This window comes from Adiantum capillus-veneris, chromosome 23 (genome assembly GCF_014529385.1).
Source record: "Adiantum capillus-veneris isolate H3 chromosome 23, ASM1452938v2, whole genome shotgun sequence".
In the NCBI taxonomy this organism is placed as follows: Eukaryota; Viridiplantae; Streptophyta; class Polypodiopsida; order Polypodiales; family Pteridaceae; genus Adiantum; species Adiantum capillus-veneris.
This window is the reverse complement of record NC_140953.1, coordinates 127,033,577-127,105,665: the sequence shown is the minus strand read 5'-3', so window position 1 is coordinate 127,105,665 and position 72,089 is coordinate 127,033,577. Positions and strand designations below refer to the sequence as shown.

The 72,089-nt window shown below is 41.0% G+C and overlaps 1 protein-coding gene across 2 annotated transcripts; it reads left to right on the top strand.

Annotated features, from left to right (window-relative positions):
- The first annotated feature begins 36,403 nt into the window (after positions 1-36,403).
- Positions 36,404-39,733, top strand: LOC147428514 (uncharacterized). 2 transcript variants are annotated; one of them, XM_086496965.1, is made up of 6 exons: positions 36,404-37,006; positions 37,112-38,203; positions 38,301-38,441; positions 38,559-38,624; positions 38,845-38,913; positions 39,012-39,733. In XM_086496965.1, the coding sequence occupies exons 1-6, from the start codon at positions 36,866-36,868 to the stop codon at positions 39,078-39,080; spliced, it is 1,578 nt and encodes a 525-aa protein (XP_086353091.1). In that variant the 5' UTR covers positions 36,404-36,865; the 3' UTR covers positions 39,081-39,733. The 2 variants fall into 2 exon arrangements, with proteins under 2 accessions (XP_086353091.1, XP_086353090.1); XM_086496964.1 differs by having other exon boundaries at positions 36,912-38,203; positions 38,301-38,390; positions 39,012-39,732.
- Positions 39,734-72,089: the final 32,356 nt, after the last annotated feature.

Here is a 72,089-nt window from a genome sequence, read left to right as displayed (position 1 = left end):
CTAGCTAACATGCTAGTTAGCATACTCAGTATGCTAGCTACCATACCTTGTTTAACTCAAAGCATGCTTAGTTGGGACACCAAATATGCTAGTTAGTATGTTCAATATGCTAACTAGCATATTGGGTATGTTGGCTAGCATACATATAATTATAATAAGAATTCAGACCATAGTAGTAGTATGCTACATAGAATATTGGGTATGCTAGTTAGCATATTGAACATACTAGCTAGCATATTTGGTGTCCCAACTAAGCATGCTTTGAGTTAAACAAGGTATGGTAGCTAGCATATTGGATATGAAAACTAACATATTGGGTATGCTAGTTAGGATATTCTACATACTAGCTAGCATATATGGTGTTCTAGCTAAGGATGATTGCAGGTATACTGGGTACGTTGATTAGCATAGATGGACTGCTAACTAGTATGCTAATTAGTATACTTTGTGTGCTAACTAGAATACCTTATTCTAGTTAGCATACCCAGTATGCTATTTAGGATGATAGTTTTTATCATACCAAGTATTCTAGCTAGCATACCCTATATACCTCAAAGCATGCTTAGTTGGCACACAAAATATGCTAGTTAGTATGTTCAATAAGCTAACTAGCATACCCAGAATTCTATGTAGCATACTAATACTATGCATATAATGCTTATTTAATTATGCATGTGCTATCTAGCATACCCAATATGCTAGTTAGCATGGTAGTTACCTAGTCTGCTAGTTAGCATACCCTATATACCTCAAAGCATGTTTTGTTAGCACATCAAATATGCTAGATAGTATGTTCAATATGCTAACTAGCATACCTTGTACGCTATGTAGCATATTTCTATTGTGCTCATAATGTTTATTATAATTATATGTACGCTAGCTATCATACCCAGTATGTTAGTTAGCATACCCAATATGCTAGTTAGCATACCCAATATACTAGTTATCATACCCAGTATGCTAGTTAGCATATCCAATATGATAGTTAGCATACCCACTATGGTAGCACATAAAAACCCTAATTTGGTCACAAAAGAATCGAATACCACAAAAGTTGTTTCTTAACATCTCAAATGTAAGTTAGAACTTCTTTAGACATTGAAATGGTGATCCGGATCCATCATGATATTACAACATCAAATGACTTGACATAGTTTTAAATTTTACAAAGAGTGTGTTGCTGCAAACTCCATAAAGTTACATCACAAAAGAATACACATAAAGAACATTCTACTGCTGAGTCTTTTTGTCATGCCCAAGGCGCTTGTATTTGCGCTTCAGTGGTTCCTGCCCCTGCTCAGTCTCTTCTTTCTGCATCTACTTCTCCAATATTTCCCTCTCATGCCGCTCAATCTCTAGGTCAGCCTCCCTTTGTTTCTGACAAAGATCATTCTTCATCCTTGGCTCTTATTTCAGCTACTATCGTGTTGATGACTGCATCAAAAAATGAGTCAAGGCCGATATCAAAAACGTTTCCAAATTTATAGTTAGCATGATCCTCTAATTGCATCCATAAAAAGATCTAGACAGTCAAAGTGCATCCCAGAAGCTGTTGTCACTGCTCAACAATCTGGTGCTCTAACTTGGGGCTAATAAGCCAAGTTCATTCATCATTTTGACACACTTTCTATGTACTATCATCAATGATAATAGCATGGTCCCAAAATCTGGTTTTTGCTTCCAAAAGAGCTTTAAATTCTTGAAGAACACAAGCTTATCCCTAATCTTCCACTTCGGGCCAATGCAATGGAACTGTGCAAAGACACCAGCGAGCCTTGGCTTCTACTCTTCAAATACACTATCTAGAATTGGATTCACCTTACCCAAGCATGTTGGTGCTCCATATAAAAAAATGAAAAAATTGGAGGCACCAATCCAAAAATCTATGGCTATCTCTACGACAAAACATTGTCCGCTGAGCATCGACTTTGTACTTAACCATTTCCTCTACATATGCAGGGGGCTTTTTGCCATACTGACCCTCTACAAAACTGACTAGTTGTCCATTCAAATCAAGTATGACAGTCTGCTTATCGTCTGCTTGAAGCTTTGGCACCCATATTGGGTCTGATAGAGGATACCACTCAGCATATATAACCTGCCCACAGGGATGAACATAATTCAAGTACTCCATAATTTTGGAGAGTCGTAGATCGTAGCGGTTTAGGCGCCTCTCAATCTCAATTTTTTCTCTTTTAAATTGCCTGGACTTGGCAATTCGCTTTTTCCATAGATTTTTGCAATCAAGGGAAAATTTTAAATCGTGCAGGGCAATTAACGCATGATTCTCTTCCCCTACAACACAATACATGTATCGAATGAGAAAGTATAAAGGACAAGCAAAATATAATGGACTGTTGCACACATATATTTATTCTTTTCATTATAAATTTTCATGATGCTACAAGAGGAACAATAATCTACATATGAGGGCTTAGGCATAATGAAGACATGAATGGGCACACTCAGTAACGGCATAGTAGTTATGGGCACACTAGCTTGCTAGCATTACAGATTTTGGGTAGGGAAGATCAAGTTCAGCAAAGTTTCTTGCAAGATCGTGAGCGGGGGACTTTCTTTTCACCTTTGGTGCTTTGCATTATGTCCTCCACAATACTTTTAGGGGCAGAAAAATTGTCCATTTCATCCTCTTGTGGTACCGCTTCAGCACTAGCTTTCCTCTTCGACTTTGCAATTTTCACAAAACTCCCAACAGGGCTATTGTCACCAACGTCCTACACATTACCTAGGCTATCAGTCCTCACTATTTACTTTGAAGCACTACCGACTGTTTTCTCCACGGTGCTCAGTGTTTAAGTTGCATCAGGCTTAGCATCCCGATGACAAACCATGACAAAGTCATCATCCTCCTCCAATGGTTGATTGTCTATAGCAATGTTGAGATTCTCTGCATGATGCGTTACAACATCCACCCCTTCATTCATGTTGTCCTGCCCATCCTGCTCCTCAACAAGGGGCTTGTCTTGTTCAATCTTTTCTTTTCCAAGTTTCTTGTCATGTGTGTGTCCCACATCATTGAAAGGCTTTGACAGACCTGCAAAAAAGGTACCTTTTATTAAAACCCCTGAGCTCACCCAAAATGCTAAAAATTACTTTAATGGCAAGAAAAAAAAATTATTTCAAAGAAGATAAGACCTTTATATGCTAACTAGCCCCCAGAGTATGCTACTGAGAATTACTAGCAATGACGATGCTTGACCCTAGTAAACTTACTAGTGATTGTTAGTATTGTGTATGGTAGGTATTTATACAGTGTATGCAATCCAAAAACTAGTATGTTAGGTAGCATACCAATTTCTAGCATATTAAGTATGTTTGTTGAGTGTGCTAATTAGCATACACGGAATCCTTGTAAGCATTCCAAGTGTGCTAGCTAACATACTCAATATGATACTTAACATACCTAATATAAGATTATATTAGGTAAAGTCGAAAAATCCCAATTCCCAGGTTAGACAACTTTCAACATATCATGTGTATAGTAATGAGATTTTTGTCAAAGAAGTAAATTTTCTTAAGGTCTCATTCCAATTTATGCATGTACATTACACATTGAGAACAAAATTGGACATGAAATTTCATGGTCTTAGTCAATTGAACCATTAAAAGACTAGTGCATTCCATCCATTATCATTGTGTATGCCTTATTGTCCTACCTATGATCTATCTCAAGGTGAAGATCTTGGTTCCAAGGCCCACCACTTATCCAAGATAAGTTCAAAGTGACTACCTAAACTTATTCAAGGTCCACCACTTGTCCAAGGTAGGACCAAAATTGAGGAAAATAACCCACTTTTCTATAACATTCAAGCTCATTCAAGCAAGGTCCACCGCTAATCTAGGACTTCTTCATTTGAGGCATGAAGCATACATAAAACATGTATCATATCCTTAGTTGCACCATAAGAGTGTTGGTTTCATGGTGCACTTATCTAAGCTAGGCTTCCTTGACTTATGGAGGAACATAAAGCCCACCACTTGTACAAGCTAGGTTCCCTTAACCTATGGAGGAATACAAAGTCATTTTCTTGTCCAAGCTACACTCAAAGTGATAAGTTAAAATGAGTACCTACATATATATCTAAGTTGTTCTCTATTGAAATAAATAAGATTTCCAGTGGGAAAACTCCCAGTTTCATTTTCCCACTGGAAATCTTATTTATTTCAATAGAGAACAACTTAGATATATATGTAGGTACTCATTTTAACTTATCACTTTGAGTGTAGCTTGGACAAGAAAATGACTTTGTATTCCTCCATAGGTTAAGGGAACCTAGCTTGGACAAGTGGTGGGCTTTATGTTCCTCCATAAGTTAAGGAAGCCTAGCTTAGATAAGTGCACCATGAAACCAACACTTGTCCAAGCTAGGTTCCCTTAACCTATGGAGGAATACAAAGTCAGTTTCTTGTCCAAGCTACACTCAAAGTGATAAGTGAAAATGAGTACCTACATATATATCTAAGTTGTTCTCTATTGAAATAAATAAGATTTCCAGTGGGAAAACTCCCAGTTTCAAGCCTAATAATCACTTTCAGTTTTTATGAATAAAGCCAATTTGACCATTAAAACTGAAAATTTCAATTTTATTTAAGATATCTCTTTCATTTTTCTTTTTTAGATTTTTTTCAGCTACATGAAGAAGTGTCAATATCACATATATTACATTCTAGAATACCATGTGATACGCCACTTTGTGCACATAGATGCATTCTTTTGAACATGTTCATGAGGATAAGACATTTAGGTATTCAGCCACGCTTATGTTAAGTCATCCTAATTTTATACATTTTATAACAAAGGGGTTTTTTAATCCACCACTTGGCCATTCTAAGTTGTCCAATCAATTTCATGTTACTTGTGTCAATGCTATTCTATGTGTATTTATGAGAAAAAAGCAATTTTTAGAAAGAAAATTTCAATCTATTTGCATTTAAGGGAGAATAATTAAACCAATGTCAATAATGGATTTGATGATAAAGAGTTGTGATTTTGACTTTATGTTCTAAATGAATGGGTTAGAGCTGCATATTATTCAAAACTGTAATTAGATAAGAAATTGTTTGTTTGTAAATGTATACATGCATATGACTTCCCATGCCAATATCACAACAACATGGCATATTCTAGTATGAGTCTCCATGCGAATATGACAACAACATTGTTCAATGAATATTTTTTTATTGAATGAGTATAAAAAAATAGGTCTTCTATTGATACAACTTATATCAAGTATAAAATAATATATACCACCCAATGACTAGAAATACCCAACATAAGAAGTTGTACTCATGTCTTGAAGCAAAAAAGACATTGTTCAAGTCGTACTCATGTCTTGAAGCAAAAAGGGTACTCTTGACTAAATCCATATATACATTTATAAAAAAATTAGTGATCACATTCCAAACTAAAAAATACAAAGAACAATTTGTCTTCTTAAATTAGAATTCATTCCATTAATAAAGAAGTCCCATTTCATTAGGGTGCACTTCGAGGAAAAATCCAAGTTACAATGAGGCCTAAATATTTATAGAGAATCCATTTACACAAGATATGAGCACAATATAGAAAATCCTCTACTCATAGCAACAAGAAAAAGAGCACCCATAAGAAGGATGCACTCCATTAATAAAGAATCCCCCAAATGATAAGGTGCACTCCATGTGAAACATATTAGATTGATACAGAAGTCCGCTTACAACAGGGTACACTTCAAGTAGAAAAATTAAATGGTTGAATGAAAGATAATGTACAATTTATATTCATCTTGTATAACAATTTACAAAGAACTAGTTCTAATTGATATGTGGTTTTGTGTACAATTGATATCTATCTCAACCATCCTTGCCAAACAACCTTAACATGTGACTCTCAACACTATCTTCTTGACAAGTAGAAATTCATGACTTAGGTTGTCTCAGGATCCTCTACTTTGTTCACAATCATATTGGAAGTATAACTCCTCTTGTTTCTGTTGGGGTGGTAAAGCCCAATGTGCCGCGCCTAAGTATTGGGCGGTCGGAGACTACTAGGAATTAACACTGACCATTCATTCTATATAAAAGAATAAGGACTCATAACCCTAACACTATTGTGTTTAGAGTCCACCCAAACCTATGTCTCCTCTCTTCTCCATTGCTACACACATGCTCTCCCACGCACTCTTCAACCGGTATCAGAGCTCAGGGATTGGGAGCACCATTGGAGCTCGTCGGGGAGGCAAGTGGAGAAGCAACAAAAATTGCAGCACATTTTTGCATATCTATTTTGGCCTACCATAACGTCTTCATTTAAGCCAATTCCCGCAATTACTGGCCGGGTTTTTGTCCTCTTCAACTTTGCAGAAGAAAGTTTTCTCAAAATCTTCACCAATTTTGAGATACGTCATTCAGACTGTCTGTAGGTCGTAAAGTAGAAGCTGCAGATTTTTACAAATCTGTTTTGATCTATAAAAATAGCTTATTTCAACTCCATTCCCAGGTTTCCCAATCGTTTTTGCGTGGTCTACAACTTTGCAGAAGGAAGTTTCTGCAAATTTTGCACAGTTTGAGAGATATTCAGTTCCGACACTAGGGTGGTCTACCCTCGTCGGTTCTTCTATGTACAAGTTTTCATTGCATACTTTTTCTGCAATGTCTATCACATGCATATTTGATGTAAGGTCTTGAGGGCCTATTATATCAGACAAACCGCTGCAGTGGTTATAGAAAAGGGTTTCTGTGGTTGATGTAAGATCTTATGCGGTTTATGTATTGTGATGGAGATATGCAAAGCCTATTGTTGAGGGTCGTGGTAAGGTTTTATTGAGCTGGGGGATTCTCAAATGTGGAGATCCTTTCGGTGATACGGGTTTTGGAGCGAGCTCCCGACATCCCCATAGTTTCGGCATCGACATAGGATGTATGTTTATGCGATTAGTGCAGTATTGGTGTGCATCTGCTGACCCGCCATTGTTGGCATTGCTGTCATCTTTATGCGTATGCCTTTGACATTGTTCAGTTTGTGAGAGACACTCTTCTAGAGTTGGATACATTGACAGTGACAGTTCTTTGAGATTTTATCTTGCCGATTTAGCCACTTTGATCAGCATTTCAGTCATTGTACACATTTGTTTTGGGTTCAGAAGTCAGTTTTGCAGGGGAGACTCTGTCGAAATTTTTTAGGTTTTCTATCATCTTCTTTAGTGGAGCGGATCTATCACTTTTGTTCCTTGTCGAGTGATGGCTTCATCATCAGAGAACTCTTTGTTCAACATTGAGAAGTTAGATGGCACTAACTTCCCATTTTGGAAGGAAAAAATTTACAATGTCTTAGTACAAAAGGCCGATAAAGATGAAAGGGATAAAGCCTGAGGATATGGATGAGTATGATTGGCAGGAGTTGGACGAGCTTGCTAGGTCCACCATCATGCTGACTTTGTCAAGGAATGTGTACTTCAATGTGAACATGGAAAAGACTAGTTCTGAGATGTGGAAGAAGTTATGTTACCTATATGAGAAGCAAAGTGCAGCATCACAGGTTTATTGGGTGAGAAAGTTAGTTGATTTCAAGATGGATGAGGACACACCCATGTGCAACCATCTCAATGAGTTCAACATAATTTTCAGTCAGCTTTCTGCACAGGGAGTCAATTTTGACAATTCAATCAAAGCAATGTTCTTGCTAGTTACGCTGCCATAAAGTTGGGATACTTTTCGCACGTCCATAAGTAACTCATCACCTCCTGATGGTTTAATATGTTCTAATGTTGAGGGAAGTTTGCTTATTGAAGAGGTTAGCAGGAAGAATCTTGATACTTCTTGTGGTACTAGCAATGCTCTTGTTGTTCATGGTTGATCACAAGAAAAGGGCAAGCAGAATCAGACAAAAAAATCTCATAGCAAATCATGTGGCCGAAAAGACATTGAGTGCTATCATTGTCACAAAAAGGGTCATATGAAGAAAGATTGTCGAAAGTGGAAACAAGAGAAAGGTAAAGACAAGAAATCGGAAGAACGCAAGACTAAGAAAGCAGTATAAAGATTGAAGAGATCAACAATGTTTTTGTTGAAGATTCTGATGGAGATATTTGTCTCACATCTGCCATGGATTTAGCATTTTTGGTTGCCACTAATGACTATGCTTTACAGGATTGGGATATTGACTAAAGTGCATCCTTTCATGTTACTCCTCAAAGAGAGTGTTTCAGTACATATGATGCAGCCCATAAAGGTCGTGTTCGTCTTGGCAATGATTTTGCTTGCCACATAGTTGGCGTCGGCAATGTGCAGCTGAAATTTCATAATGGTTCTTCATTCATGCTCAAGAATGTGAGACATGTGCCGAAGCTTACCAAAATCTTGATTAGTACAGGACAATTGGATGACACAGGATATTACTACACATTTGGTGATAGCTCGTGGAAGATCACCAAAGGTTCTTTAATGGTAGCACATGGTTCAAAATTTGGGACTTTGTACATGCTACATGTATCCAATGTTAAAAACCATGTAATTTGTGTAACTGAGAAGCCAAGTGTTTCTTTGTGGCATCACCAATTAGGACATATGTCTCAAAAGGGAATGAAAATCTTATCTCATTTTGGTTATGTGCCTGGCTTCAATTTCTCAAAATTTTCAGTTTGTGAGCATTGTCTTTATGGTAAACAAACACAGTCACCACACAAAACGGGAAGCACTCAAAAAAATGAGCCATTAGAGTTAGTGCATAGTGATATATGTGGACCTATGCCTAACATATCCATGGGAGGTTCATTGTACTTTTTTACATTCATTGGATGACTTCTCAAGGAAAGTGTGGGTATATCCTCTCAGAAGAAGGATGAAGTTCTTTCAAAATTTCATAATTTTGTGGCATTAGTGGAGAATCAGTTTGGTAAGAAAGTAAAGTGCTTGAGGTCAGACAATGGTGGTGAGTATGTCACTAAATCCTTTCAGAATTTTTGTGATTCCAAAGGCATCAAAAGAGAGTTGTCTGCTCCATATAACCCTCCACAAAATGGTGTTGCTGAGAGGATGAACCGTACCATACAAGAGAAGTTACGTAGCATGTTGTCTAATGCAGAGTTGCCTAAAGGATTTTGGGCGGAAGCGTTAGCAACTGTTGTCCATCTTATTAATAGATCTCCTAACAAGGCTTTAGATGAGAAGGTACCTGAAGAGCTTTGGTCTGGGAAGACACCTTCTTACAAGCATCTTTGAGTCTTTGGCTATGAAGCATATTGCCATGTTCCAAAAGAGTTTCGAAGCAAGTTGGCTCCTAAGTCAAAGAAATGTATATTTCTTGGCTATGACAATCCTGGCGAGATGGAATTTTGGTTATGGGATCTTGAAGCTAAAAAGATAGTTCGCACTAATGACGTATATTTCAATGAAGAAAAGATGCATTAGAAGCGTGTGCATACAATGGAGGTCAAGAGAGTTATCTTCCAAGAAGATGGAATTGTCCACAATAGGGCTGAAGTGCCTAATGTTAGACAACAAGTACAAAATCCTCATGAAGTACAAGATGTTGCCGAGGGACAACCGGCTCAAGCAGTTATTAGAAGGTCTACAAGAGTTTCAAGGCCTCCTGATAGATTTACTCCCTCATTAGACTACATTATGTTGAAAGATTGCGGAGAGCCTTCCTACTATAAGGAAGCCATGTCAATGGATGACAAGGCAAAGTGGGAGAAAGCTATGCAATCATAAATGAACTTGTTGCATAAGAATCAAACTTAGAAGCTGGTTCGGTTGCCTAAAGGTAAAAAGGCATTACCATGCAAATGGGTGTACAAGAAAAAAAATACACCTCATGATAATAAACCCAAGTACAATGCACGACTTTTGTTAAAGGACTTAAGCAGCAGCAGGGTATTGACTTTGATGAGATCTTTTCTCCGATTGTCAAGATGACTACTCTGCGGTGTGTACTTACGTTGGTTGCTAAAAACGACATGGAACTTGACCAGACGGATGTCAAGACGGCGTTCTTGCATGGTGATCTTCAAGAAGAAGTTTATATACAGCAGCCAGAAGGTTTTGTTGAGAAGGGAAATGAAGACTTGGTGTGTCAGTTAGAAAAGACTCTTATGGTCTAAAACAGTCATCAAGGGAGTGGTATCGTAAATTCTACTCGTTCATGCTCTCTCAAGGCTACAAATGTAGCAATATGGACCATTGCCTCTACACTAAGCGAGCTAACGATGGTAGTTTGCTGATTTTGGTTCTTTATGTGGATGATATGTTAATTTCTGGTAAATGCAGGGATGAGATTTCAACCTTGAAGTCAGAGTTACATGCAAAATTTGAAATGAAAGACATGGGTGAAGCAAGCCATATCCTTGGCATGCGCATTAAGCGAGACAGATGCAAGAAATTGGTCTATTTGTCTCAATCTGAGTACATTGCTAAAGTGCTCAAGCGTTTCAATGTGGAGAAGGGGAGGCATTGAGTACTCCATTGCCTCCATATGTGAAACTTTCTAAAAATGATTGCTCTAAGTCTGAAGAGGAAAAGGTTGAAATGGCACAAGTGCCTTATTCATCTACAATTGGGAGTTTGATGTATGTTATGATTGCTACACATCCTGATATTGCTTTTGCAGTGGGAGTTGTTAGCAGATATATGTGAAATCCAGGCAAGAAACATTGGGAGGCAATAAATATTTGAATGGTACAAAAGACATGTGCATTTGCTTTGGAAGAAAGGAAGCATGTGTAATTGGTTACACGGATGCAGATTATGCAAGAGACTTGGACAAGAGAAGGTCCACTTCAGGCTATGTTTTTGAATTCACTGGAGGTGCAGTTTCATGGCGATCGCGTTTGCAAGATTGTGTTACCTTGTCTACTACAAAGGTTGAATATGTTGCAGCTTCAGAAGCTTGCAAGGAAGCTATATGGCTTGGTCGGCTTGTGGGAGACTTGTGAATCAATGTTGAGATTCCTGTTTTACATTGTGATAGCCAAAGTGCTATACAATTGGCAAAGAATCCAGTGTTTCATGCAAAGACAAAGCATGTGGATGTGAAGTATCACTTCATTCGTGAGGTGCTTGAGGACAAAAGATTGCAGCTTGCCAAGATTCACACCACTAGAAACCCTGCTAATCTTCTAACAAAAGGCTTACCTTCAGAGCGGTTTGCACAGTGTCGGGCACTCATGGGCATTGAGTAGATGATCATGGTCATTGTCTACCTGTATTGTATATATATATACATTGTCACCCCCACTTAAAGCCACATTTTCCTTTAAGTGGGAGGTTGTTGGGATGGTAAATTCCAATGTGCCGCGCCTAAGTGTTGGGCGGCCGGAGACTACCGGGAACTAACACTGACCATTCATTCTACATAAAAGAATAAGGACTCATAACCCTAACACTATTGTGTTTGGAGTCCACCCAAACCTGTGTCTCCTCTCTTCTCCATTGTTGCGCACACACACACACACACACACACATACACACACACGCTCTCGCACGTGCTCTTTGGTTTCTTGCACACAACCATCCCACTAACCATGGAATTATTGTGCATTCTAAGAAGCGTTGAAGTTGTTTAGGTGTTTGTCTCCAAAATTTTGGAAATATGAGGTAAGTTTTTGGCATATTCCACATCACTCTATATGGAGTATCATAAAAAATTAATATGTTGCTAGCATGTAGATCCTCAAACATCCTCCAAACCAAAGTTTTGGAAATATGAGATAAGTTTTTGACATATTCCACATCACTCTATATGGAGTATCATAAAAAATTAATATGTTGCTAGCATGTAGATCCTCCAAATTTCCCCTTGAGAAATTTTTATGATAAACTTTCTTATAGCCAATCATAATATTTGGATTTTGAAAATTCTTATTGCTCATAAACATCTTGAACTTTGAATAATGATTAGGAAAGCACATCTCAAGTATATGTTGAGCTTTGGTTAGGTTATAGCAACTCCATATCCAAGGTTCAAAATAATCAAAACAAAAGTCCAAGAAAGCTTCTGCATCACGGTGCACCACATGATACACTCCATCTTTGTCATTCACAATTCACATGTACTCGTTCCACGATGGAGAAATATCAGAGTGTCGCAGTTCAACTAAATAAAGTAGTAAACCCTATATATCTAAGACAAGGACCCTCCTTTGTTGCTTCAAGATAATTGGTCATTGAGTAGGGGTGGTTGATGGCTCATTGAGGCCCCATAAAAGTTTGAATCTTGAATAGAAGAATTTTCTCTTTCAATGAATTATTCCACTCTAAAAATAACATATGTCTTTCTTTTGGCTTTGAAAAGAAACACAAAACATTTAGTTGATATTCATTTCTAAACCTTCAAATAAAATTGATGATTTTAGCATTCAACATTTGATCACTATGGACATCCCAAAGAATCTTAAATTGGCATCACAATACTAAAATACCTTGTGATTATGAGAGTAGGGCAATGTGTCAATACAGAAGTAAACTTTAAAGATATCCAAATCAATTGATACAATTGGTCCAAAAACCAATGGCGAAGTACAATTAGGTGACAATTTTTCTAAAACCCAATGGTTAAATATCAAGAAAAACTCAAAAACAGAGAATAATATTGTGTCACCTTTTTTTAATTTCAAGTATATAAAATTTTGCAAAGTAACCCATAGTTGCTCTTAGAGGTTTCTTCTTTCATTTGAATGAAATGGTCCAAATCCCCTATGAAATACTCCTTCAAAGAATAATCTCGATGAAATCTGCAAGAAACCATGATGAAGTGAGTGTTATGAATCAAAATACAAATATGAAAAGTCAGCATGATTTCTAGTGAGTAGTACCTTAGTGTTTGAGAAGATTGTGCTCATTTAGTAGCTTCTTCACAAAATCTTTGGTTGTTACAGCCTTCAATGATGATGTGGCACAACCCAACTTCTTTGCTAAGGATATTAGTTGTACTCCCTTCATCATATCAATATTGGTTTTATCTTTTTCCGTTATTTCTATTATTTCGTTCCTTGTAATCTCCTTTTCCCTGCTTGGATTAGTTGACTCCTCCTGCTTGTCAAAAAGGTCTCCTAGCTTCTCAAAAATTGGTAGCTTATTTGTGGTTATCTCCTTTTGAGAACATCTTGAGTTTCGATCTTTCCAATAGTCCATGAGACATTTGTATTCATTGTCATTGGAAGTTGGGGCTTGTCCATAACGATTAGAGCCATGAGCTCACGCACCCCTTTGCTCTAGTCAAGTTGCAACAAGTATGTGAGTAACCCTTCTATGAGAACATTATCAACCATATTTTCTTCATCAAACTTTGAAGAAAATATGAAATTATTTATAGGTGAAACAACATTTGTATGGAGAGTCATCAACAAGAATTGTTCTGCTTGGATCACATTCAAAGCATGCATATATTTTTGTCAATGGCTTAAACATAGTTGGAACTTGGGGATTGTTTGGTCTAAAAAAATTCACACCTTTGGGGACATAGCAAGATAGACCAAACTATCAAAAATGGCAATATCTCCTCTACAGTTCTTTGAATCATTCTCAACATCTGGTAAACATTAGCTTCTCTAGTTGTTGACCGAATCCCAACATTGAATCTCTTCAATATGGTCTTTAAGAACTGGATGCATCTTGGTCGTAACACAATATGCCTTCATGAATCATATTGAATAGATTCATGAATTGATGATGGTTGTTGACTTTGTTTCAATAGTAGAGCATTCAAGTCCAATATTACTGTCAACATGGATTTGTTGGGATTTGATGAAACCAAACTAGTTGCATCGATACCACTCTCTTACACATCTATTACAGATTGAAAGTTTTCACCCATGGCTTCCTTTGATGAAAGATGCAACAAAGAGGCCTCATGTATTTGCATTTGAGTATTAGTAATTCGATTCAATTCTTTAAGTGAGACCTTTATGGATACATGTGGAAGGCTCTCATTAATCTCTATTGGATTGAAGCATTCCTTATCTATCCCACCCTCAAACCCTAGATCTAAGCAAAAAACAATGAAAGATCACGCAATAGCCTCCTAGAACCTTGACATGTTAATAAGAAATATTTGTTGACATGATTATTGACATCCATATAATCATAACTTTTTCTCAAACATTACTGATCCATGTCTATTATGCAAGAAAAAAAGACTGAGGTAAATCTATCCAAAACCTAAGTATTTTAATTTTGTTACTTACATATAAAGGACATGAAAAGACTAAGGCTATAACCCCATAGTGGGTCTATATATTTGTAAGACTATCCATTCAATTGATAATATTAAGTAAGTTTTGTAAGGGTGGGTGCATGTTCAATTCACCACTTGGCCAATCTAAACAAGTTCTTGGAGGAGAGAAAGGAAATTCTCAATCCACGTGACCAGGCCACCTTAAACAAGTTTTGGAAGGCAAAGATCATCATCCTATATTTAGCGCTTGGATTTTCAAAATATATTTAAGAAGGTTTGGTGCATCCTAGGTCCACCACTATTGGTCTTTCTAAACATAGTGCTGAAGAGGGAAAGCATCCTAAATCCACCATCTTCCCATTATATAAATTTTGTGCAATGAAGGATGCATCCTAAATAAAATCAAGGTTGTTCTAATGAATTTTTGAATGGTGGTGTTCATCCTATATATTGAATCAAAACAAGTTGTGGAAGACTAGTATACATCTTAGATCCACCACTTGGCCAATCTAGAAATCATGGAAGAGTAGATACTAGCTCAATCAAAGATTCAATCATAGTTGTCCATTTATCCAAGATCCTCCACTTGACCATCTAAATGGCTTCAATCAAAGTGAGTGTATTCTAGATCCACCACAAAAGTTTTTCACCAATTATCATATCCTTGATTCACAATAAGTGGCCATTTTAAACAACTTGTAGAAGATTTGGTGCATTTAAGATCTACCACTTGGCCATTCTAAAAAAATTTAGAACAAATATTGTTTCTTAGATGCAATACTTGGAGATTTTAAGTTCAAGTTCTTGTTGAAGAATAAGGTAATTCTTAATCCACCACCAAGCCACTTAAGGAAAGTCTGAGAAGGAAAAGTGCATTTTGTATTTAGTACCCTTTTGAAACAAATTAAGGAGTGTTTGGTGCATCCAAGATCCACCATAAGAACATTATAAAAATGGTGGTGTAAGAGGAAAAATGCATCCTAGATTCACTACCTTTCCATTCCACTTGTCCAAGCTAGCTAGGCTCTATTGAATTATAGAGGACCATAAGATCCACCATTTGTGCAATCTATGCCCTATTGAAACATAGAGAGACATAAGGTTCACTACTTGTCCAAGCTATGTTCCATTCAAGCATAGAGGACCATAAGGTCCCATTCTATGCTCTACTCAAGCATAGAGATCCATGAGTTCCACCACTTGTCCAAGCTATGCTCCATTCAAGCATAGAGAGCCACAAGATCCACCACTTGTCCAAGCTAAGATCCATCCAAGCAAAGAAAGATACAAGGTCCACCATGTGTCCAGTATGTGCTCTATTGAAGGACAGAGAGCCATAATTAAGGTACATCACCTGTCTAAGATATGCTAAACCACTTGTCTAATCTATGTCTAGTCTATGCTTTATTGAAGTACACAGAGCCATAAGGTCCACCCCTTGTCTAAGCTATGCTCCATTAAAGCATAAAGGACCATAAGGTCCACCACTTGTCCAATTTATGTTCTGTTGAAGCATAGAGAGCCATTAGATCCAATATTTTTTCAAGATATGCTCCATTCAACCATAGGTAGCCACAAGATCCACCACATGTCCAGGCAAAGTTCCATTCTTGCATAGAGAGCCACAAGGTCCACCACTAAATCTAGGCTCTATTGAAGCATAGAGAACCCGAGAGAGAATCATAAGTTCTATCACTTGGCCAAGCTATGCTCCATTCAAGCATAGAGGATTATTCAAGCATAAGGTATACCACTTTTCCAAGCTATGATCCATTCAAGCATAGACAACCATATAGTCACGACGATTTGTCCAATCTATGATTTATGCGAACATAGAGAGTCATGAGGACCACCACTTGTCCAAGTTCTACTCTATTCAAGAATAGAGAGACACAAAGTCCATTGATATAAGCTCTATTGAAACATATAGAGCCATAAGTTCCACCATGTGTCCAACCTATGCTCCATTCAAGCATAGAGGACCATAAGGTTTACCATTTGTCCAAACTATGCTCAATTGAAACATAGACAGCCACAAGGTCCACCACTTGTCCAAGCTAAGCTACATTTGACCATAGAGAGCCACAAGGTCCACCACTTATTCAATCTATGGTATATTGAAGCATGATAGAGAGCCATAAGGTCCACCAATTGTCCAAGCTATGATTCATTCAAGCATAGAGGATCATAAGATCCATCACATACCATTGCTATGCTCTATTGAAGCATAGAGATCCATAAGGTTTTCCACTTGTCCAAGCTATGTCCCATTCAAGTATAGAGAGCCACTAGGTCCACCATTTGTCCAAGATAAGCTCTATTGAAGCATAAAAAAATAGAGATAGGCACATTGCATGGCCACATGTTTCTATCTTATCTCCAATATATCATCCCTAGTATCAATGATTCATTTCTCTCAAGCTTCATTATATGCCCAAACACAAGTATCATGGGTTATTTAGTCTCAAGATCCACCACTTGTTCAACCTAAAGTATCATGGATTATTTGGTCTCAATCTCCACTACTTGTCTAACTTATAGCCCATTGTAATATATTCATTGTGGTTTTAAGCTTTAACTTTTCTAACCTTCTTTCATTTTTAGGATGGACTTTGAATATGGAAAGAAAGTGCACATGATACTTGACAATGAAATTGTTTGTGTTGGTTGTGTGTTTAGAACCAATGAAGATTCTACTTATTCTGGTATAAAGATAGGCCAGGGAAATGTATCCATACTAGTAGAGAAATCCATTTCAAACAATCTATTCTAAAATCTTTTGTGCGTCCTAGATCCATGAGTTGACCATTCTTAACAAGTTTTGGAAGCCGAGATGCTTCATATACCATGAATTCACGATTTGAAACATGTTTTTTAAGGCAATGTGCATCTGAGATTCATTACTTGGCCATTCTAAATAGCTATTGGAATGGGAGGTGCTATTTATACCCATAACTTGTCTCTTCTAAGTAACCAAAATACAAATGACTGAAACTTAGAACTACCATTTGGCCATTCTAAACAAGTCTTAGAAGGTGGTACCATAAACCAAACATTCCAAACAAGTTGTGGAAGGGTGGGTGGCCCATTCAATGAACTAGTACTTTGCCATTCAAAGAACATTGTGTAAGGATGGGTGCATCCTAGATCCACCATTTGTCCAATCTCAAAAAAAAATTGAGAAGAGCAAGGAAATTTGCAATCTAGCATCAAGACACTTTAAGCAAGGTATGGATGGAAACCTGTATCCTTTACTTAGCATTTAGCTATTCTAAATAAGTTTTACAAAATCCACTATTTGGCTATTCTTAACGTGGTACAAAATAAAAAATTCATTCAAAATAAACTATTGCATAAATTACTAATGCATAAGTTTATGCTCTGATAAAATATGTACAAAGAGATACAATTGCTTGTATGGAGTATGTTTAACTTGATACATGAAATAGAGCATTATCATGCTAGCTCAAAAAATCTTATGAAATTCAATGGACATCACTATAAAAACAAATTTTTGTATGAAATTAAATATCCATTGCATAACATGGTAATACCATCACAATTTACAATGTCTATCATGATACATATTCAGTAATGAGCCGATTTCAAATAAATTATCAATAACTTTCATATAGGGGACAATTCAAGTAATGTCGTGTAAATTCATATTTTTCAAGAACCACTTTCTATGTGGCGTAACATTTGGGCTCATAATCAGACCATGAGTACTATTTTATATCTTTTCAAATTTCCATCTTCTACATCACCAGCAATATACACCTAATCATCCACAGAATTGACATTTCGATCCTCCAGAAGTGAGTACCTAGATACCCTTGGAGATACCTCATACAACTTCTTCCAAGTCTCATGGAAATACTTATCACCGCCATAATGGAGAATAGTAATACCCTTTTGAAGAAGTGTATGCACAAAAATCCCATAATTGTCTCCTTGTATATTTGAAGGTCATACTTCAAAGATGACACTACTTATCTCAAAGACTTTATCCTTTGAAATGGAAAAAGTTGGTATACCAAGAGGATCATCATGCCACAACATAATGTGCAAGACATTGTCTTTTAAATAATTAATATCTCTTATCATTTTTAATTCCACAATACAGAAATATTTATCATATTTTGGCTTAAAAAATGTTAAACATTGTAGACTATAGGTTTTAGTTAAGTTTCTTGTATGCCAATTTACATTGAAATTTTTTATAATAGATATGTTACTTCAAATTATTGATGTAATGAGTAATGAATTATCTTTCCTACAATTTTATAGTATTAAAAGAAGGTTCACTACATGATACTTTCGAGAAAAAATAAAGTCAAAGATCTTAAATCAATGATTAATATAATTGAAAATATAAATGATGAAAATATTGTTACATGTTAAAAAATATATATCAAACTTATTTCCAAATAAATAGCTTAATTACATGACAAGTGGGTGTATAGAAGCTTAGCTCATACTTACTTCAAAGTTCAAAAAGTCTATAGTTGATATAGGTGTCTCACTTGTCAATGCTCCTGTCGTATTTGATACTCCATGGTCATCAATGGGCTGATCTAATTGATCACTTTGAAGTTTTGCCCATTTTTTGACATGATCACGCTGGTTTGCAAAGCTCAAAAGCCTTGTTTTAAGCTTTCTTTGGTCGTCCGTACTCTCCACAAGGCATATCACTTCCCTTTTTTGCTTGAGTCCCAACTCTGATATGTAGCCATCACTGAACACGTCAACAATCTTGAAATCTTGTTTGCAATACTTTTGAATGAATTTCTTGATTGTCAACTCGACATTTGACAATTGACTCACACTTCCAAAATCTAGATCAATGTATCTTGCATCTAGTATCGTGGATTGTGTTCCTGGATATGAAGAACTCATAAGTCCCTCATAGGCATCTCCCTTGCTCAAGAGCACAAGTGTGGTGAAGAATTATATAGCACTAGTAAATTAGAAATGCTTCACATAGTGCAATGTCCCAACAGTTTATGTTTTGACAATGTTTGTCATACTTTGCAAAGCAGATTCTAATTGCACACAATATGAGATCTTTGAAGCTTTTAGTCAACCATTGTAGGTTGCTCTCCAAATCATGTGTGTTGTCCAAGATACACAATCCTATAGGGATAGGATTGTTTAGATGACACTCTAAGTAAGATCCTCCTTCCATTTGAAGATTGACGACATATATAGACCATGGAAGATCTATAATTGAATTTGCTTTGTCTTTCACAATGTTGATCGTCCATTGGATATACTTTCTTGTCTCTTCTGGAAAATCCATCTTCTTTGTACCACGTTTTAGTTGTGATGTCAGCCAAGTATCACAGAGTCAAGAAATAGGAGTAAACAACATCATTAATGTTGTATGTGGTAGAAATCTCCTCCCAATTTTCACATGGATTCTCCTTATTGAGCACATTGAACTGCTTAAGAAACTCATGTTGAGTAATTTGATCTTGTTTCAGTTGCTTGATACAATCATGCATGTCTATTACACTTGATGTTTCCTTTACACCCTTAGACAAAATAATTATTTCAGTCTCTATTTCTGTTTGAATCTTCTCTACTTCATCTTCATTTAGAGCACACAAATATCTGAACATTGTGGCCCTTGGTTCCTTCTTTTCTCTCTCTAACTGCTCTATGATCTTCCAAAGTGAACCAAAATGTCACCTTTCCATTCAATGCAAGTGTCTTTTTCATGACGTATGTGTCCCTCATTTGAAATTGCAAAACTGCTCAAAACTATCATCTAGAGGTAGAATTTGAGTCTTTTAACACCTCCAAAGTGTTCAGAGCGCCCAAATACCTAAAACAAAAATATCTACATGCCTCATTCTGACACCTGAAGAGGGAAAAAACTCCAAAAAACCAATAAAAGTGGTTTTTTGATGAATGGCGTGCAGTGGCCGCTCCAAAAAAAATTGGAATGGCCTCTTAACACTGTTCTCCAAAAACAATTGGTGAACGGTGCACAAAGGCCATTGCAAATTTATTTGGAGTAGCCTCTATACGTCGTTTTCCAATAACATATACATTTATATATATGCATAAAATATGTGTGTGTGTGTATATATATATACATATAACCCACACCCACACACACACACACACACACACACATACATACATATACATACATATATATATATATATATATATATGTATATATATATATATATATATATATATATATATATGTATATATATATATGTATATATATATATATATATATACATAAACACACACACACACACACACATATACATGCATATATAGATTTTGGTGAATGATGCGCTTTTCTGGTTTTTTGGGCTTTTCTCCCTCTCCAGGTGTCAAAATGAGGCATATCGATATTTGTCTTTTAGGTTTTTGGGCACTCCTGATGCATTGGAGGTGTCAAAAGCTTCAAATTCTACCACAAATGATAGTTTTGTGTGAGAGAGAGAGAGAGAGAACGGTGTGTGTGTGTGTGTGTGTAGGAAAGAGAGGGAGAGAGAGAGAGAGAGAGAGCGGTGTGTGTGTGTGTAGGAGAGAGAGAGAGAGAGAGAGAGAGAGAGAGAGAGAGAAATGTGTGTATGTGTGTGTAAATAAGAAATAAAAAGCTAGAGAGAGAGAGAAGTGTGTGTGCGTGTAGGAAATTAAAACTAGAGAGAGAGAGAGAGAATTAATGTATGCATATGAAATTACAATTAAAGAAAGAGAAATGAAAGAGAGAAATGAAATGAAATGTTATATTAACGTCTTCAAAAGGCCAAAGTGACCTATGAGACCAGAAAGTTACAATGTGGTGGAACTGATACAAAGTCAGAGTAACAAGATGACAAAATGACAAAATAAAATATTATGGAATCCTAAACTGCTGGGTGTGGACTAAGCAGATAAAACAGCTAGCTGGGATAGATAGATCATAGGAGATCCAATATCGGTTGCTGGCGCATCTCATCAATCTCCTCCATGGTTAGTAGTCTAACCGGGCGTTGTGCATGTCGAGCCAACATGACCTGGATCCTCTGATGCAGCCTCTGTCGATGCTGTGTAGTCCTCCGCAATCGTGGGCGTCTGGATCTCCCTAGCTCGGTCGCTCGTTCGATCAGTAGAGACATAGGGAAGTAGAGAGAGAGAGAGAGAGAGAGAGAGAGAGAGAGAGAGAGAGAGAGAGAGAGAGAGAGAGAGAGAGAGAGAGAGAGAGAGAGAGAGAGAGAGAGAGGGAGGGAGAGGGAAGTAGAGAGCAAGAGAGAGAGAGAGAGAGATATAGGAAAATAGAGAGAGAGAAAGAGATAGGGAATAGAGAGAGAGAGAGAAAGAGAGTGATATATATATCTATAGAGAGAGAGAGAGATAGGGAAGTGGAGAGCGAGACAGAGAGAGAGAGATAGGGAAATAGGGAAATAGGGAGAGAAAGAGAGATAGTGAGAGCAAGAGAGAGAGAGAGAGAGAGAGAGAGAGAGAGAGAGAGAGAGAGAGAGAGAGAGAGAGAGAGAGAGAGAGAGAGAGAGATGTCCGTGGAGGTCCGACCAATATAGAGCCAAGGATGGAAGCAGAAAAGGGCTTGCAGAAAGAAGATGACGGCATGGAGGAGATGCTGGATGCCTTCTTCCAGACAAGCAAGGAGAACGCTAACGAAGCAGTACCAGAAGCCGCGCCTATCTCTTGAAGACATGTTGAGGAAGTTGGCACGTCAACCAATCTATGAAGGCGCCAAAATATATGTGCTTCGTACTTGTCTGGCGTTTTTGAATCTTCAGTCAGTGTACAAGTGGTCAGATGCAAGCGTCACTGCTTTGTTTAGGTACGTAATTTACAAAAGAGATTTTCCGATTGCAACGGTGACGTGCTTGGAGAGCTTTTTAATTTAATGTGGCTTAAAAAGGTTATTGCGGGAGCAACTTCTCCCGGCTGGCAATGAAATGCCCCCCTCCAGGCCAGACGCAAAGCAACTATTGACCTCAGTTGGCTTGAACTACAACAAGATTCATGCATGTCCAAATGATTGCATTCTTTTTCACAATGAATTAGCAGATTGTCTGTCGTGTCCTAAGTGCGGAGCAATGCGCTACAAACAAGATGCGGTTGGCGAGACAGTGCCAGCTAAAGTGTTGCGGCATTTCCCTATTATTCCTAGGATAAAAAGCATGTTTCGTTGTGGTTCCATTGCAAAGTTGATGCGGTGGCATTCTACGAATAGATCCACTGACGCAACATTTAGGGTGCCCGCTGATTCAAAGGCTTGGAGGCACATTGAAGATACCTGGCCACATTTTAAGAGTGAACCACGCAATTTGCATTTGGGCATGGCAATGGATAGAGTCAATCCATTTGGCTTGAGAAGATCGTCATGGAGCACTTGGACTGTGTGCCTTATCAATTACAACCTCCCGCCGTGGCTTGCCATGAAGAAGGGTCATTTGATATTAAGCTTGATTTTACCTGGTAAGTTCAAGGCAAAAAACATGGATGTTTATCTAGATCCACTAGTTGACGAGCTCCAGGAGTTATGGCATGGGATTGACATAGCAAATACGGTTGAACCAGTAGGACAACAGCATGCAAGGATCCATGGAATTCTTATGTGGACTATGCATGATTGGCTAGGATACGGAGAAGCTTCTGGTAATGGTTCTTGATTTACAAAATTCTCGCTATTCACAAGCACTTTGCCTTGGCCTGATTCATGCTTTAATATATGCAGGGCTAACAACTTCGGGATACAATGCATGTCCAAGTTGCGGGTAGTCTTTGGCTGTGCGCTATTCTGCCTCTCTTCGAAAGACAATTTATCAAGGCCACCACTGTTATCTTCCAGATGGACATCACTTGCACGAAGGTAAGCTTGGTCGTGTCAAATGTTGTCCTATGCATGTACAAGAGTGGCGTCGCCGATGGGAGCAACATGAGGGGCAACTTGTTCAATTCCAGGAATGAAATTTTTGTCCATTCTCCATACGTTGCTGTAGTGGGGTGATCTACTAATTAACCATTTGTTGGATCCAATGCATATATTCAAGAATGTGCGAGAGCTCCTCTGGAAGACAATCATGGGAATGAAAGACAATCGAGCTTCACGAGATGATTTGCAGTCAGTTGCAAAGATGCTAGAGCTGTGGTCTTTCACCAATGCAGCTGGCCAAACAAAACTTCCAAGAGCGCCATGGGTATTGCTAAAAAGCGAAGAGCGACAAGTTAAAAGTGTGATTTTAGAGTTCAGGACGCCAACAAGATATATGCGATGTCTCAAGACAGCATTCACCCGTGACGATCAACTGTCAGGACTGAAATCGCACGACTGGCATAAGTTCTTGCAATTCATTCTTACTGAAATAGGGAGCGACACGATTTCAGGCGAAGCCGAATGACTAGAGGCTTACCCTTGCCAGACTATCTCGCTCTTCTACCTGAATTCCCTACAATGTCATGGTTGGACAAGACAGTGAGAGCATCTCGACAGATCGGAGAACCCATATCTCTAGAAGAGGAAGAGCTGGCTATTGGATGTGACTAGAAGTATCATACATACATGGCACTGTGGTCGCATGGATAGCATTTCAGAACACAACAAATTGACAGCAGAAGAAACACGTTTGACAGTGGGGTAATGGTTAGTTTCATGCAAAAGAATAGGGCCAGTGCCAGAGACACGAATGAGAGCACTAGCAACCTGGATTACTGTGGTTTGGTGTCAGATATCCTGAAAGTGAGCTTCAGACGGTTTGAGATGTTTTTGTTGGATGTGAAGTTGTTCAAGGTGATTACTTCCGGTCGCAATGGAATGGTATGCAGAGATGGAAACAAGCTTGTGCAAATAGATTCTACAAAGGTTTGGACATATGCGAGCGACACATTTGCTCTCCCCGAACATTCCGAGCAAGTGGTCTTTGTACCGGACCCTCTAGAGTGACAATGGTGGTTTGTGGTTCAGGTTGCTCCAAGAAATAAACAAGTATTTGAAGGGCAAGAGATCCTGGAGGAAAGTCGGTCAGACGACGCAGATACTACTGTGACATTAGATGAGATGGAAGAAGGTATGGAAGAGGAAGCTGACAGATATATGAGGGATGACGCAGACGAGGTAGAATTGACACTTGTAGATGAAGATGCAATGGATGAAGACAATCTGCCAGAACGAGTTGGGACACAGTTATGTCTGCAATTAGAGATAGACGATGATACGGTGCAAGATCTTATCGATGATGCCTCACTCGTCGAGGCGGCCTAGGCCTGTAAGTGTTTGTGTGAATACGTTGATTTAAAATTAAGCTTAAAGTTAATTTAAACAAAGGTGTTCTGACGCTTTATTTTACTTTCTTTGTGCAGGACTTTAGTATGGCAGACCAATTTCCAGATCCCGCTTCTATGAGTGCAGATGCATTTATGGGCTTCGTCAGATAGATGACGCCCGATCAGATGACAGAGGCGTCTCAGTACTGGGTAGCAAGAGGCATGGGTACTACGCCTCCGGGCTTCACACCCGAGGGTCCGACGCCTATGGGGGGGACACCTATGAAGGGACGCCTATGGGGGGGGGACGCCTACGGGTACGACGCCTGCGAGGTCTCCCATCACGGCCGCTTCGACACCTAGGGGTGAGGCAGAGGCGGGTACGTCCTCATCTCCGCAGCACAGGCGCACTCGCCGATCTTGACGATCGTCAGGTGGAGGTGGTGGTTGCTGTAGAGGAGGGTCCATAGATGCTTCGACCCCTCCTCTCTCACGACCCCCATCCTACCCAGGCACACCTCTCGACATACCTCGGACACCTTGGGTGGCACACGATCCTAGTGCCTCCAAGATCTATATTGTACGCCAGATGGTTCTGTTGACATGGATAGAGTCGGGATTGAGATGAGACAGCGGATTCGCCAGCTCGCGGAGCTGCAGTTTTTGACCAGCAATCTGACGCCTTAGCCTGATGAGGATGAGGACAAAATCAGTTATATAGTGGAGACCATCATGAGAGAGTACCAGCCTGCTCCGGGTTCAAAGGCTTTTATGAGGAGGTGGATCAAGGGTGTTGCACGGGACACCGTGAAACATCGACAAGATGCAGCTCGGCAGGCTTTCAAGACCGGCTCGCCGAAGCCTTCAGGCATCCCACACGAGATGTGACAGCAGATCAGGGAGGATGAGCGGGCAGCGGACACGCGGTTTACACAGCAGCGTTAGGCCGCACAGATACGACAAATGACCAGGGGGACATCTCATCTTGGCAACGGAGGCTTCGACACCTTTTGCTATGAGTTTGTGGGTTTCCAATCCAATCCTAGCTATGGCGTTTTTTAAACGTGATGAATCATGTATTCTTATTACTTTGATTTTTGTATAAACGTAGAATCTGGCGATGCATCGAGCCCCGACACGCCAAGAGGAGAGAGATGGATATCGCAGAGGTATCTATGAAGTATTGAATGATCTTGATGCTTCAGGAGAGCGTGTAGACTGGGAGGCGTTACAGTCTCGCTGATCAATTGAGGTGAGACGTTAATATGTGTGAGTTGATTTAATTAAATAAGTATATGTGAAGTAATATCAATACTAATTTTGTGACTTGTCCTATGTGCAGGTTGTGACGCCTAGTCATCAGTGGATTTCATATATATTCTTTGTGAGACACAGACACGCTTCTGTGTCTCTTTTTTGTATAGACATATATGGTTATGGTTATTGTTTTCCTTATGGTTATGGTTATTGTCATTGTATAGACATGGTTATTTCTCCTATTCTTGTATAGACATGGTTATGGTTATTGTTTTGTTTATGATTATGTTTAACTTTCTGGTTATGCTTATGGTTATTGTTTTGTTTATGGTTATGGTTATCTGCATTATGGTTTTGATCAATATGGTTATGGCCGGTTATAATTTTAATTTGGTTATGGTTTTGCACAAATTAAGTTTGTTATGGTTATGGTTTTAAGTTGGTTATGGTTTTGCACAAAGTTCATTTCATTTCTTTCATTGGCCTTAAATCTCATGTGAGATCCTACATGGATAGCATGTAGGAGGCGTATATATGATTTATTTTTTTTTTGAAAATTTTATATAAAAACGAAGGGAACTCTGCCGAAATTTCTACGGGAGCACGGTTGATTTTGGTGCTGCTCGCTTTCTTGGGCAGAGGACCAGGCAGTCTATCCATCTTTTCACTGGGCATAGACTAGGCTGTCTGTCCTCTATTCAAGAAAAAAAAATTATGTTATGGTCGTCGCTATATGCGTCGCTAAGCCCGTCAAAATATGCGTCGATAATATTACCTTTCGACACGTATATCGACGCATATAGCGACATTTTTGTAGGGACGCGTATATCGACGATTTTTTCGACGGGGTGCGTCGAAACCTGCGTGGAAGGCCCTCTTTTTTTTTGTAGTGCATGTACACCTTGCAATTCATAAACATCTAAGTACCATTTTCTCGGTCAACATTAATAGGAATTGTCACAAATTTTCTTCTTTGAATCAAAGAAAACACAAATAACTAGTTATAATCTATAATGGCACATTGAATGTAATATTTTTTTGAAAGCGTACAAAAACTTAATTTACACACAAAATTTAATTTACACTTTTCAAGACTTTTAGATTCTAAAATCAATCATTTATCCAATGTAGAAATTTGATAACCAAAGTAGGTGTATCTTAGATCCCATAGGTCATTTAGAATAATTTTTTGAAAGTAGTACATTTCGAATCCTTTAAAATTAGCCATTTGAAATATGTTTTCAAGATTTTATCCATATGAGATCCACCACTTGACCATTCTAACCAAGCCTTGAAAGGTGGGTGCATCAAAGATCCACCACTTGGCCATTCTAAGAAAGTCTTGAAAGGTGGATAGAATTGTTGATGTATCCTAGATCCATCACATTACATTTTCAAATAAAGTATGTAGGATAGGTAGATCCTAGATTCACTATTTGGCCATTCTAGCCAATTCTTGGAAGGTGGGTGCATCCAAGATCCACCACTTGGTCATTCTCACCAGGTCTTGCAAGGTAGATGCAATGGTTGGTTTCTCCTACATCCACCAACGTCCCATTTTTTAAAAAGTGTGTGCAATATGTAAACTTTAGATCCACCACTTGGCCATTCTAACCAAACTTACAAGGTGAATGCAATGGTTGGTTTCTCCTACCGCCACCATCTATCAATTTTAAATAGTGTTTGTATGAAAGATAGACCGTAGATCCACCACTTGGCCATTCTAAGCAAGTATTGGTAGATGGGTGCATCCATGATCCACCACTTGGCCATTCTAATCATGTCTTGAAGTTAGGTGTATTCAACACTTGGCCATCATAACACTTGTAATTTTACACAAATTTTGTGGCATGAGTAGACCCTAGATCCAAATCTTGCAAGGTGGACGCAATGGTTGGTTTCTCCTACAACCACCATCTATCAATTTTAAATAGTGTTTATAGGAAAGATAGACCGTAGATCCACCACTTGGCCATTCTAAGCAAGTATTGGTAGGTCGGTGCATCCATGATCCACCACTTAGCCATTCTAACCATTTCTTAAAGTTAGGTGTATTCAACACTTGGCCATCATGAAACTTGTAATTTTACACAAAGTTTGTGGCATGAGTAGATCCTAGATCCACCACTTGGCCATTCTCACTAAGATTTGGAAATTGGGTGCATCAAAGATCCACCACTAGGCCATTATAACCAAGTCTTGAAATGTGGATCTAATTGTTTGTGTCTCCTAGATCCACCACCTTGCACTTTCAAATAAAGTGTATGAAATAGGTAGACCTTAGATTCCCTAGTGCGCCATTCTAACCAAGTCCTGGAGGGTGAGTGCATACAACATCCAAAACTTGGCCATTCTAGCCAACTTTTAGAAGGTGGGTACAATGGTTGGTGTCTCCTAAATCCTCTAATCTATAACTTTCAAAAAAGTGTGTGAGAAAGATAGACCTTAGATCCACCCCCAAGTCATCCTAGCCAATTCTTGAAGGTGGTTGCATCCAAAATCCACCACTTGGCCATTCTAACCAGGTCTTGAAAGATGGATGCAATGGTTGATTTCTTTTATATCCACCAGCTTCCTATTCTAAACAATGTGCTTGCAATATGTAGACCTTAGATCCACCACCTGGTCATTCTAACCAAGTTTTGAAGGTGATTGCAATTAAGATCCACGACATGGCCATTCTAATCAAATATTGAAAGGTGGATGCAATGGTTGGTTTCTCCTACATCCACCAATTTTCCATTTTAAACAAAGTGTGTGCAATATGTAGACCTTAGAACCACCACTTGGCCATTATAACCAAGTATTGGTAGGTGGGTGTATCCATGATCCACCACTTGGCCATTCTAGCCATTCCTTAAAGTTAGCTGCATTCAACAATTAGCCATCATAACACTTGTAATTTTACACAAAATGTTTTGCATGAGTAGACCCTAGATCCATGACTTGGCCATTCTGACTAAGATTTGGAAAGTAGGTGCATCAAAGATCCACACTCCATCATTATAACCAAGTCTTGAAATGTGGATCCAATTGTTGGTGTCTCCTAGATCCACCACCTTGAAATTTCAAATAAAGTGTGTGAAATAGGTAGACTTTAGATTTCCCAATGGGCCATTCTAACCAAGTCCTGGAGGGTGAGTGCATCCAAGATTCAACGCTTGGCCATTCTATCCAGTTTGTGGAAGGTGGGTGCAATGGTTGGTGTCTCCTAAATCCTCCCATTTACAACTTTTAACAAAGTGTGTGAGAAAGGTAGACCTTAGATCCACCACCTAGCCATTCTAGCAAATTCTTGACAGTGATTACATCCAAAATTCACCACTTGGCCATTCTAACCAGGTCTTGCAAGGTGGATCCAATGGTTGGTTTCTCCTATATCCACCTGCTTCCTATCTAAAGAATGTGTGTGCAATATGTAGACCTTAGATCCACCACCTGGCCATTCTAACCAAGTTTTGAAGGTGGCTGCAATTAATATCCACTATTTGGCCATTCTAGCCAAATCTTGTAAGGTGGATGCAATGGTTGGTTTCTCCTACATCTACCAACTTCCCATTTTTAACAAAGTGTGTGCAATATGTAGACCTTAGATCCATCACCTGGCCATTATAACAAAGTCTTAAAGGTGGCTATAATTAAGATCCAACACTTGAGCATTCTAACCAAATCTTGCAAGATGGATATAATGGTTTGTTTCTCCTACATCCACCATCTATCAATTTTCAGTAGTTTTTGTAGGAAACATAGACCGTAGATTCACCACTTGACCATTCTAACCAAGTATTGGTAGGTGGATGCATCCACAATCCACAACTTGGCCATTCTAACTATGTCTTAATTAACACTAGAATGGTAACAGGAAACTTTTATGTCCTTGGACACTTTTGTGTCCTGTTAATTGACCATTTTGCTTGAATTATTTGAAGAGTATGAAAATGAATTTCTAGGTTCTATATATCCACAGAGTTGCCTTATGAGCTGAAAAAAACTTAGCATTTTTTTTGGAGTATCGATCTCACCATTAACCTTACTCTTGCACAACATTTTTGAACCTAAATTGTGTGAAAAAACGGGCCTGTTTTTGGCTTTTTTTCAATTGTTGGCAACTATACCACTCTAAACTTCATGTTTGTGAGGTTTAGATTGCTAGAGGTTAGGCCTTCATAGTTCTCAACATCTTTTGATGCTTGTAGGGAGAGCTAAGTGTTAAAATTGAAAGTTATGACCAATTTACAAGAATTGCATAATCCTGTTTTTTGGCCAAAATTAGCACTTTTATGATTTTTTTGGTGGCTTTCTTGATATCCAAATTCAATTTTGATTGTGTAAGTGTAATGTATAACATAAAGCTAATCTTCCTTGAGTTTTGGGGGACCTAATATGCTATATAGCATAGTATATGATGATGGTTGAGTTTTTTGATTGCTGAAGAATACGATACATTTTAGAGTAGCAAGTATAACTTTCTCAATATTGCTAGTTTCTTAGGCCAATTGTGTGTATTTTGTAGGTAGTAACCATATCTAATCATAGACTACAAACTTGGCTAGATATTGAGTAGTTTCTATGGGTTTCTAGAGGTTATAATGCTAACCCAGTTTTTTCATGTTTGATGTATTGAGCACTTTATCATTGCCCCCAAGGTTCCAATTGTAAGAGATCCATTATCCTTTTGACATGCTCCATGGCTCCTTTTGAATCCAAAGGCCCAAAGGGAACTAAGAAAACATGTATATAGTATCTGTATTGAGCGTGACTATAGAAACTTTGATGATAGGTCCGCAGAATGGCAAAAATGCAACTTTTTTGTACCTATTTTTTTTCCCAAAAAAAAATTAGTGAGGTAAAATCAACCATATGTTTTGGTCACCAACCGATTGAAGTTAACGGGGCATTTTATCTCATGTCCTACAAAAATCCCCACTCTTATTTATATGCAGTCAACAGTAAGAAATTTCTGTTTTGGGCAAAATGCAATGGTCCATCAACTTTGGAGACTTGTAGTGACCAAGGGATGAGAAAAATTACAAGTTTCTCATTTTTTCCATATGTAGTAGTTATTGAACTATAAGCTCATGAAAGGATTTTTCAAAATGAGTGGATCTACTATGGTTTTGGAATTTTTTTCCCAAAACCCTGAAAGGACACTTTTATGTCCTGTTAGGTTACCATTCTAGTGTTAAAGACTAAAGTTAGGTGTATTCAACACTTGAATATCATAACACTTACAATTTTACAAACATTTTGTGGCATACTTGACCATTTTGACTAAGATTTGGAAAGTAGATGCATCAAAGATCCACCACTCTGCCATTATAACCAATGCTTGAAATGTGGATTCAATTGTTGGTGTCTCCTAGATCCACCACCTTTCAAGTTCAAATAAAGTGTGTAAAATAGGTAGACCTTAGATTTCCCAGTGGGCCATTCTAACCAAGTCTTGGAGGGTGAGTGCATCCATGATCCACCACTTGGCCATTCTAAGCAAGTCCTAGAAGGTGAGTGCGTGCAAGCTCGAACACTTAGTCATTCTAACCAAGTTTTGAAAAGTGGATGCAACGGTCAATGTCCCCTAAATCTAAGATCTTACACCTTTAAAACAAGTGTGTGGGATAGGTAGCTCTTAGATCCACCACCTAGCTATTCTAACCAATTCTTGATTATAGTTGCATCCAAGATCCACCACCTAGTCATGGTAACCAAGTATTTCAAGGTGGATGCAATGGTTGGTTTCTCCTACATCCAATACATTGTAATTTTAAACAAAATATGTGGGCTAGGTAAGCCCAAGATCCACCACTTGGCCATTCTCACCAAGTCTTGAAGGTGGATGCATCGAACATCCACCACTGACCCATGCTAACCAAGTCTTGGGAGGTGGGTGTATCCAAGATCCACCACTTGGTCATTCTAACCAAGTATCAATAGGTGGTAAATCCAAGATCCATCCCGTAGCCATTCTAATGATTTCTTGAAGCTGGGTGAATTAAAGTTCCACCACTTGGCCATTTTAACAAAGTCTTGAAATGTGGATTCTTTCTTGACATTTAAATAAAGTGTGTGAAGAAGGTACATCCTAGATCCACCATTGGAAATTCTAACTACGTCTTGAAAGGTGGATGTAGTCATTGGTGTCTTCTATATCCACCACCTTCCAATTTTAGATAAAGTGTGTGGGATAGCTAGACCCTAGATCCACCACTTGGCCATTCTAAGCACTCTTCCCTTGACTTTAGATCCACCACTTGGCCATTCTAACCAAGTGTTAGAAGGTAGATGCACTGGTTGGTGTCTCTTAGATCCACCTCACTGCAATTTTGAACAAAATGAGTTCAAACTTTTTTGCTCCAATTTAAATTTTTCCACTCAAATTCAAATTTCTTGCTTCAATATAATTTGAATTTTATCGCTTGAATTTAAATTTCGAGGCTCCAATTCAAATTTTCCCACTCAAATTTTTTAATTGATTTCAAAATTTAGGGCAATAAATCAAACTTTCTCGCCTAAGTTTAAAGTTTCTTGCAGAATGAAACTCAAACCCGAGATCCACCTGTATAAGCACTTGTGAAGAAAACATATGAGACCATGCTTCATGGAGATGTTACAACATGAGAGCAAGGTGACTTATCCAATCTCAATGTCAATATGAATCTCAATCTAAAACATGAAAGAGTGATAATATTCTTGTGCCAACTAAATATGATAGTTTATCTTTCTTTATGTTTAGATATTTTCTCATTTCATCCCACTAGGTCTTTGTCACTAAATCAATATCCATACTTCTACAAGAAAGGCACCCTTTTAAGTAGTTGAAGAAAGACCCAAGCTTCCATTGATAGTCAAGACACTTGAGAATTTATTTACTACTGATGAGTATAACAGAGATCTTATAAAATCTTTTCAAAAGATCAAAGAAGCTATATCCATCACGCAACAATAGCAAACGGCTACTACTGATATACATAGACGACCCTTGACCTTAAAAATTAATGATTGGGTATTTTTCAAGTTTCCAAAAAGCACGCCTAAGTCAGAGTAAGGGCAAGGAAACACAAGGACGCCCGACGGGTCACTAGAAAATATTAGGCTAAGTTAGCAAAAAGATATTTTGGCCCATTTCAAATTTTTAAGCCTATCAATGAAACAACTTATAAATTAAGGTTAGCAACTACCTGGCTCATTTATAATACCTTTCATCTGAGCCTTTTGAAACCTTATAAGGGCATGCCACCCAAAGAACCTGTAACTAAAGAACCACCCGATTTTGAGGGCCAAGAAGAGATTTTGCAACCACAAAGCATCCTACAACATGAAGACAAGGTTTTATAAAGTGGTAAGACTATCCGACAATATCTTGTCAAATTTAAGAATTATCATTTTGAAGATATAAGGTGGATACAAGAAATCTAGCTAAAAGATAATGTAAACCTTGTAAATATTTATAATGACTCCTATCAAATGTAAGAATAAAGTATGAACAAAGAATATTTTATAAATAGTTTTGTCTTATTTGATCTCTAAGATATTTTAAATGTTCATAAGTCTTAAGTGTACGCATGTACCATAAATCAAGTCTGCGGTAGCTCAATCTCTCAAGCATATAGTGGACCTTACCAATCTCATAGTCAAGGACGACTATGATGTCAAGGGAGAGGTAATGTCACGAATATTAGTTTCTAACCTTCGAAAACTATTTTCCAACTTAAATTGTCCACTTAAGTCTAGAAAAAATCAAAAGAGAATGAGTGAAATTGATTAAGTGCTAATGGACCAACCAATCAAGGCTTGAGACCAAAAGGAAAAAAGTCCATTAAAGAACAAGGGTAATTGCTAACTAATTATCTTAGTGAAAGGTACGGGTTAAGGAAGGATAAAGGTATCTTGGGCAGCATTGATCACAGATAGAGGACAAAGGAGATGACTGAGATCAATTATAGGAGTCTAAAAATAGAAAGTGATTGTGCTAAGTTCAAGTCATTAGAATAACTCTTTAGACTCTAAGTATGAAGTTTAGGAAGCCTTGGGTGAAATTCTAACTTGCCACAAAATGTCTAAATTTAGCAGGTCTAAATCTACCAAGTTTTGGGAATAGCATGGCAATACCTCTAAAACACTGTGCTAAGGTTTTGCATAGGAGATGAAAGTTTTAAAGCCCAAAGGGTGAGTTTTACTTTTGTCAAAGACTCATAAGCCTCCAAGGTTTGTGCAAAGGTCCTGCACCCGATAAAAAGACAAGTTTATGGTTTTTATTAAATGAAAGTAAGAATTTGAAGACTAAGATTAGATCAACCCTTCCTCATCTAGTAAGTTGACTCTACTCTTGGTTTACTAAGTTTAACTAAGCTACATGTCCAAAGTAGCCTGCACTTGCTTTGAATGAACTTAACAAGTGTGTCGAGAAGTGTGTGTATGGTTTCTACTTGTGAGGCGTGGGGGGGGTTCTAGCATGCAAGGCAAGAGGGACAAGTGTTGGAGCTTGCTTGAGTTGAATTGGGATGTGTTCCCACCCCATTGGTCAATTGTGAAGCATTCTAACTTAAGACTAGTTGCACTCTTGCATAGCTATATAAGAAAGGACTCGTTGAATTGAAGCTCTTGCTCCTCTCACACACACTCTCAAGTGCCCAAGTTGGCAAAGCAAACTCTCTCTCTCTCTCTCTCTCTCTCTCTCTCTCTCTCTCTCTCTCTCTCTCTCTCTCGTGGGAGCTCAAGAGATGGACTATATGCTTAAGCTTCTTCTTCTCCATCTCTACTATTCTATTTCCAAGCTATGCTAAGTTCTTGACCTGAGCAAGTGTACATGGAATATCAATTCTCTTACTTGAAAAATACTTCTCTCCACCTTCATCTTCCTCTTTCTCTGTAGTTGGCTTTCTCCTGCCTGGGGTGTTTAGGGTTTAGGAAGGAGGGTTATACCATGGAATCTTGAAGACACCATCTTCTCAATTCAAGCAAGGCTTCGTAAGAGAAAAAACATGTATTGGAACAAAGATCTCTTTTGAGAGGATTAGAATACAAGCCCTTTTAGATGGGGATCGGCTCCAAGTAAATCCGGTCCTCATCAAGTTGTCAATCTTAATTGGTTATTCTCTTTGGATTATATACATGGTTAAAGCGTTTTTAACATGTATTTGTATAGAGAAATCTGTCCGACACAACCTATGTTCTCCTTGCTATCTCTCTCTTCAAGGAAACTCTCTCCTTTCATGGTTAAGTATCGTTGAATCTAAAAGTAAGTGTTCGATTCTCTGACAGGAATATTCAAGTCTTTGTGAATCAAAGTATTGCCATCTAATTTTTGTCCAAGTGGTAGTATATTGTTGTTGCTGAAGAACACTATCCTCCTCATTAATATCATTAATATTAATGAAGAGCTTCTATTTCTTTAGGTCTATCATTAATATCAATGATGAGCTTGCATCCTTCGTAAATCGAGAGTCTTTCATCTAAACTTTGCAGAGACTCATGGTTCTTATCAAATCACGCCAAAGCAATGGGATAGGGCCCAAATTAAACTTGTCAAAGATGAACTTGTTCTGGTGACACCAGATGTGCCACATCATTATTCCCCTGATTGAATGCCACAATGGGATTCCCAAGCCTTTGCATTCTCTTGACAAAAATTCAAACCATGAGACATGATGAGGGTGAAGGGTTGAGTATATCTTACGAAGTTCCTATAAGAGAGTTCATTGAACTTGTAGGAGAAAAATAAATGTTGAATAGTTTCAACTTCGCTTTTACATCTAGGACACTTACCATCATTAATCCCAATTCTTTTGGCTTATATGTGATCTGACCAAACTCCTTAATGGATAATCAACCATTGCAGAAAATGTACTTCATAGCCATAGGAAAGCCCCAAAGGATCTTAAACCTGTAAGTCCATTGAGAGCTCCTCCGAGATACTTCACATCGCTTGTTTAGTTTGCACCTAAGTCAAATCTTGCAGTCTTGAGAAGTTTTTGTAGATGATCTGACGAATGGCTTGAAGAGAATCAATGAAAAGGTAAGGAACAACATCTCTAGCCTTCCTAGCCCAGCATCTCTAGCCTTCCTAGCCTTGTCAAGCAAAAAGTCAGCACATAAAGGAGACACAACAAGGCCTCCTTGTCCAACCACTGATTCTCATTGTACATGTCTGACTTTTTCGAGCACCCTTGCCCTTCAACATTTAAGGATTCTACATATTTCTTTGACAATTTAGTGTGTTTTTTAAGAAGGGAAGTTACACTTTTTTTTGCCTATTTAGAAGGGCTTAATGTCCAAAAACAAGTAAAATGCCCTTAAAAAAATCAACCTGTTACCTCATGACGCCTACTTTGAATCCATTATCCTTGGCTTCGAAAAAAACGAAAATGAAAATGAAAATTGTGAACTGAACGTGGGGCGTGGCAAGATGGAAAAACGTGCTCAAGAAAAAAAATGTGGAAGAGATGAGGGAGAAGTGAGAACATGCGCAAAATAAAAGCCATGGCAGGCTGGCAGCAAGCAAAAGGCGCATACGCGCGCTCTCTTCTGCTCTCTGATTATTATTTGACCTCGAGATTCCCAGACTTTGAGAGAGCACCATCACTTGTGACGTCGACAGTCTCATCCATCCAACTCCAATATACAAGACTCCCAAGAAGAGTCTCATCACTGAAGAACTCTCTCTCTCTCTCTCTCTCTCTCTCTCTCTCTCTGTGCGCACGCGCGATAATTTTGCAATGCGAGCGCCGAGCACATATATTGCATGCTTAGTAGCATACTAGGCTACATAGACGCACATGTGAGATGAGTGATGCGTAATGGGTTCTCTCCCTCTCTCACACACACACACACGCGCAAAGTCCCAAACTTGGCCACGCACGATTATACACTCACAAATATAAAGCACTGCCTGAGTCTCTCTCTCTCTCTCTCTCTCTCTGATGATATCTGCGTCTGTCATGTCTCAATGTTAAGCCATTGATTCATTGAGCCAATGCTTTTAATGGGGCCGACGTTGGCGTATACAAAAGTGGCCGCTTCCCAAACAATCATACGATATATAAATAAAAAACAACAGCCAGCTAGCAAGTGAGTCTACTTCTCCCTCCTCAATATCATGAGTCCTGCATCGTGGTCCCTGTAGGAGGTTACATGGCAAGTGAGAGTGACAGCTAGCTGCTTGTACAGTTAGAGGCACCTACGCGCGGTTCTTGTCAATTCCTATGAGCAACTCTATCAGCAATCTTCACCCTGCAATCGATGCTCAGGACACCAGCGGTGGTGCCCCTGTATGTCCTCCTCGCCCTTGGTGTGCCACCTATATATGCCTCACCTCTTTGTGTCGGCAGATGCCTGATCTAAATGTAGGTCAAGATGCCTTAATTAATACTCACTAATTGCACTAGATCATGGACCAGTGCAGTGGCTTAATGAGATATCACTATGCTCCTAGCTCTATCCTGTCTCAGCTGTATCTCAACGATGTCGATGTCGAAGTCATTGAGGATGCGCCGGGCTCCAACAAATTTGCACACAATGAATTAGAAATGGACTTTGCTCGGTTTCTCGACGATAATCTTTGCAAAAACGCAAACCCAGGGTGGTCTGTCAACTCAGGATCGAACGTCCTACCCGCCTCACCAGCAATTAGCTGGGAGTCTGATCAGCTTCCGTTCTTGCTAGATCATGCACGAGATGCAGGGTCTAGTGTACATCAAGATTACAAACACCCACAGCTACAAGCCACAAAGGAGGCTGGCTTCAATATTGCAATGGAGGCTCAGGCTGGTATAAGAACCGCTTATACAAGTACCCCTAATCTAGTAGGCTCGTCGCCATCGACCTCAGCACATGACCTAATCGAAACTTCAATGGCCGCCCTAGTCGCATCATCGTCATCTTCAGGCAGTACTCATGATACTCCGATGCAGCTCCATGCATTTGTGGAAATGGGCAAAAGCAACATCACATCAGCCAGTAATTTGATAAGGTATAACAGCTCTCCCGCCCATGCTAATTACATGTCAAGCTTACTTGAAGAAAACGCTTTGCTCTTTGATCACCCAACTACTCAGACAGCCCCCTCCAAGCTCTCTGAGTGCAGCTGCACCTCAAGATGGGTGGCACCCATCAGCATGGCATCATCATCTTCATCATTTACCTTCAATGATGTGGCTGTCACCTTTAACCATGGAATTGGGCCCGCAAACAGAAGAGCTCATCAATCTGGATTAGAGATTAATCCTCAAGTGCAGGGCGCCATATATACAGCACCTCTAGCGCCGCCAAATGTAGAGAGGCAAATTTATGGTTTGCTACGACAACATAGCTCACCTGCACACCTCATTTCTCAATATACATCTAGTGATGTTGCCTCGACACCATCCGCACGCAAAAGGGTCCTGGTGTCAGGAAATTCTTCGGAGGAAGAAAGCAGAATTATTGGTGAGGGGGCTAATCAGCTGCAAGCAGCTGCACTCAGATCTGATGCACTTGGAACGATTCAAAGGTCGCAATTGCAACAAGTGGACTACTATAACATGCATACACCGCAATCATCTGTAAGTGCCTTCATGATGGGCACATATAGTTCTGTAGTTTTCATACTTATAACTGAATCATATAATCAGCATTTGATGTGAAAACCTGTGTATCCAGGAAGCTACATCTATGAGTGGAGAAGCTTCCTCGTCTGCAAAAGTGAGCTCAAGCACACCGGCACTGAAAAGCAACGAGGTGCTTTGTAGAGTAAGTGCGAAGAGGGGATTTGCGACAAATCCACGCAGCATTGCAGAGAGAGTTAGTGGGTTCTATCCTAATTGAATGGTCATGAATTTGATTATCAATAAAGAAAACAGCATTTCAGCATTTCACTATTGCCATGCATTACCTAATTAACACATATAGTGAATGTAGGAGAGGAGGATCAAAATCAATGATGGTATGAAGAAGCTGCAAGAGCTTATGCCAAACAGTGAAAACGTAAGCATTTTGTTTCTGTATATGTAGTTGTCATTCCCGTACTGACCCTCTTCTGGTCTGGAGTCTGTACGTAGTCCTTGTCTCTTCTTATTGGAGTTTTTTTTCACACGACTACGTCGGGAATATGTTGAGATTCCCGGCGGCTCGTCTATCTATTCACAACAAGAAGAAAGTGATTTTAAGCACCAATTTATCATAAATGATCACTCCTTCCTTGCAGTTGACGAATAAGGTGACGATGCTTGATGAGGCGGTGGAGTATATCAAGGACCTCCAACGCCAGGTTGAGGTATAATCGATTTGATTTCGCTACTGAACCATTTTTGTTACAGGCAAAGCAGTGCTTCCAAGAAATTATTGCGCTGAGTTTACTCTTTATATCATTAGGAGCTTTCAGCATGTACTTGCGAATGCAGCCACAAAAGCAGAAACAATATCGACGATGCCAAGGGGTAGCTGTATTCAAAAGAACACTTACAAGATCCCTGCACATTTATAGGCTTTGGTCTTCATATTGCCTATGACAATATGAGGACCAAAGCTTATCCTTGCACAATATAGGCTTCGACGGTCCCCATATTGTCAGCATAGGCAATGCCAATTTCCAAAACAAGGTGAAGATCACGGATGACAAAATACAGAAGAATTTCCGCAGCAGAATGGACGGATGGCGTCATCATCGACTAATCATGTCAAGATTGTCATCAGTTCTGCATTATGTTAAGCCATCGCATGTAGCAGAGATGAAGTAATTAAGAAGGAGGCGACATGATCAATGAAGCCGCATTCGACAATGCACTAGAGGTGGACACATGAAGTAATCAACAGGGCTATATTCGATTGCTTCTCATGTTTCTTCCTTTCTGCTCTTCCATTTCTGCAAAGCTCGCTGTTTGATATTGATCGGAGTCACACAACAATTGCGCCAAGGCTGTACTACTGCAGTGACCCTATTCAGCAACCTCATCCATATCTGCTCATCCTCTTAATATCATGTCCCGCTAGCTGCATCTGCTGGGCGATGAAATATAATGGTACTAGTACCTTCCCTTTTAATAGAAAATCTTCCCTTTTGATCTCTCTCTCTTATAATTCTCGGGTGTGTGTGGGTGTGTACTGTGCGCACGGCTAATAATAAAAAGAGGAAAATAGTATATCCTTTTTATCACCCAAGTGTGGTATGCCATTTCCCTCTTGAAGATCAGGTCTTAAGTTCAATTCCTCGTTGGCTAGATCTTGAAATCCTCTTGGGATAGTTTCCTACTGCCATAAAACTCTCTTTCTCTTCTTCTTCTTCTCCCCCCCCCCCCCCCCTCTCTCTCTCTCTCTCTCTCTCTCTCTCTCTCTTTGAGGTCTCTTGGGATAGTTTCCTACGACGTTAAAATTCTCTCTCTCTCTCTCTCTCTCTCTCTCTCTCTCTCTCTCTCTCTCTATCTATCTAATAGGTCTTGGGTTCAAGCCTACCATGATTTTCTAAGAGCCTTTTGGTAACTCTTGCAACGTGAGCGTTCCAAGTCTTCCTAGTCAATAGGAATTAACGAGGGAGTTCTTTTAAGAAGGGAGTTATTTTAAAAATAGCTCAGTGCTACTTTTCATGTCACGTTGGTGGAGCGAATCCAAGTCCAAGTATGTAGCATTCGAATTAGAACTACAAGCTAATAGCGTATGACATGCCAAAAGTGGAATAAGGATGCAATTTGGAAGGCACCCACATTTGGCCAGCAGTCAAAGCTATCAATACAGGAGCAGAGACAAACTCTTCCCATTTACAAGCGATCAGATCTCAAATCCAATCTTCATTCTTTGCATGTCCACTACTCTAAGAGGCTTTTGAAGTCGGTTGGCTTTTACTATTGCAAAAAGTTGGTCTTCCTTATTTGGAGTTTAGATTTAATGGACATTTTAAGCTCCAATTGTTTGACTCCATTCCCTAGATGGACCATTAAAGCCAGAGGACTTGGATAACCTTCCAAATTTAACAAATTTGAGTAAGCTTTAAGAAATGGCTTCACCATTCGAGAAGGTACATGAAAATTTCTTTTAAAATGAAATTAGTGAAGAATCCGGGGAGACTCCCTCGTTGACACGCTTGGATGGTGAACCACAAGATCTTCAGTGGAAATCCAATTACTACAATGCATTGTTAGTGTGTCTTGTTAACATTCTAGACTCTTTGTCAGTGTGTTTGCATGGCATGATAGGAGTGAAAATGCATGCAAATTGCTTGTCTGCCTTCGGGTTGGGACGGGGGCTCATATGAGAGAGAGAGAGAGAGAGAGAGAGAGAGAGAGAGAGAGAGAATGGATAGAGAACTAAGTTTTCCATTTGACAACCTTTCGCCTCTAGGTGCAATCATTATGAAGGTAGAGAATTCACGAGGAGATCCGCATGTTGTACACCATGAGAGATGGCACTGTAGTAAGGTTGCAATTTTAGAGCCCTTTGCCTTTGGGTGTAATCATTGTGAAGGCACGCGTGGAGATAGTTCACGAGGAGATTAGTGGCTAAGCACCATTGAAGAAAGCAGAAAGTTGTTTGGGGGTGGGGGAGGGAGAGTGGGGGGATTAAACACAAAGGGTGAGTTGTGGATCTTAGGTTAAAGAAAGAACCTTATGTTAGAGGGTTTAAAAGTGGAGAATCCAGAGATTAACTTATTTTTTTAAAGATTAGTCCATTATGAGGTGAAGAAGGTTGGAATTGGAGCCGATCTCTTTAGATAGCTGATTCCAGTGTTAGAATTTACAGCTACTGAAAGTCGTCAGTTCAGTTAGTGAAATTGGAATGGAATATGGAAACTGAAGTGGAATAGTTAACTGAACTGAAATACTCTACTGGGACTAGAAACAGACTGAATGACTGGAAAAGTGTTTCAGGTTCAGATTCAGAGTTTATGAAGAAGGAGTACAAGGTATAATAGACTGAAGTCCGATTGACTACTGCAATAATGATTATAGAGAAGAATTACAAGTGAAGAGATTGTAACTCAAGAACAGCTTCAGAAACTAAAACTAAGAGACTAGGAGTAAGAAGTCAAAAGCACAAGAAGCCCAAAGTACAATCAGTCCAATTACAATGTAATGGGTCCTATTTATAGCCTCTTGAGGTTACTGTGGTAACCGTCGTGGTAATTACTGACAGATCCACTGTTCAACTTCCAAGAGACAGTTCCCGCCAGTTGAGACTGTCTTCGCCGTCTACATCCTTCCCTCCTTTCTTGAATTTTGATAAGACTCCAAAATTTTTGAAAAAAAATCCACCATCTGATTCGTATGAGGTGTAGAGGAACCTCTTTGCTTGCTTGCTGGGTTGGCCGATGTCCCTCATGAGTTGGCCTATGTTCCTTATGATAGTACTCTTTTGAAGTTTCTAACTCTCCTGGCATTGATAACTTTATACCATACTTCATGCTTATTGAGTGCTTGACACCCCTATAATTGTAATTCCAAGTATGTCCAGCCAAAGCAATTCCAGCACCTTACTAGGAAAATCCACCATCTGATTCTGAAAGTGGCTGGAAAAATCCACAGTCAGATTTTGAGAACGTCTGGAAAAATCCACCGTCAGAATCTGAGATGCAACTACCCAGTATCCTTCCACTGAACCCTCTTCCTCTTGCCCTTCGGTCGTGTTGGTGTTTCAAAAGTCCCAGTGCCAGCATTGTCCTTCTGGATAAGTCTGTAAATGGCTTCTTGCTCAAGTTGATCCCGCCTTTCTGTGGTCATTTCCACTTCATAAGGTGTGAGAGGATGATAGGTTTTGGTGTCGGGATCATAGAGCGTGATTTTGCCTTTTGTTAGACCAGTTCTGGCCAATTTATGACAATGTGAAGCTGTATGGATCCATCCTTCTGAAAGAGGCTGATTTGTTTTAATCCTAGCTTCAAAGAGAATCTCAGCCATCTCTCTATATTGTGGTCCCAGGCCTGGTTTAGCCGTAACATCCTTTTCAGGGATTTTAGAGGACTCCACAGTAAGTTGCAGCAGCCAGTTTGTGATCTTGGTGAGACCTCTAAGCTAGATTTTCCATTGTCCCATACACAACTTAACCCTCTGTATCTCCTCCTTTAGTTCCCCAGGATCATTTAATTGAAGAGCATCATTGAGCAGTGTTTGCCAGGTTTTCCATTCTATAGTGGATCGCTAATACCAATCCTGAAGATCATCAGTAATATTGGAATATGTGAGCCGATCTACTGGTTTAGTATGTTGAGGATATAGTGCTGGAAAAAAACTAGGTAGCTCAGCTTCTCTAGCTAGTAAAGCATACAGGAGGACTGAGGAATCGGGTACAAACTTCAAAAAAATAAGGACAGACTGGTTCTCCTGTTGCATCATCTTTCTAGTTACTATGACCAACTGAAACAGCCTTGGGAGAGCAGTTGCTTGTTCTCCTACTGTTATTTGAGTTGAAGGCTCCTTACTGGTGATAGACTGATCTTCAATAATAGCTTGTACCCTCTGATCCAGAACTCTCCTGGCAATTTTCATTTGTAGTAAAACTTCTTTCAATTGACCTCTGATGTCTTTCATACATTTATAGGTTGGCCTGTTCCCCAAGAGGAGCTCTAATTCGATGGCTAGGGAATGACAGTCTGCAGTAGATTGTCGCTGCCAGTGTGGATTAGCTAGTTTTTCATCAGAGGTTAGTACCCATTCAGGTACTCTCTCTAGAAATTGAATTTTGTTAGGATGCTCAAGCAATTGGCACACCTCTTGGTCATGGAAAGCAATTGATTTCCAATGTTGGACCATTTCTTTGGTGACTACATATAGTCGCTCAAATCGTTCAAAGTCAGAGAGAAGAACATCATCCTCCTGATACATCCTAGTTATAGGAGCTTGTTGATGTCTTAGTCTCTTGTTCAGTGTGATGAGCTGTAAAAAGAATGTTGCTTATCACCTTCCAGAACCTCAGTCACACAGCTTTACCTTTCCCTTTCTCATCCAAACTGGGCTGTGAGACTGGTGTACTGGAGAATTCCCAGTGTTGCTGGGTTTTTGATCTCCAGCCTGCTGACCCCTATACTGTTCTGGCTAGTCTGTATTCGGCCGATTTCCCTCTATGGCCCCTGCTCCACCAGCACCGGATCCTGATGGTGGACATGGAGGAGAGTCATCATCATCATGCCTTTCTACTGGTTCATCCTCCTTCTCTTCCTCTTCTGCTGCTTTATTATCATCCTCATCAAGGTTGTTCTGTTGTTCAATATAGTCCAGAATATCTTGATTTGCCAAAGCACTATTATATTGAAAATGTTTATCTTGCAAATCACTTTGCATTATTTCCATGAGCGCCCTCAAATTATCTAAATTGAAAATAGCATTCCCCTCTGGATTTAGTATCTCAACCAAAGTATTATAGATATATCTTTCAGTTAAAGTGGATTTCAATGCAGTGTGGCTGGTCATTAATGAGTTGAAATCAACTCTCTTCATTCGCAGCATGGTTTCAAATCTGTCAGCAGCTCTTTCAGCCTCTACCTTTTCTTCTCGAAGCATCCTCATCTCAAACTCCATCTTTGACAATTTATTTTCTAAATGCTGAATGGTCCTAGCTGATTGATTTTCAAGGATACTGTGTCACAATGACTTTGCTCCTCTATCTTGCTCCAACTGCTCAACTTGCTGCTAAGTCTCCCTTAGTTCAACCTTTAACTGGGTCAATTCATCATTAGACACTGAGGCATCCAAAATTTGTCCTATAGCATTCACAATAGTGTTCCAGGATGACTGAATAAGTACTGGACAACCATCTTTCACCATTGTTGGGTCACAGGAAACTCGCTCATAAACTGTGATAGGAGCCATATATGGTAGTGTAGCATGATTATATTTGTGCAAGAGTAGGCGTCCTTTAAGAGGATGAGTCTGCAGCTGTTGTAGCCATTCCTTCTTGGTTAAATTCAAAGACGCTTCACTGATAACTTCACCAAGTGGACTCGAAGGTGCTGGTACTTTTCCCTTATCAGTCTGACCCACTGGCTGCTGAGCACTGATTCTATTTGACTGGTCTTTTCCTGAAGTGGTGGTCGCTGAAATTTGCTCTGCTGGCTGACTGATTCCACCATTGGTCTGGACGAGAGGCTGTTCGGACTGGTCAACTGAAGTCTGGTCTACTGGAGTCTTTTCAACAGACACTATTTTGACTTGACTTTCCAGCTGCTTAAGGAACACTGCTTTTGGCCAGTACAGTTTTTGATCTTTTAGAACTGCCAACTTTCTCTTGTGTGGATTTAGTCTTTGATCCAGTGAGAGCTAACTAGTTATCTGGGCTTCTTTATCTGATGATAAATTCACATTGTTAGTTACCGGGAAGGGCTTCTTGCTCCAAGCCATCCTTACCTGGTTATGAGTGTCTGGAGAAGTTTCCCAGTAAAGGAACTGCCAAACATACCAAGCTTTGAAAACATTTTGGGACTTCAACTTAGCAAGCTGCTCAAGCACATTATGTGACAGAATCTGACATAGATTTATTGGAACTGTGGAGTCCAATCTTTTTGCCAGTAACATAGCAAAAAATTTCTCTGACACATCAGTTGGATTGTTTTTGAGACTCACAGCTTTAGCTACAAAGCGGTAAGCAGCGGGAATGTCCAGACCCGCTACTGGAACCCCTTGCACACTGGCTTTGTGTTTCTTCTTGGCAGCATCATCTTCTTTCAGAGCTGCACTGATCTGTTCTGCTGTTGCTACAGATGGATTTGGCTCATTTGGCATCTTGAATTCAAAAGCAATATTTTCAGGTGTTACCAACACTTTCCTACCATAGACCATAGCACTTCCTTCATCCACATCAAAGGAATCAAGAACCTATCTAATGATAGATGTGTTAAACTTATTTCTTGTGGCTTACACAACCACATGCAAATCCCACAGTCGGGAGTAATACCTCAGCCTGCTCAGCTAACACATACCGCTATATTTTACTATGAGGAATAAATGAAAGAGAAGCTTTTGCAGCAGCAATAAGTGCTTGGGTTTCCTCTAAAGTTTCCTGCATCCTTTCCGACATTTTCTTCCTACCCATACACCGTGAAGACGACGAATCAGTAGAGGAAGAAGAAGAGGACTTACTTGAATCTTCAAACTCCTATCCTGTTGTGGCTAGTAAAGATAAACAGAAATCAACAGTTTCCTCAAAAGAAGAAGTTTGTGGTTTGAAGCACACAAAGCGCACACGGTGGCCTCTACACCAAGGTACTACTTGGATGCCTCACGGTGAGGGGGTGTTGAAGGGGCACCACCTACCGTTTTATGTGGCTAGGACGCGACCAAGAGCTAGTAGAGTTGACGCTCTATTGTTGAGAATGACATATTTATGGGAGAGAATCACCTTGAGCATATGGAAGGAGTTGTGCTCACACACATCTTCAACCAACCTTAGTGGAGAGAGAGAGAGAAAAAGAGAGAGAGAGAGAGAGGAAGAGAGACACCAACAATGAACTATTGGAGTGAGAGGTTTGAAGGGGTGCCTATTTACAAAACCTCTCTTGGCTACCCGTACCAATAGTTGCAATTATGCATGCGGAGCAAATATACGTATGAGGGTGACGGACACTACAACACAACATGGAGATATCGCCGCGCGTATATTGACAAAATTAGCGGGCATCGATATACGCGTCGATATAGGCGTCGCAATGTGCGTCGCTCTACACGTGGAAAGGCTTTATTTCCCATGCGTATAGCGACGCAAAAAAATTTGGGGGAAAAAAGCGAAACCCGCAAGCAGCAGGGGCCATTTTCGCCTCGCTCTTCTCAAATCTTGGCCTCCACCTTCTGCGCAGGTATTATGCCCCCCCGAACCCCTCTTTCTCTCTCTCTCTCTCTACATCGTGTGTGTGTGTGTGTGTAGGAGAGAGAGAGAGAGAGAGAGAGAGAGAGAGAGAGAGAGAGAGAGAGAGAGAGAGAGAGAGAGAGAGAGAGAGAGAGAGAACGGTGTGTGTGTGTGTAGGAAAGAGAGAGAGAGAGAGAGAGAGGTGTGTGTGTGTGTGTAGGAAAGAGAGAGAGAGAGAGAGAGAGAGAGAGAGAGAGAGAGAGAGAGAAGTGTGTGTGTGTGTAGGAAAGAGAGAGAAATGTGTGTGTGTGTAGGTAATCAAAGAGAGAGAGAGAGAGAGAGAGAGAGAGAGAGAGAGAGAATTAATGTATGATTAGGAAATTAAAATTAAAGAAAAATAATTAAAGAGAGAACTGAAATGAAATGTTATATTAACGTCTTCGAAAGGCCAAAGTGACCTATGAGACATGAGACAAGAAAGTTACAATGTGATGGATCTGATACAAAGTCAGAGTAAGAAGATGACAAAAAAAAATATTATGGAATCCTAAACTGCTGGGTATGGACTAAACGGCTAAACCAGCTAGCTGGGATAGGTAGATCATAGGAGATCCAGCAGCTGTCGCTGGCGGATCTCATCAATCTCCTCCATGGTCAGTAGTCTGACCGGGCGTTATGCATGTCGAGCCAAAGTGACCTAGCTAGATCCTTTGATGTAGCCTCTGTTGATGTTGTGTAGTCCTCCGCAGTCGTGGACGTCTAGATCTCCCTAGCTCAGTCGCTCGTTCGATCAGTAGAGAGATAGGGAAGTAGAGAGAGAGAGAGAGAGAGAGAGAGAGAGAGAGAGAGAGAGAGAGAGAGAGAGAGAGAGAGAGAGAGAGAGAGAGAGAGAGAGAGAGAGAGAGAGAGAGAGAGAGATAGGAAATAGCTAGAGAGATAGAGAAAGAGAGTTATATATATATATCCCAACAAGCATGCTCAGCCGTAGGCAAAACAACTCTGACAGCAGCAACCCTGGAAGCAAAACCAGGAGCATCCCCAACATCGCTTGCATCCATAGTACTAGAACGTACATCAATGCCGTACACAATGTTCCAAACTCCCGTTGATACAAGTACATGTTGCATCATGTGAGCCTACATAGGGTAATTGTCCCCATCCAATCTGTTCTCAACAGCAAACATCTTGAACGCATCTGTGTTGTTGTCAGCCATGGAAAATGCATGCACCTGAGTGTGAAAACTGCCTAAAATGAGGGAAAACTGAGTGAGACTAGCACGTGCTATATAGCACAACCCACAGTAGAATATATGGGACCTGTTATGCATTAATTGGTAATGACAAAAATTCTGCACAAAATGACGAAATTACATGTATAGACCTGGCTGTAGTGGAAACGAAGGTCGAAATGAGCCCAAAATGAAATTTTGAGCAGTCCAAGCTCAACGAGCTGTCTTATATATAGAGAGATAGAGAAAGAGAGCTATATATATATATATATATATATATATATATATATATATATATATATATATATATATATATATATATATATATATATATATATATATATAGAGAGAGAGAGAGAGAGAGAGAGAGAGAGAGAGAGAGAGAGAGAGAGAGAGAGAGAGAGAGAGAGAGAGAGAGGGAGGTAGGGAAGTGAAGAGCGAGACAAAGAGAGAGATAGGAAAATAAGGAAATAGAGAGAGGAAGAGAGATAGCGAGAGCGAGATCGAGAGAGAGAGAGAGAGAAAGAGAGATAGCGAGAGTGAGATCGAGAGAGAAAGAGAGATCGAGATCCCTTTTTTGAGCAAGAACCATGCAAGGCTTCTGAATCTTTCTCAAGTTGCTCATCCATCTCCACATTATCTTCTGGCTTGGACATGGAGGCCCTGTTCGGTCTACAATCAGGTAGAAAACTTTCATTGGGCTGAGAACTTCCATGGCTTGTGCATGTGGTGAAAAAAACACCATGATGGGCATAATATCCTTGGAAAACCTGTGCAAAAATTGCAAACAGACGGAACATTACAAAAATGACAAAAATAGTAATGCTTTAATATATGATTCATCAAGTGCAGCATTGGAACTAAAAGAGGCAAAGGGGTTTTGTCTGCTACATGCATTGCCATGTACACTTGGGAGTGCACGTATGTGTCTACCCATATAGGATTTGACCAATAAAGACGAGATTTTGACCCGGTGGTCCTGATCTCCGTACACCTCTGGACCGAGGTGTACAGAGATTGGGCAAGACTAGAGAATGCGAGGTAGTTTACATTGTGAGGAGTATATATATATATATATATATTAAAACAACATTCATAATCATTGTAGATGGCAACGTCATCAACTAACATGGAGGAAAAGATTGCATGCTCGTGCACGCTCTGCAAGTATCAAATCAGGCGCAAGCGTAGGATATGTAATGTGCATGTGCACAAGTACGGAGAGTTTGCTAGAGAAACCGTACAGAATTTATCAAGGCCACCACCGTTATCTTCCAGATGGCCATCACTTGCGCGAAGGCCAGCTTGGTCGCGTCGAATGTCGTCCTATGCATGTACAAGAGTGGCGTCGCCGATGGGAGCAACATGAGGGGCAACCTGTTCTAGGAATGAAACGTTTGTCCATTCTCCATACGTTGTCGTACTGGGGTGATCTACTAAATAACCATTTGCTGGATCCAATCCATATATTCAAGAATGTGGGAGAGCTCCTCTGGTCGCATGGAAAGCATTTCAAAACACAACAAATTGACAGCAGAAGAAACAGGTTTGACAGTGGGGTAATGGTTAGTTTCATGCAAAAGAGCAGGGCCAGTGCTAGAGACACGAATGAGAGCACTAGCAACCTGGATTACTGCGGTCTGGTGTCAGAGATCCTAAAAGTAAGATTTAGGCGGTTGTGTTTTTGTTGGATGTGAATTGGTTCAAGGTGATTACTTCTGGTTGCAATGCAACAGTACGCAGAGATGGAAACAAACTTGTGCAAATAGATTCTACAAAGACTTGGACACATGCGAGCGACACATTTGCTCTCCTTGAACATTGCGAGCAAGTGGTCTTTGTATCGGACCCTCGAGAGCGACAATGGTGGTTTGTGGTTCAGGTTGCTCCAAGAAATAAACAAGTATTTGAAGGGAAAGATCTCCTGGAGGAAAGTCAGACAGACGACATCCATACTACTGTGACATTAGATGAGATGGATGAAGGTATGGCAGAGGAAGCTGACAGATATACGAGGGATGACGCAGATGAGCCAGAATTGACATTTGTAGATGAAGATGCAATGGATGAAGACAATCTGCCAGAACGAGTTGGGGCAGAGTTATGTTTGCAATTAGAGATAGACGATGATACGGTGCAAGATCTTATCGATGATGCCTCACTCGTCGAGGCCTAGGCCTGTAAGTGTTTGTGTGAAGACTTTGATTTAAAATTAATCTTAAAGTTAATTTAAACAACTGTGTTCTGACGCTTTATTTTACTTTCTTTGTGTAGGACTTTAGTATGGCAGATGAGATTCTAGATCCCGCTTCCATGAGTGCAGATGCATTCATGGGCTTCGTTACATGGATGACGCCTCCTCAGATGGCAGAGGCTTCTCAGTACTGGGTAGCCAGAGGCACGGGTACTACGCCTCCGGGCTTCACACCCGAGGGACCGACGCCTAGGGGGGGACGCCTACGGGGTTCAGGACTCCTATGGGTACGACGCCTATGGGTACGACGCCTTCTTCTCCCATCACGGCCGCTTCGACACCTAGGGGTGGGGCAGAGGCGGGTACGTCCTCATCTCCGCAGCACAGGCGCACTCGCCGATCTCGGCGATCATCAGGTGGAGGTGGTGGTTGCTATGGAGGAGGGTCCACAGATGCTTCGACCCCTCCTCGCTCACGACCCTCGTCTTACCCAGGCACACCTCTCGACACATCTCTTGGCACACCTCGGACACCTTGGGGGACACACGATCCTAGTGCCTCCAAGCTCTATATTGTACGAGGAGATGGTTCTGTTGACATGGATAGAGTCGGGACTGAGATGCGACAGCGGATTTGCCAGCTCGTGGAGCTACAGTTTTCGACCAGTATTCTGACGTCTTGGGATCAGCAAGAAAAGGAAAAAGTCACTTACATAGTGGAGACCATCCTGAGAGAGTACCAGCCTGCTCCGGGTTCTTTCGTTGTTTCGGCGTGGTGGATCAAGGGTGTTGCACAGGACACCATCAAACATCGACGAGATCTAGCTCAGAAGGCTTTCAGGACCGGATCGCCGAAGCCTTCGGGCATCCCACACGAGACGTAGCTGCAGATCAGGGAGGATGAGCGGATAGCGGCCACGCGGTTCAGACAGCAGCGTGAGGCCGCGCAGGTACCGCAGATGACTAGGGGGACATCTCATCTTGGCAGCGGAGGCTTCGACACCTTTCGCTATGAGTTTGTGAGTTTCTAATCCAATCTTAACTATGGCGTTTTTTAAAACACGATGAATCATGTATTCTTATTACTTTGATTTTTGTATAAACGCAGAATCTTGCGATGCATCAAGCTCCATCACGCGAGGAGGAGTCAGATGGATATCACAGAGGTATCTATGAAGTACTGAATGATCTTGAAGCTTCAGGAGAGCCTCTAGACTGGGAGGCCTTACAGTCTCGCTGATCGCTTGAGGTGAGACGTTAATATATGTGAGTTGATTTAATTAAGTCGGTATATGTGAAGTAATATCAATACTAATTTTGTGAGTTGTCTTATGTGCAGGCTGCGACGCCTAGTCATTAGTGGACAAGATTTCATCTATATGCTTTGTGAGACACAGACACGCTTCTGTATCTCTTTTTTGTACAAACAGTTACTGTTCAGACAGTTATTGTTTCCCTTATGGTTATGATTATTGTCATTGTCATTGTATAGACAGTTATTGTTTCTCTTTCTCGTTATGCTTATAGTTATTGTTAATTTTGTTTATGGTTATGGTTATCTGCATTATGGTTTTGATCAAAGTGATTATAGCCGGTTATGGTTTTAAGTTATGGTTATGGTTCGTTATGGTTATGCTTTTAAGTTATGGTTATGCTTTTCAGTTGGTACGGTTGTCTTTCATTGCCCTCAAATCTCATGTGAGATCCTACATGGGTAGCATGTAGGAGGCGTATACATGATATGTTTTTTTTTGAAAAGTTTATGTAAAAACAAAGGGAACACTGCCGAAATTTCTGCGTGCGGGAGCATGGTTGATATTTTGGTGCTGCTCACTTTCTTGGGCAGAGGGCAGGAAGTCTGGCTGTGGCTGTGTCCATCATTTAATTGGGCACAAGCCAGGCTACCTGCCCTCTATCCAAGAAAAAAGAATTCTGCTATGGTCGTCGCTATATGCGTCGCTATGGTCATCGCTATATGCGTCGCTATACGTGTCGCTATCAGCGTCGATAATAGCGACTGGTTTCACAGCGACGCGTATAGCGACTCTCATAGCAACGGGCAGCGTCGATATATGCGTCGATAACACCTATTTTTGTTGTAGTGGGAGAGAGGAGGGAGAAGGGAGAAAGGAAAGAGAAGAGAAGGTGGGGAATAAATGCGCTTGATAATAGATGTGGGAGGAGGATGCAACACGTATAACTAGAATTACCTTGATCAAGCCTTAAAAAAACCATCTACACGCACCCACGCCAATGTAAATGCATTCATCAGAACAAAATAAAAACTTGAGCATTAATCATTCATTAAGGGGAAATCAAATAGAAGACCTTCACACCTCCACCAAGAGAGTGATTACACACACAAATCATCCACACAAATCAAGCATGCTAGCTACAATCATGGGAATGTAAACACTATCACCCTGCCAAAACGATGGTAGCCTAGAGGTGCACAAAGAGACTAATTAGGGCATGCTACAATGTAGAGGGGCTCCCGTCCCTTTGGGTTGCGATGGGGGGCTCTTTATATAGCCTCTCCCACCCCATTACAATTAGTGAAAATTATAATTAAGGGCTTGAATTGGGGGACAAATTGGGATGCCCTGGGAGCCGCCACCTTGACCTTCTTGATGCCTTCACCTTGAAGCTTCACCTTGCCACTTGAGAGGTTGATTCTTGGTCATTATTTGTAGCAATTCACCTTCTCCTTTGGAGCTTGTGGAACGACTAGCACCTATCTCACAAATTGTGGTGAAAAGGAGAGAGGAATGGGCCATACTTAGAGGGATAGTGTTAGACGGGTACGCCACGACGGACGTCAGCATAGCGAGAACTCACCTAACTTATAATGTCAACTGAGGATGAAGCTCGACCCGTAGGCGCGTGGAAGCAAGCAAAGGGTGTCAACCTCTACTCGACCGACTAATGACTACTTCCTATAGAGATATCAAATCTACATGCCATCGGTTCTGTGAATGTGAGAGTCTCCTATGATGCTACCGCAAGCCCAAAAGCCCATTAGAAATTCTTGAAATGTTACGAAACTTGAAGGATATCCTATCAACACCAATAGGCCACTCTCCCTAAGGTCCGTGACCAAAAAAGCCTACTCAATACCCTCCGTGCAGAAAACGCGTAGGATGTCTGGCCGGTTTTTACAGGTCAATGTTTTTGAAAACTAAAGTGCCTAATGTGTAGCTCTACTCGCTCTGATCGCGTGGATATGCTGAAATGAAAAAACGGACAACAATTACTCACCGAAAATCCAAAAGTAGCTCGCCGGTGAATCTGCCAAAACACAGACGAACGCGCGTGATGTAAGCATCAACGCGTAGCTTTCCTCGTGGGAAACACACTACTGCTCTCCGTTCGTGATTTCGACCACCGTAGCTCCTGTAGCGTGCACACACACTCTCTCACTCTCTCGCAGTCTCCCAACGACACAGAAGATCAGATTTATTAGAAGTCTCTTCACAAAGCTTTAGGTTTTGGCTTATATACTAAGCCTTAGAAAACCTAATGTCCGACGAAAATGACCTTATTTGTCCCTAGGCTTCTATAGAGCTTAATTACAACATCGTGAGCTGGCTTTGCTCATCCAACAAGCATCTGTGGCCTCAATACAATTGCTGACTTAAAATATGAAGTTCCCGTAAACATTACAAAAGTGGCCGTAATGGCTCAAAATGATAATAACGCGATATTTGATGATGTCCATGAGCTTGTATCTTCACATTGCAGCATCCATCTTCGTCTTCATCACTTCATCAGCATCTTTATTTAGAATATTTAGAGAATCTTTGAGGGATCTTTATGGAATCTTTGTGGAAGCGTTGTTGAAAGGTTTACCTTTCAACACTCTCCCCCTCCGAAGTCTTATCGTCCCCGACAAGACCCTATGTCTTCAGTGGCCTTGGCGAGTGGTTCATGTTTTGGTGTTGGTTGAATCTTTTGTTGTTGCAGTTGCTTCTACCAGATGCTTTGTATGTTGTAGAGTTACCTTTTTCTTGTACACGTAGTGTAGTTGAAGCCATAGCTCTCCCCCTTCAATTGGTTGTTCTAGGGTGAATAGGTTGAGTGAGGTTTGTTGCAGCAAGTCTTTATCTTGGCAGCTCTGTATTGTTTGTTCTTTGGGTGTCATCCTGCATGTGTACCTGTAATCTTGAAGCCTTTTTGAATTGTTTCTGGGCTGCTCCCCTTGGATCCTATAGATGATGAGCATGCAGTTGTTTGGGGATGTCGTTGGTCTGCTTTTCTATGTTTTTATAAGAAAAATAAAATAGTAAAAATAAAATGTGGCGTATATTACAAATTGAAGGTCTTGGATACCTGGATAGGACTAGAGGGAAAAACCCAGTGGGAAAAAAATTCCTTAGTCACCATTAACTGTGAGGCTATATGTACTTATGTTTGATGTAACCGAGTTTTGTTGAGTTAAAGTACTTATGGCCGTATGGCTACTATTATTGGATATACAGTGGATAAGTGTTAGTAGCCTGAAGTCAAAGTCATTGTTGTTGAGCAAATGCTTATGAAACCTGTTACCACTTCGTCGTCGTCATTTTGTTGTGTAAGTGCATGGGTGGAACACAAATCGTGTCAAATGAAAATGTCCAATGATGGGACATTATATATGCTTGCACAGATAGATGCATGGGAAACAATATGCGGTGTGAGAGGAGTTTGAATGGGTGCTTCCAAGAGTGAACGTAGCTAGAGAAGAAAAAATATATTTGATTTCAAGAGCTGCCGTTACTCACAAGAAGGGTTTTTTTCGACGAGGTTTTTTTCACTCTCCTCACTGTGTTCATGTGCGTGAGTGTTTTCTGGACTACTCCGCCACTCCACCATTTAAAATAGTAGACTTTGACTCTTATGCTCACCTCTTCCAACAGGAGTGACATGACTTTATGTATGCTCAACTCTCCAGCTTGAGATTTAATCTAAATATCTAGACTCATAGACCACAAAGAATATTAAGACATGAAGCTTGGGTCTAATGCTTGCTCATTTAGTGGCTCAGCTGTCCGACTCTGGACTCTTATGCCATTATTTTTATGGCGACTTGACTTACTCTCGGGAGCTTTCGACCAAGAATAGGTTTTGAAATTCAAAACTCCCATCCTCGAAGAGAGGATTTGTAAAGGACCATACTGGCAATATTGGTTTCTTTTGCCATACCTGGGTGACCTTGGTTGTCAAAATTTCTTTTTGTTGTTGTTGGTCCCTTGGTTGAGAAGATTGGCTCGCTCCATTCCCCATAACACTTTGTCTATCATGTCTTGACATTTCTTGAGAGCTAGAGATTACTTCAATCTTCTTCGGTATGTGTGGTTCTTTTGGCACCCATTTGTATCTGCATCGTGTGATTAGCGGGTCTTTGCAGATATCCTTTGCCTTGAGTGTGACATTGTCCTTGATTTTGCCTTCCGTGAAATTGCGATTATTTTCAAGCTGAAGTCGTTTGCTTGAAGAATGTTTACCTGGCATCTTTGGTAGCTAGATTCTCCGATTTCCTTGATAGTAACCTTGTGCTTAAAGAATTTTAGATGGCACTTCCCATGATGTTTTTGATGTCGTATTGAGATGTACAAGAGTGCCATTTTTGGGATTATTTATCGATGAAGTCCTATGTTGGTATGAAGGCCAGTTGGATTTGAAATTTCCTGCATCCCTTTGGCGAGCCTTGTTGGTTGGTCTCCTTTGGCGATATAAATATGAGCTTTGTTGCTTTTGGGGACTCTTTTTGAAACCTTTATCCACCACATAAGCCGAGGTTTGTGGTTTTGGTAACCAAAGTTTCTTTTGACCCTCATAATAGCCTTGCTCTGCTAAGCTGTAGTGGGAGGCTATCCATCCCATGTGTTTACCTTTCGTCAATCGGCTAGGATCATTTATCCCTATTGGATCCTTGACCTTTATTTCTTCTGATTTAATATAGACCTTTGAAAAACTTTGGCGGCTGTGATCTCGCAGTGTAGGGTATTTCGGTTGAAAGATTTTCTTTGGATTATGTCTTTCATGTGGAAGCATGTGGTCAGTTGATGTCGAAGCTCTGTCTTGAACTTTTCGGGGCTGGATTGAAGACTCTGATTTAAGGGGCTGCTTCTGTTGGTAGGACATTTGTGGGCTCATTTTGGCTTTGCCTTTGTTGGTAGCCGATAATCTTGGAGCAGTAGTAGGTTGGATTTCTTGAGAGCTAGTCGTGATGACCATTGTTGAAAATTCAGGTTCTTCTGCCAATGTTTTTTCCCAGTGCTTGGGCAAAATCAAATGTGTACTCATTTTCGATGAATCCAACACTAGGAATTTGTCTTTGATTACCTTTGACCGTAGTTTAAGGGAAGCTTCTGCAATCCCTAAACTTGTGACGGCTATTCCATGTGATATAGGAACCTGTACCTGAATTTCATAAAGTTCTGGCTTACCTAGAAGTGACCACAGCCCATAAGACATGACATTAGTCATGGCAGTGCAATCTATCTCTGCTGTAAAGTTGAATTTCAATTTCTCATGCACATCCAACGAGAATTTAATCGTCTTGTTGGCTGCCAAGTAGCTGATGTCCTCGTTGCTTTCGGTACTTTTCTTAGACTTTTGTGCCTTGAAGGCTTTGTCATCCTCTTGTATGTTGAACTTATTTGTCATTTGACTGGTTGTAGCATGTCCCAAGTGCTTACTATCTTCTGCTGTAGCTGCTTGTTGGTGTTCATTGCTAGTTTCTGATTGTGATGCCTTGATTCTTGATTTCAGAAGCTCTCTATCACTATTTACTTCTTCTAGCACTTGAAGGTCATTCCATGGTGACTTTTCTTCTTGGAAATGTTTTGAAGCTTGTGTAGCAGGATGTTGAGGTTTACTCTCTTCTTCGGATGCAATGGTTGCCGTGGCCTTTATTTTCCATTGTTCCATGGGTTTTTGTAGAGTCTCTTCTCGAAAATATTCATTCATATCCTGTATTTCTTGTCTTTGGTAGTCAATCTTGGACTCAGTCATTTCCCTTTATTCTGCGGCGCATTTTATGTCTTCAGTTACATCTTCTTTTAGCTTCTCATACTCTTTGATTTGTTCAATCACCAATGAAGATTCCACAATAGAAAATTTATTTGGTAGACTTTTAGCTTCATCCATTGACTCTATTTGCATGTCTTCCACTTGTGATGTGGCACTAAGATTTTTTGTTACCTCTTCTTGCGTTGGCTCACTATCGTCAGAATCTTGGCTTCTTTTTCTATCGAACCTTGAACTACGAGCTTCATCTTCATCACCTTGTGGATGCTTTGACTTGTCCTCACTGAGGTTCCTTAAACGATCTTGAATCAGCTGATTCAATTGATCTTTTTTGAAATCCTGATTCTCTATGATAATGTCGTTGACACCCTTGACTTCAAGCAACTGTGTCTTGAGCCTATCTTTTGTGCTCTGCGACAAGATCTGCTTCTTTTTTCGGAGATCTTGTTGGGGATTCTTTCTTCCGTTCCCTTGTTGTCACTGTCTGAACTTTTCTTTTGGCGTGTTGCTTCTTCTTTTCCATGTAGAGCTTTTCTGGGCACTCCTTCACTAAATGACCAATGGCACATTGGTTGCAATATGTTGTTATCTCAACATGTGCACCCTTTGGACGAGGTAGCTCTCCATAATACTGCTGATAATGGTTTCCTGTGGTATCTAGATACAAATATGACCTCTTCTTTGCATGCATGAACCTGTAGATTACGACCGACTTAGGTGTATCCACTGGCTTTGTCTCTTTATCCTTCATCGTCTTGTCCTTGAGAAGCTGAAAATAACTTCCATTATTGCTACAAGATCAAATCACTATCCATGCTTTCTAGCAATTGTAATGCTAATTCTTCGATCAGTATATGGTCTTTGACGTGGGGCTTCTGCATAGCCTTAGGGCTATGTTTTCAAGTTGATCTTGGCGAGTTCTGCACCGAGGGTGAAGATTGAACCGAATTTTTGTTTTCAGTTTCCCTTGATGGTGCTTTTGGACGGGGTCCAAGTATGTGACTTACAGGTTGCCCACAATTGCTAGACCCATCCATATTTCTCACATTGGCTATTTCATAGTGCCTATCGTATTTGTCAATCACAATGACATCTTGACCTGACCTTTTACATTGGGCATTGTGAATTTCCAGTGGTATCTCCTCTGGCTCCGCATCTTCCAATGCTTTTGAAATTCCACTTGGACTCCTGAAAAGGACACTGCTTCTTGTAAAACTAGACTTCTTAATCCCGCTCTTGAAGTTATAGAGTCTCTTTGTTGAGTTTGAACTCCCACCATCTGAGAGGGTTTCATATCTGATGCTGGTGATGGGGGCTCTTCACAAACCAAGCTTCCATACCCCTCTTCTCTCGTCCCCACCCCATGAAAACCCCCTCTTAGGGAGGGAGTGATAAAAAGCATTGGAAAAAAGTAAGGAAAAAATAAAGTATGATTATGTAAATATATAAGAAAGGTAAAATAGGCCACCTCATGCCTGCGGGGTAGCCCATCCCCACCTTGCCTCCTTTTTCTTCACTGTTGCCCCGCCGGGTGTCCCTTTTCCTCTCCTCCACTCAAAAGGTCAACCCCCTCTCTCTTCCCCTTGTACTTTCTCCTTTCTCTCTCCCCTCAAGCTACCCCACCTCTCACCAATAACGCATTATAACTCACCAATAATGCACCCTAACTCACATGCAACTTACCCTATCTTCCAAAATAGTATACCCCACCCCCTCTTTCTCTCTCCTATCATATCCCATGACCCAAATACCCCCCTCTCTCTCTAAAGGGCGCCATGTCTCTTGTCTTGTAGCTAAATAACCTCCCCCACACTCACACACACTCAGTTTCACTGAAAAATGTGCCCACAGACCCATCCCCACCCGGTGGTTACCTGGTTTTTCTTGTGTTCACACACATCTGCACACAGATTCACCTCTGAACACACTCCCCTCTCTCCCCTCTTGTAATTACTTTATTCTCCATGTCACCTCTCACTTTTTTTTCATCAACCCATCTCTCTCTCTTAGTCTCTCTCTCATGAGACTGCTATTCTGGCACATATACACACAGCCAGACAAGTGGGGCCCACAGTCACATGGCCTATGTAGATAATGATTTCTTCATTTCTAAATTCTAGAATTTCTCCCCCCTCCTCCCCTATATAAAGAGGGGTCACCATCACACTAATACACACACAACATCACCAAAGAACACACTATGCACTGTGTGTGCCTAGTGCACACACACCCACCCACACCATCACCATCACCATCACCGCAATCACCATGCTTGTTTTGAGCATGACCTCTACACCATTGGCTATGGAAGATGAAGGGCAACTAAATGAAGGATGATGGCCATAATCCTCGTGCAAGTCTTCGCCATCAACTCCCACCTATCCGCCATGTGCTCTACCACTCTCTCCCTTCTCATTCCCCTACCCTATGCTCCCCATTTCATCACCTAATTCTCTAAATAAAGCTTGAGGTTTTGTGAGTATGTTTTCTTGCAATGTTTTGCCCACGTGAGGTGTGCGGAATCGCCACCTAGTCTTGTGTTTTGGAGTGAGCTTGTGTATGTGTGAAGGGTGTGTGGATTCGCCATCCTTTTGTGGTGCCTAAGTACTAAGCCGCTATACCCCCTCCCTCACTCTCTCTCTCTCTCTCTCTCTCTCTCTCTCTCTCTCTCTCTCTCTCACTTGATCACATTCCCTTTCCTCTTCATCATTACTCCCAAGCATCCATCTCTCTTGGATGAAAACTTTGTTATGGTGGTGTGTTGTTTGCGTCCTAGCCGCTGAAGCTAGGTGGTGCCCCCTGTTTGCTTTACCATGAGAGGCTCGAGGCGTGCCATTCGGTCCAGCGGTGTTTTAGAGGCCGTCGGGGTTCGGGTTTCGCTTTGCTCCCGTCATTTGGTGCCCACACGGAGGATCTTTTCATGAAACCGTACAGTTTACAAGACTGAAACCCTTAAACTATTGTGAATGGATGAATGGCTAGCAGGATTTGCTAATTGGACGACAGAAGAAGAAGAGCTCCAAGCACAACTAGACGAACTCCGTATCTCCATCGAAGCTCGAGTGCCAGGCGTAACGGTAATCGATTTGCAGTGGGAGAGTCAACCAACACGCCAAACCCAGTGGATATACATAGGCCAAGTGCCAAGAACAAGAAGGAGAAGGTCGAAACCATGTCCGCAACCTACAACCAACCCACAACAACAAAATGGAAGGAGCTCTACACAATAGAGAATCAACACTATTCTACTTTGAGAATCGGGTAACTCAAGTCACCGAGGTAATCATCACAGTCAGTTTTCAAGTCGCACCTGATGCTGCAGCACAGATAACGGAAGCATTGGCTCACACTCTCACTAGAGAAACTTGGGATCTACTGAGTTTGTTTCAGGAAAGAACACCACCCTCTCCCACAAGCTTGGACAGTGACTAAGCACCTCTAAGCTTCACATGAATCAGTACAACCTACCTCAAGACAGATCACACATACCAACACGTGTACGCTCAATCAAGGTAATACTGGATTTGAAGGCTCACTACCAGCACGTCATTGACACCATGCCGGGTGGGGAGCGGTTTTTGGAGGTTCTGGCATCAGATCAACCATTTGTCTTACCTTTGGTACAAGGCAATGTACCGTTTGAAGTTTTAATCTATGTCCTAGTATAAGAGGGTATACACGCCTCCTTGTAAAGAAGAAAAAAACTTTTGCAAGTTAAGCAGTGTGTCTTTCTAGCTCTCTCTCAGTAATCATGGCAAGTGTAGCATTTCCAACATTTAAAGGAAAGAAGGGGGAGGATTTGGTAATAGACTTCCTAGATGACTTTGAAGTAGCATGTGTAGTGAGCAACAAAGATACGGATGAATCCCGAGTTAGAATCTTTAAGCATCTCATGAAGCTAGAAGCTAGATCATGGTATAATGCACTTCCACAAGCAACCAAGGATGACTGGGAACCCTTAAAAACCGCTTTTAAGAGGCGCTTTGGGGGAGGTACCACTTCAGAAAAGTTGTGGGACAAGTTGAGAGACTTGAAGCAGGAGGGTCTTTTAGAATATGCCACCTATGAGTCCAAATTTGTGGATTTGTGGGAACGGTGGGTTGAGTCACTGGCTAGAGGAGAAGCTGCACCCGATTTCCTAAAAAAAGATCGGTTCACGCATGGCTTATGGCCGCTTCTCAAGGAGAAGGTGAAAGGTAGATTTCCGGCTACGTACGAGTTAGTTGTTGAGATTGCTCGCCTTAAAGACAAGAAGCTGCGAATGAAAGCCAAAGAAACCGAGTCAACAGAATCAGGAACATCGCATCGACCAGCAACTACGACAACCACCATTCCACCACCACCACCGGCTCTTGGGGTAAGAGATGACTAGCAAGATATGTTGGCCCATATTACTGACCAACTGCAGAATTTGTCTGTCCACTTAATACAACAAGGGAGGAGTCAAGAAAGAGATCAAGACCCTGGAAGAGCACGACGACAAAAGAGGGAGTATCATTGCTATAACTGCGGAGAAGCCGGTCACGGTATGTACTATTGTCCCAATCCACGACAAAACTATAATAGAGGAGGTAGGAGGAACCAATTTTCACCCCCTAGAGAAAGAACACCCCCACCCCGAGCACCACCCCCACCAACACAAATTCAACGTCCACCCCAGACACCACTACAAGCATCCATCCCACCTCTTCCACCAGCCCCACCACCTGATCGCCCTGTAAACATCATAAGGCTAAAAGAGAAAGGAAAAGCCATAGTAGTGGATCCACCCAGAGCAAAGGAGAGGGACAAGGGTAAGGAGAAGGTAACCTTTTTAGAACCACTTGAAGCCATGACTGTGAAAAGAGCTAGGAGGGAGAAAGCTACACAATCAGATGATGAGAGAAGCATGAGAGGAGAAACTAGCAAGAGGCCATCCAGGCCATGACGGAAATTGGGCATCACCGACTTCCAGCTAGGGGAAATTTCTAAGCCCTATGATCTAACATTGGATGTGGCAGAGCAAGGACCGAAGATTACATGGCCACAGCTAGTACATCTTGCACCAAAAGTAAGGCGACAATGGTCTAAAATGGTAAGTACAAGATGCTCCAAAACAAAGGTAGCCGGAGCAATTTCGGGATGCAACATGGATGACATACTTCCACTTGTCGACGTAAACATAAAAGGAAAGAGGGTTGGAAACACCTACATTGATGGAGGTGCACAAATCTGTGTAATGAGCGAAGCTATGATGCTTCGATTAGGGCTCGAGGTTGACAGGCCTTCTCCATGCAAGGCAAAGATGGAAAACAACGCAAAAGTAAAGTGTGTGGGTGTGGTAAGTGCCGTGAAAATCAAAGCTTTCAACATTGAGGTAGAGGTAGATGTTTTTGTAATGCCTACTAAGGGGGAGGGCTATCCACTAATTTTGGGAAGGCCATGGTTGATGGCCATGAAGGCAAAACAGGACTGGGGTACTGGCCTTCTACGCATGACCGGTAAGAAAGGGGAGACAATCTACTACGACATGAGGATTGGCAAGCAGAAGCAAATGAATCTGGAAACATCGGCAGATGAAACCACTAGCGAATCTTCCAGTTCTGAGGAGGAGACCACATCCACCGACGAAAGTGACAGTTCCATTGATGTGATGAGTATCATTATGAAGGATCCACAAAGGGTAAGCACAACTGGTGATCCATCACCAAAAGGGCAACCCAATGAAGAGGAGAGCAAATCACCTAGCCTAGGAGGAAGTAGGTTGAAGGGTATGTTGTCTACAGAATTAACACTTGAGGAGAAAGATAGTTTTTTGCAAATGTTGATGGGATTTCCTAACCTGTTCATTGACAACTATGAAAGAATCACAGGCATTACAGTGGTGGAACATCATATTAAGCTGAAGGAAGGGGTAAAACCAGTTGTGCAAAAGCTACGACGATTGGGGGTCATACAAGAAAAGGCACTCTTGGCCGAGGTAAGGAAACTGCTGGAGGCGGGATTCATCTATCCTGTAGAAAACTCAGAATGGGTGTCACCCGTAGTGGTGACGCCTAAAAAGAATGGTAAGTGGAGGGTCTGTGTTGACTACAAACCACTAAATGCAGCCACAAAGAGAGACCACTTTCCTCTCCCTTTCTTGGATGAAATTCTGAATGAAGTAGCGGGTTTTGAATGCTATACCCTCTGTGATGGTTATTCTGGATACTTTCAAATACGCATAGCCTTGGAAGATCAGCTAAAACCCACTTTTATCACACCATGGGGTTGTTTTGCATACAGGGTTATGCCATTTGGTCTAACAAATGCACTTGCCACATTCCAAAGATATGTCACATATGTTTTTCAACCGTTCTTTGGAACATCCATAAGAGTATTCATTGATGATTTTTGTATATATAGCTCCCGTATTTCACATTTAGAAAAGGTAACTGAAGGTTTGGCCAGGTTGCAGAGCCTAGGTGGGCAATTAAATGTGGATAAATGCCACATTCGGGAGAGTAAAGTCATTCTACTAGGCCATGAAATTTCAGCAAAAGGTATCAGCGCCGACCCAAGTAAGGTGTCCGCACTCATAGCCCTACCTTCACCAACGACCGCACGCCAACTGGTCTCTTTTCTATAGAAGGTGAGGTACTTAAGTAGATTCATACATCTACTATCACAACTTGTTCTACCACTGCAACAACTCACTCAAAGATCAACTTTCACTTGGGACGAGGAAAGCGAACATCACTACAACAAGGTAAAGGAGGTCTTAGCCACTCTGCCAACTATCTCACCACCTAAGTGGGATGAAAAATTCTATGTCACCTCAAGTGTTGGTGATGACTCATTGGGGGCCATGCCACTCCAAAAGGATACGACGACATCTTTCATGAGGCCAATCTACTTCTCTAGTCGAATGATGACAGCAGGAGAGAAAGGTTTCACCCATGTGGAACACTTAATCCTAGCTCTTAGATTTGCAACTACAAAGTTTAGGTCATATTTGCTGCCTAAGCAATTTGTGATTCTAACCACGGATGAAATATTTCCCTATGTTGTACAACACATGGATGTGTCTGCTAGAATTACTAAATGGCTAGTTCGTCTGCAAGAGTTTGACTACACGGTACAGGTAGAAAGCACGACAAGGGCAAGTTTGGGGGGACTCATGACCTACCAAGTCTTTGAAAGGAAGGAGAAGCAATCTAAGGAAGGAGAAGTCCGATTACCTCCAGTACCACCGATGGTAGAAGGAGCATACTCTCTCTACTTTGATGGATCCTACAAGCGAGCGTCCGACAAAGCAGCTGCAGGCATAGTGGTCTTTGATGACAAAGGGACAAAGGTATTTTTGTTGGGCCAATTGTTAGATTCACATTCTAACAATGAAGCTGAGTATGTAGCACTAACCAAGGGTCTACAATGTTGTGTCTCGCAAGGTGTACAACGCCTTAATGTATTTGGGGATGCTCTACTTCTGGTAAGGCAAGTAAATGGAGCATGGATATGCAAGAATCCTAGTTTCAGGACTCACTTAAGTGGTGTAAAAACCTTGTTGGGTAAGTTTGAAGAAGTTCAAATACACCATATCCCAAGGGCTCAAAACCAAGAAGCAGATGCCCTAGCAAGTGAAAGACTACAGGAAGTGGTGGTTGGAGCAACAAAACTAAAGCTCCCTCTATTTCAAGGCAGTGATGCCTTCCCTGACATCATGCATTTTTTGGAAACAGGGGAATGCCCATCAGATTTAACAAAGGGACAGAAGCAATGGCTGACGCGGAAGGCCACAAGGTATCGACTCATCAATGATGGTTTGTACTGTAAGGGTAAGGACCAAATACTCAGGAAGGTCCCTCTCTCTCACAAAATCACGGGAGTAATTGCTAGCTGTCACGACGGGGTTTGTGGTGGTCACTTTGCCCTAGACATAACAAGTAGGAAAATCTTGCAGGCAGGCTTCATATGGCCTAGCCTCAACCGTGATGTACACCATTGGTGCAAAACGTGTAAGTTGTATCAAAAGGCCGGCACTAGGTCACTTATGCCTGAACCACAGACACATATTCTCTCATATGGCCCATTTGAAAAATGGGGTATCGATGCCATTGGGCCATTACCTAGGGCCAACTCAGGAAAATTCTACATTATCATGGGGGTCGACTACATGACTAGATGGGCAGAGGCTACAGCCACCACTAGAATCACAGCGATAGAGGTAGCTAAATTTATCTACGAGCACATATGCTATAGGTTTGGCACACCTTTAGAGATCATCTCTGATAGAGGGCCTGGTTTCAGAGCAGACTTGGTAGGAGAATTAATGCAGAAACTGGGCATTACAAGGAGGCACTCTTCACCATATTACCCTCAATGTAATGGCCTAGTTGAAAAGGTAAATGGAATGGTTTCTAAAATTATTACCAAGGAGGTAAACAATCATCCTAGAGACTGGGATAAGTATCTACTACCAGCTTTATGGGCCTACAGAACTTCATTTCATACATCCTTGGGATTCACACCGTATCATCTAGTATTTGGTAAGGAAGCAATCTTGCCCATCGAAGTGCAACTACAAAGTCTCAGAGTAATGGCAAGCCAGCTTCAACAGCCCAACATGCATTTGAGAGATCACATCATCAACTTGGAAAGACTGCAGCTAGACAAAGAAGAAGCAATAAGTTATAATGTAGCACAAGCAGAGCATAGACGGCTTAGCTTTAACGAGCATCTCCGGAAAAAAGAATTGAAGAAAGGAATGTTGGTGCTCCGCTACGACAATCGCTTCCACACGCGCAAGGATAAGAAACTCCTACTCCGATGGGAAGGCCCTTTCATCATCAGGAAAAATTATGCCAATGGAAGCTACCAGTTTATGGAGGCTGATGGAAAACTTCATAAAACCAGGGTAAATGGTTGGCGACTTAAACCTTATTTTCTTCGATTTGACCAGGCTCCACCAATTGACATTCCAGATGAGGACACACCATCAGCCACCACCTCCGATGATAATGATCAAACAGATGAGCTAGAGACATGAATGCCTCTAGCCAAAAGGGGAGGGCTAATGATGGGGTCTTTTCACAAACCAAGCTTCTATACCCCTCTTCTCTCGTCCCCACCACATGAAAACCCCCTCTTAGGGAGGGAGTGATAAAAAGCATTGGAAAAAAGTAAGGAAAAAATAAAGTATGATTATGTAAATATATAAGAAAGGTAAAATAGGCCACTTCATGCCTGCGGGGTAGCCCATCCCCACCTTGCCTCCTTTTTCTTCACTGTTGCCCCGCCGGGTGTCCCTTTTCCTCTCCTCCACTCAAAAGGTCAACCCCCTCTCTCTTCCCCTTGTCCTTTCTCCTTTCTCTCTCCCCTCAAGCTACCCCACCTCTCACCAATAATGCATTATAACTCACCAATAATGCACCCTAACTCACATGCAACTTACCCTATCTTCCAAAAAAGTATACCCCACCCCCTCTTTCTCTCTCCTATCATATCCCATGACCCAAATATCCCCCTCTCTCTCTAAAGGGCGCCATGTCTCTTGTCTTGTAGCTAAATAACCTCCCCCACACTCACACACACTCAGTTTCACTGAAAAAGGTGCCCACAGATCCATCCCCACCCGGTGGTTACCGGATTTTTCTTGTGTTCACACACATCTGCACACAGATTCACCTCTGAACACACTCCCCTCTCTCCCCTCTTGTAATTACTTTATTCTCCATGTCACCTCTCACTTTTTTTTCATCAACCCATCTCTCTCTCTTAGTCTCTCTCTCATGAGACTGCTATTCTGGCACATATACACACAGCCAGACAAGTGGGGCCCACAGTCACATGGCCTATGTAGATAATGATTTCTTCATTTCTAAATTCTAGAATTTCTCCCCCCTCCTCCCCTATATAAAGAGGGGTCACCATCACACTAATACACACACAACATCACCAAAGAACACACTATGCACTGTGTGTGCCTAGTGCACACACACACACCCACACCATCACCATCACCATCACCGCAATCACCATGCTTGTTTTGAGCATGACCTCTACACCCTTGGCTATGGAAGATGAAGGACAACTAAATGAAGGATGATTTCCATAATCCTCGTGCGAGTCTTCGCCATCAACTCCCACCTATCCGCCATGTGCTCTACCACTCTCTCCCTTCTCATTCCCCTACCCTATGCTCCCCATTTCATCGCCTAATTCTCTAATTAAATCTTGAGGTTTTGTGAGTATGTTTTCTTGCAATGTTTTGCCCACGTGAGGTGTGCGGAATCGCCACCTAGTCTTGTGTTTTGGAGTGAGCTTGTGTATGTGTGAAGGGTGTGCGGATTCGCCATCCTTTTGTGGTGCCTAAGTACTAAGCCGCTATACCCCCTCCCTCACTCTCTCTCTCTCTCTCTCTCTCTCTCTCTCTCTCTCTCACTTGATCGCATTCCCTTTCCTCTTCATCATTACTCCCAAGCATCCATCTCTCTTGGATGAAAACTTTGTTATGGTGGTGTGTTGTTTGCGTCCTAGCCGCTGAAGCTAGGTGGTGCCCCCTGTTTGCTTTACCATGACAGGCTCGAGGCGCGCCATTCGGTCCAGCGGTGTTTTAGAGGCCGTCGGGGTTCGGGGTTCGCTTTGCTCCTGTCACTGGCATTTGTTTAATGCCTGATGATATGACTTCTTGTGCTTTGTTAAGTAGCTCTTGAGACCAAGCTAGTTCTTTTTGAAGTTGGGCTATTTTCATAGCTGGTACCTCTTGTGCTGGTGTAGTGCACGAGACTTGTGTTGTGTCTTTCCATGTTGTGTCTTGTGTTGTGCCTTGTTGTGTGTCACTCATTTGTGTAGGGACAGCCGTAGGTGTCAATTCTTCTAGGTGAGTAGTTAGAGGTAAACCCATGATGAGATGGTATACATTACCACCTTTAGACATGTAGTCTTCTCCTCTTGAGCCAAATGCTTCTGCTGTAAAGTAATGATTGTTTTCTATAGGAACTTCATGACTTGTGACACCCCTGTAGTATCGACCGTCTTCATCTCCATAGAGGGTACCAAATTTCTGTTTTCCATCTTGTGCTTTGTACAGAAAAATACTTGGAGGATATGTGTAGAGTTCTGTAAGTTGATCCTTGTACAACATTTCTATCTCATTGTTGATGTATTTTCCGTGCCTCATGTAAATTGATCTCAGACAGTCTTCCATGAAATTTGTATGTGGGTGTAGTACATTCTTTGCTGTTTCAACTTCCACATATTGAGATGTCCGAGTTTCCTCTGTATCTTTCTTTGTCTTGATGTACAAATTCTGATTGTCATCCTCATAACATGGCAGTCCTTTGTAGTATCCAATCAGATAGATCCGAATTTGCTCTCTTGTAATTTCTATGGATGTACTTGAAGCTTTTTCCTGGCTGGTCTGATTCCTTTGAGATGCCATTGCTTTTGTCTTGACTCCCTTGTTGTACCTGTTCAGTGATAGCTCTAATTGCTTGCCTTAATGCTAATAAAAATTATAAGCACCCTTGTGTCGGTCTTTTTTGCTTGAGGTTCTTCAGCTTTTGTGGATGTCTTAATCTCTGAGTTTTCTTGAATTGGGCTTTGCTTGCACTGCTTGAACTTCTTAGCTCCCTTGCTTGCCAAGACTGATACTGTCTTGTCTGGCTGCTTGTTTTTCCTAGAGCTTTTTAGCAGGCATCGATCTAGTGGAAGCACTGTGATAAGTTATGCAACTTACCACTATACTGCAACGACTGCTCTCTCTGTAGCGATTCTTGAGTCGAGCTAACCTGTGTTCACTTTAGCACACAATCTACAAAATTCTATTTAGCTGGCAAACTTTTTCACAATGAATGCAAAAATCCTTGATGTACCTTTGACGGCCACACTTGTTCCATGAGCACCTTCCAACGGGTGACCAATGGTTTTCCCATGAGATAATTTCAATCTGCTAACTTAGCAGTCTTCAAAACCGTGACCGTTTTCTCACAATTCTTTCGAACTGTCGGTTTTAGACACTCTTGACTTTCGGATGCATTTTGAGGCCTTAAACGATGTTTTTTTCAAAGTTTAGATCCACTCTACAATATGGAGTGAAGAAGCCGAAATAGTAGCTTAAAACACCGCCGGGAAAAGACATAAAGAAAAATTGGTTGAAGTCTGACGTGGTTGTAAACTTGTGGTACATCGGAGCAGTGTAGCGAACAAAATTAGAAATATCGAATCGGATCCAATTTATCGCAATCGATTGGCAAACATGCTAGTTGATTGTATCCTGAAAAACGGCAAAAAATCACTAGCTTCTCAGATTTTTATTAGGCTATGAAGCGGATTAGATAAAAGACAAATAGGAACCCACTGTCTGTTCTACGACAGGCAGTGCGTGGGGTAACTCCCGATGTAGTCACAGAAACCAAACGTGTGGGTGGATCAACTTATCGAGTTCCCATTGAAGTAGTACCTGCAAAAGGAAAAGCTTTGGCCATCCGGTGGTCATTGATCGCATGTCGAAAATGCTCAAGTCGAAGTATGGGTTTAAGATCGAGTGATGAATTGATAGATGCTGCCAAAAATTCTGGGAGTGCCATACGGAAGAAGGAAGAGACTCATAAAGTTACGGAAGCTAACAAAGCTTTTGCCCACTTCCGTTAGTTTTGCTTAGATGAGATTAGTTCCAATCCACAATATTTTTGTTGTGGATTGGAATTGGGGCGCAAGTATCGGGGAATCGAGAAACACTACACAGAGATGGATGAGTGAGGGGTTGACGACTACTTCCTCCTTAGTTCGTCAATTATTCCAATATTTACAATACGTTGGCCGATGCAAAGCTGCGGAGTGCTTCGTCCATGAAAAGGCTTGACGCAAGATTCTTTTTCTAGAGACCAAAATTGATTAGGGGCGTGCATTACCTAGGAAATAAATTTCATTTCTTCCTCTCCCCTTGTTTTAGGGAATCCAGGTTGTGAAATAAGTGACAAAAAATTTTGAGATACGGGGATAAAGCCTTTGTATCTAAGAATTCTAGAGACTCAATAGATTTTGGTTGACACGGATAGGTTTTTGTGATATGCTACATAGTAACAGGCTTACTAGCCTAGGGAATCGCTAATTCCTTTTCGAAAACCAAAAATTCCCATGACCGCAACTTTAGAACGACGCGAAAGCGCAAGCCTATGGGGTCGCTTCTGCGACTGGATCACCAGCACTGAAAACCGTCTTTACATCGGATGGTTCGGTGTCTTGATGATTCCCACCCTACTAACCGCAACCTCTGTATTTATCATCGCCTTCGTCGCAGCTTCTCCCGTAGATATTGACGGTATTCGCGAGCACGTTTCTGGTTCTTTGCTATATGGTAACAACATTATCTCTGGCGCTATCATCCCTACTTCTGCAGCTATTGGGTTACACTTCTACCCAATCTGGGAAGCAGCTTCTGTCGATGAATGGCTTTACAATGGTGGTCCCTACGAACTGATCCTTCTTCACTTCCTACTTGGTGTAGCTTGCTACATGGGTCGCGAATGGGAACTAACCTTCCGTTTAGGTATGCGCCCCAGGATTGCTGTCGCTTATTTAGCTCCAGTTGCAGCTGCTGCCACCGTCTTCCTGATCTATCCAATTGGTCAAGGAAGTTTCTCTGACGGTATGCCTCTGGGCATTTCTAGTACTTTCAACTTCATGATCGTATTCTAGGCTGAGCGCAACATCCTTATGCATCCTTTCCACATGTTGGGTGTAGCTGGCGTATTTGGTGGCTCTCTATTCAGTGCTATGCATGGTTCTTTGGTAACTTCTACTTTGATTAGAGAAACTACTGAGAATGAGTCTGCCAATGCATGTTATAAGTTTGGTCAAGAAGAAGAAACTTACAACATTGTAGCTGCTCACGGCTACTTCGGTCGTTTGATCTTCCAATATGCTAGCTTCAACAATTCTTGTTCTCTACACTTCTTCTTAGCTGCTTGGCCTGTGGTAGGTATTTGGTTCACCGCCTTAGGCATCAGTACTATGGAATTCAACTTGAATGGTTACCCATCACACGGCTCTCCAACTTAAGTTACCTTAGGGAAAAGGATCTCTTTGGGCACAACCAAAGGTTTATTATTCAACCATAATGATTGCCGTCCAAACATCCTACATCGAGACCTCAAGACAACGAATGTGCTTCTTGGCGAGGCGCCAGAGGCTCACGTCACCGACTTCGAGATGGCGCGGTTAGTGAGTGCATGTGACACATATCTTATTGTGTTGTGCTGTGAGCGTAGGGGACACCTGGATATGTGCCAGTACTACCAGACTCCCAAATGCACAAACAAAGGCAATGTGAACAGCTTCAGGGTGTTTTCAGAGCTAATGACAAAAAGGCAGCCAACATGGTCATCGGTAGCGACCGACAAACTATTGAATGATAGCTCTCATAACCCCTCATATACTATATGACCTCCGGCTTGCCTAACCCCGATAAGCTCAACTCAGATAAGCCTGAATCAGATAAGCTTAACTCAGATAAGCCAGACGGCCAGACGATGGCTTGTCCCTGACCAACACCACCTAACAAGGAAATAAGGCATGGTAAGGTTTAAGGTTGCGTTTTCCTCGCAGGACTTGTGGTTGCTGTGAAAGGGATAGCGGGTGATGGGATTCAGAAGGCGGAAAGCAAATAAAAGGAATCCTTCATATACTAAAGCTACTTCAAATTTACTTAAAGCACCCGCTTCTTCATCTACTAAAGGCCTTAAGCACCTGCATCTTCACCCATGACTTTATCCACGTCATGTACTTCGCTCGAAGTAACAGCACCTTTCATCCACGTCAGCTAGTTCACTCGAAGTACCTGTTCCAAACTCAAAGTCTGTACCGTCGAAATTGGCTTCTTTTCTTTGGGTATATCGACAGAAATTGTAGAGAAAAGACACTTACTTGAAGAATTAGCCGCAGCTCGTGGCACCTAATAATGGAGGCGCGCTAAAAATCGACTAGAGGCCTGCAAACCACCTAATCTATAGGTTAGATGATCTATCTCAAAAGATGGAGAAACCCAGTAGAGTAGTTCCAGTCCTGCCCTGAGCATTCCACTTTCACGAGAACTGGTATGGTAGCTTCGCAGAGTGGGTTCGATGATGAATCATCAGATTGTTGACAGAAATCGACGATCAACGTTAAAAAGTCGAGTACCCCACCCGGGTTCGGTTCATCCAATCGCTATTTTCTTTTAATGGCGGAGGCAGAACAGGCGCAGTACAATAGGGAGTGGATTTGTAATCTTAGGGAAGGGAAGGGTTTGATTGCA

Bases quoted from the DNA above. Each gene is read 5' to 3' on its own strand.
- LOC147428514 (XM_086496965.1), top strand. From the start codon at position 36,866: ATGAGCAACTCTATCAGCAATCTTCACCCTGCAATCGATGCTCAGGAC. The intron at 38,442-38,558 runs GTTAGTGGGTTC...TAGTGAATGTAG, and splicing joins CACGCAGCATTGCAGAGAGA to GAGAGGAGGATCAAAATCAA. The intron at 38,914-39,011 runs GTATAATCGATT...TTATATCATTAG, and splicing joins ACCTCCAACGCCAGGTTGAG to GAGCTTTCAGCATGTACTTG.